Source organism: Citrus sinensis, chromosome 9, assembly GCF_022201045.2.
Source record: "Citrus sinensis cultivar Valencia sweet orange chromosome 9, DVS_A1.0, whole genome shotgun sequence".
Taxonomy (NCBI): Eukaryota; Viridiplantae; Streptophyta; class Magnoliopsida; order Sapindales; family Rutaceae; genus Citrus; species Citrus sinensis.
The window spans coordinates 14,700,443-14,753,681 of NC_068564.1; the positions used below are offsets into that span (position 1 = coordinate 14,700,443).

Below are 53,239 nucleotides of genomic sequence, written 5' to 3' on the forward strand. Positions count from 1 at the left end.
GTGGAATTTTGGTTAAGTTTTTACTAATTTTTTGTTGTAGAAACTAACTGTTGCTAACTTTTTGTGTTGAAGATGGCTGAATATGGAGTGTAGTGACTCTAGAAACGCATCTTCATCGTTTATAAAAAAAAAAAAGTCAGACATTTTCTTTTTTCTTTATTATGTGTTTATGTTTATTTTTCTTCTTTTTAATTTCTCCTCTATAAATATACATTTTCCAACTTTTGAGTCGAAGATGGCTGAATATGGAGTGTAGTTCCTCTAGAAACGCATCTTCTTTAAAAAAAAAAAAATCATTTTCGTTTTCTATCATTTTACGTGTAACTTTTCTAATTAGTTTTTATGCATCATTTTCACATTTCTGCATGCATATTTTCCTTTCATGTTTAGAATAGGTTGGGGGGTAAAATGATGTTTAAAAAAAAATGTGTGATTTGTTTTAACATTGGATGACATGATTAATTTTAAATTTTAGTATTTGTATTATCTTTGGTCTTAAGTGATGTTACGCTATGTTTGCTACTTTACATGTTGATGTCGGAGACAAATGTGAGTTGCTTGAAGGAATGAACATGTCATAATAAGTACCAAGTGAGTTTTTGAGCCTATTATTTTTCTTAGAGAATAACCATTTTGCCCACTCTTTATACAGCTTAGCAGTTTATTATTTTACACAAGATCTCTAAATTACTTTTGAGTTAACCCTTAAAAAAAATTGTAAAATAAAAAAAAAGAAAAAAAAAAAGAAAAAAGAGTGTGTTGCTACATTTGGAGGCCCATCTAACTAGTAGATATGGAAGATTATTTAGAGCCCTAAAAGACGATGGAAAGGCCATCTTTGATCCGTTTGAGCCTTTCTAGCCATCCCTTTTATCAAATATCCATAGTTAACCCTTTTGAGCCTTTAAAAAAAATAAATAAATAAAAAATAAATAAATAAAACCTTTTTCTTTGTCAACTTATCATCTTGACCCACTCCGATTTGGAGTATTACCCAATGTCTTATAAGTTCCATCACCTATATATGTTTGAGAAAATGTAAATAATTATGTTGTTCAGTAAAGTTATGCAAAAAAAAAAAAACAAACAAACAAACAAAACAAAAGTTGTTGTTTCAAAAGAAAAAAAATAAAAATAATAGGTGAAATCCACCTTGCAACTTCCAAAAAAAAAAAAATTCTCTGCATTTTTCTCAAACATACACTTTGTTTTCCTTATTTTCCTTCTTTGTTAGCCATGTCCCTAGCCTACGTTACGTCCTAATAAAAGTCCTTCTTGATTTTAGGGAACTATAGTTTGAAGTAGAAGCTAGTTATATGGGCTAAAAAGATGTCGTGATGCATAATAATAATAATAAAAAAAAGAGATAAATAAATTGGGTTGACTAGCATTTTTGTTTGACTTGAGATCGTATTATTTCTAAGCTGAGGGCATATTTATTTCATCTTGGTGAGAGCATGTGATATCACTTCTTTATTATTTTCTCTCTCAATTACCATTCATTGGAGTGACTATTTTTATTGGTTTTAATTTCTTTGTGAGAGTGTCACTACTTCCAGTGAGATTTTGGGGTTTGACATGTCATTCTTGAAAGTAGCTATGACAAAGTCTGCTGGGCTGATTCATGTGGATGGTTGATGTGGGTGTGATGTTGCTTTAGACTGGAGATAATGCTTATACTTTTATTTGATTGCTATCATTAATCTGACGGAATAAATACGAATGTTTCTATTAAAAAAAAAAAAAACAATATTTTGAATTTGAATTTTGTTTTCGCTTTATTTGCTAGGGACTAGCAATAAGCTGGTTGGGGGGTGTGTTGAGTGTTAGAAAATGCATATTTATAAAGGAGAAAACCGTCATTTTATATTTCAAGTCTTACTAACAACCCTTACTTTTATGTATTTAACCTTCTTGTGATTTAATTACATGTGTTTCATTTTAATTAAGTATTTTATGTATTTTAGGGGCATTATAGTCATTTTACAATAAAGGAGAGATCAGACGGCAAAACGGACATCACTTTTGAACTCAGGACAGTCGAAAACCTTAGGAGGAGCATAAAAGGAAAAATGGCACTATTCATATGTACGGTACTATTCACGTGTACGGTACTAACTACGTTACTGTTCACAACACTGTTCACATAGACGGATCGATGACGTGGCATTGACCGATGATGTGGCATTGACTGATGAGGTGTCACGATCCTGTTGGGCTAAAATTCTTATGTACTGTTGATGGTGACGTGGCAGCATATCAGTGGATGAAAAATCTCGCGTACGGTACATGCATCACACAGGATTATTTTCAACCAAACCGCGTTACTGTTCATCCGAGTCAAACCGCGTTACTGTTCATCCGAGTCAAACCGTGTTACTGTTCATCCGCGTTGTCAAACCGTGGACTATTGACTGATGACGTGGCGCAATCCTGAGCGTCCAAACTGTTTTTAATCCGATGGCCGTGATTTACTCCATGTATCTATAAAAAGAGGGCCTCCCCCCCCTAATTTGATATCTCTGAATCCATTTTTGGGATCCATTTTCTGTAATTCCTTCTCCATCTTGTATTTTCTTCGTATTTTAATAAATTTCTATTTTGCCCCTAGTTCAATTATGAGTGGCTAATTTTCTTTCAAGCTTGGGTTGAAGGTGAAGTCTCAACATGTGTCATGGGCTTAATTTGGTAAATTTATTTTCTCTTCCCCTCTAGTTTTTGTGGATGTTTTGACTTCTCGTCGACAAATAATAATAGTCTTGTCTAGATACCGCCTTGGTTACACCGACTCTCTAGTATAAGGTTATTATTATTTGGCACGATAAGCCCTTAGCACCATATTGATTAGAGCGTGGTTCATGAGGTGTGGATTCCCCCCTCATGATTTAATTGGCATTAATACGGATTATTTAGCCCATGATGCATGTTGATACGGATCCAGATACCCAAGTACGTTATTTCAATAGAATTCTCTTCAATTTCTTCTCGCCATTTCAATACCAATTTTAGAATTTATTCTCGCCATTTTAATTTAAGTTGTAGCATATTCCAAATCATTTCCACCACAAATCCAATCACCCATTCACAAAATTAATTCTACACAATTAAAATCCACCTCCTCGTGGGATCGACACTCGTCACCATTGATCTATACTATAATAGATTCGTGCGCTTGCGAGTACATTAAGATTTGCACAACAAAGCCAATAAAGGACGTAAGCAAGTGGTTTTTCAACCTAGAGATTGGGTTTGGGTGCATATGAGAACGGAGAGGTTCCCAACACAAAGGCATTCTAAGTTGTTTCCAAGGGGAGATGGTCCATTTCAAGTGGTTGCATGGATCAATGACGATACCTACAAATTGGATCTTCCTGGTGAGTGTAATGTGAGTGCTACTTTTAATGTTTTTTATCTTTCTCCTTTCGAGGACGAATCCTTTTGAGGAGAGGGGGAATGATAAGAACCATCAAGGGAATACCATTAAAGCTTCAAGTGATCCTTTGCACATTCATGGAGGCCTAATTACAAGAGCTAGAGCCAAAAAGATGCAAGTTGCTTTAAATGGATTGGACTAGGAGAGAAGACAAGGCATTGTGGGCATTATTCAAACTATTTGGCAGCCAAATACACAATTTGGGTCAAATGCATAAAGGGAAAATTCAGAATAAAACTGGTATTGATTGAGCTAGAACTAATGTGCAAGCTATATACCATTGGAAAGATAATTAAGTTAACTTCGCAATGCAATTTACAGAGCTGGATTTGGAGTTCTCTAGACGGTATTATGACCAATTTATTAGAGCTTGTTCAGGCTTGGGATTTCCAACCACTCCTTTGTTTATTCAACTTCATTTATTTGTTTTGTTTTAAGTTTGTAAGTCTAACATCAATGATGGTGGGCTAGCATTAATTTTGTCAATGACTCGCATTAATAATTGTGGGTTGGTGAAGAATTTTGAAGCATTCTTTGAGAAACCTATGCTTGGAGGTTGTTCCAATGTTTCCATTTGTATTTTTAGGATCTTGGGTTTCTATTAGCCTATTTAAACTCAGCAACCTTGCTACGTAAGATAATTATAGATGAATGTTATTTTTTAATTTGAAAGATCATTCTTTCTTTGGTTCTTTTGAGAAATAGTCAACTTATCAAGAATTTGCATTCTTGTGACGTTCCAAAATAGACTTATCACTCACCTTCTCATCTAAATCTTGAGTGTGACATCAATATCCTTCTCTATACCTCAGGTTAATGTTTTCTTAAACACTGGTTTAAGGTTTTTGTTTTGCTTAAATCTGTTTAGAACTTTCTTGGGAAGTTGAAACTAAGTGTGGGTTTCAAAGTTTCATTGTGGGGTTAGACTCATCATTATTAATGAGTATCTAAAGTAATTTCTATGGACATTTGACGATTCTTCTTGTTATAACTTTTCATCTGCATCATCATTAATAACAACTTTCTTTATAGAGGAGAGGTTAAACTCATCAAACGTAACATGCATGGATTCTTCAACAACCAAGGTTCTTTTGTTATACAATCTATAAGCTGTGCTTGTGTTTGAATATCCAAGAAAGATACTAACATAAGATTTTGGATCAAATTTACCAATATTATCCTTAGTATTCAATATAAAGCATTTGCATCCAAAAACTTTAAAATAGCCAATGTTGGGTTTAATAAGGAGTTTTATTGAGATAAGGTCTAATCAAAACACCATTCAAAACATAGCATGTAGTATTAACGGCTTCGGCCCAAAGATAGTTTGGTATTGCATTTTCATTCAACATGGTCCAAGCCATTTCCTGAATAGACCTATTCTTTCTTCCCAAGTTATTACAAAAGCTTTCAAATGCATGATTTTCAAATTCTCCACCACAATCACTTCTAATGCAAGAAATGGTATATCATTTTTCATTTTGAACCTTTTTACAAAAAATTTTAAAAGCATCAAAGGCATCATCCTTATCAGTTAAGAACAATACCCATGTGTATCTAGAGTAATCATCAACAATTACAAATGTCGTGTGAAGAGGCTGAAGTGGTTTTGCAGTAGAAACATGATTTTTCTTTTTGAAAGAAGTTTTTATTTGTTTTCCAACTTGACAAGCTTCACGAATTCTATCTTTTTCAAAACCAATTTTCGGAAAACCTTTAACTAAATCATTTTTTGAAAATTTTGAAATCAAATCCATTCTTACATGATCTAATCTTCTATGCCATAACCAACTATCATCATGTAATGCAGAAAGACATTTATCATGGGTTGATGCACAATCGATATCTATGGTTGGTATGTACATTGACACATCTTTTTCCAACAAAAAAAATTTTGCCATCACATGCATTCTCGATAACATATTTTATTTTGTCCAAAATAATTTTATAGCGTTGATCACATAATCGACTATTACTAAGCAAGTTGTGTTTCAAATTTTCAACTAAACACACATTTTCGATAAAGGTAGAAAAATCTTTACCGACATTACCGCTATCGATAATCTTTCCTTTTGAATTATCTCCAAAGGATATTTCTCCATCATTTTCGATTTTGGTAAAACTTGAAAATTAATAATAATTGCCTGTTGTATGTCTCGAGCATCCGCTGTCCAAGTACTACACATTTTCCTTCTTCTTTAATCCCTGCAGAAGAAATCTCAAGTTTTAGGTGCTCAAAGCTTTTTAGGTCTTTGAGTGATAGCAATGGTTCTTTTTGAAACCCAAACAGTTTTGATTCCAAAATATGCATTTTTTCTTAATCGAACATGCATAACTTAAGTGGCCATTTCTATTACAATAATAACAAACAACATTATAATCACTAATAGAGATAGCCTTAACAAAGTAATTCTTTTAATATTTTTGTTTCAAGTTAGGCTTATACCCAAATCCTCCTTTATTAAAGACACATTTTTTAAAGCTGAGCAATTTTTCCAAATTCTTTTGACCATTTGTGAATTTCAACACAATATCATTAAGTTCATTGTTTTTCTTCTTTAAACCTTCATTTCCCTTAATCTAATCATTAACATGCAACTTTTCATGTTCATATGAAGTATTATGTTTTTCTTTCAATGATGCAATTCTATTATTTAATGTTTTATTCTCTAATTTAAGTCTTTTAATCTCTTCATTCAAAGTATTATATTGTTTTTGTAAAATGTCATTCTCATTTGAAATTTCTAGCATTTTATGCAATTCAAATAGCTCATCATAAGACGGAAGATCATTTACCTCATCAAGTTCTCCTATTGCTATAAGTGCCAGGTTTGACACTTCTTGTGATTCCTCCTCATTTGAGGTCTCCTCATCACTATCATCCCAAGTTACCACCATAGCTCATCTGTCCAAATTTGGTTATCTAACCAATTTGATATGAAAGATCTGGGAAAAGTTAATTACACCCTTAAGACCAAGCTTCTGCAAGATCGTAAGAATATGATGTTAGGTTTATCCTAAGCTACTTATATCATGTCAATCTATGGATTAGTCTAAGTCTTGTGAAGAGATAGATTGCATGAGACAGTTGATGAAATCCAGAGTGCTCAGACCATTAAAGATCCGTTGCTTGTTCCAGCCAATTATGAGAGCATGAGCTAAGAAGATCAATGAAGCAATGCAAGGATTTTTTCAAGCTACTTTGGACGAATTCAATTCAAATTCACTTTACAAGAGACCAATATTCAAGATGGGCTTGAAAGAGGAGGAACTAGCCTTAGTATACTTGATTTGAGCTAATGAGGTGGTGAGAATCAAAGAGGATGATTTTTGAAGTAGAAGAAGGGCTAGGAAATCAATTCTAAGTTGTAGCTACATTCCTTACGTCAAGACCTTCGAAATGGTCTATTGAGGGCCCAAATCTGACATCTTATGCCCGAGTTATGGTCCGTTTAAGATCAATGGCTCTGTAGGCCAAGGTCCATGTGGCTTTAGATTTTAATTTTAGGGTTTTTTTTGTGTTTTTAAGTTAAATTGGGATTAGCCACCTTATATTGACACTCTTTTATATTTTGAACACACCTTTGATAATCTTGAGTTTGATATCATTGGAGAGGATTTTCTCAACTTGTTCTTGAAAGAACTCTTGACTTATCAAAGGAGTTGCTAACCTTTGTGGTGTCTTATTTAGCAATCTGGGTTCTTGAGACTTAGCTTCTCAAGGGTTTGGATCTTTTATCCGAATTATGAACATATTGGCTTTCTTAGGTTCTTATAGATCTAGAGGGGTTCTCATCAACAATATCCTTATGCATCTACAACAGGAGTCTTATGTATGTTATCCTGTGTACTAGATCAGATATTTATTTTGTTGTATACATGGTCAGTAGATATTAGTTACACCAGGATCAGAGCATATACATAAATATCTTCTGAGAACAAGAGATTATATGCTTTTGTCTTCTAGTAAAGATCTTGTACCCATAGGGTATACAAGATCTGAATTTCATAGAGACAAAGATGTTCAAAGATGAGCTATAAGTTGGAGAAATGTGAAACAATCTTGTGTCATAGACTCCACCATAGGAACCTAATATATAGTTACTTTAGTGACTGTAAAATAGCTTATATGGCTCCACAAGTTTCTTAGGGAACTTTAGGTAGTTCCAAGTGCTTAGATGCTCATTGTCCTTTATTGTTTAATGAGGCAATAGCATAGTTATAAGAATCAAGTACCTAAAAGAGAGAAACACATAGAGTGAAAATATCACCTAATACAAAGAGGTTGTACAAATTGGTGAGGTCACAATTTTTATAGCACTTTTCATAGATAATCAAATAGTTCCTTCCAATAAACACTTGATAGTCCAAAGTTTTGGTTGTCATTGATGTAAGACATGCTTTGAGACAAAGTGGGAGATTGTTAGACTTTTTGTTATTTTGTGCCCTAAAAGGCTAAAAGCATGTGACAAACAACAATTCTAAATTTTATAAAATTTATTTATTCATTATTTGAGCATGCATTATTAGTCCTTATTTATAAACTATGTGATTGATGTATTGGGCATATGATGTCAATAGTAGAAGATATGAATCACAAGTTCTTTATAAATAAAAGATTGTTCACAACTATTAATGTAAGGTTGTAACTTTTCTACTTGTATCATGAGTGATTCTATCTTGATCATTGGAGTTGAGACTTCGAGTAGAGTAGTTAATATGTATATGTGATATGCATATTGAACTGGACTGTAGTGAATTAGTTTGAAAAATGTTGCTGATCATAATTCACTTAAACTTTAATAAGCTTAATTGACCTTAATCCAGAGTGGGGTAATGAACTTGCATTCGTGTATTATGTCTTTTGAGTTACTATGGAGTGAGACTATATGAACAGTCCAAACCTCTATAGCTTGGAGATAGAATTTCATGGATTGTAGGAACATTTACTTAGATAGAATCTACACTATTGATACTTACCTAAGCTGTTTGTGGTACTTGATCATTTAGATCTATGGCCGCAGTTTATTCAATAAATTGTTTATTGAATAATAAATAATTTATTGATATATTGAAAGTGATCATTATAACAAATAGTAACTTAGGCCTAGCTTTAATTATGATCATCATATAGAGGTTTAATTAAGTGGTTCTTATTGGTCTAAGACCAAGACTAAAATTAATTAAAAGGAGTTTTAATTAATTGGGCTTTTATTTACTTAGAAGTTTTGGCATGCAATGAGATGATTGGGCTTTGCCAGAAAGCCTATAGGTCTACAATCCCTCTACTAGCTCAATTCCTATAAAGGAGATGAAATTGAAATTCTAGCCAAGCAACCCAAGAAGGGGGTGAATTGGGTATTAAGAAAATATACAAATAAAATCACAATAAAATTTAAATTACTGCTTCAAGAAGTTCAATTACAATAAATTTGAAATTGTATAAATTTAAAGAGATAAGAGAAAAGAAAACAAACGCAAGGTTTTTTACGTGGTTTGGCAAAACTTGTCTACCTCCACGCCTCTAAGCAAATCGAGCTTGAGGATTTCACTATCCAAGCCTTCAAAGGCTTCAAGATTTTTATTTTTACAATTGACTTCTAAGGTGTCAATAAACCTTTAAAAATAGAGATAAACACACACATCTCTTTTCCAAACTAGTTGTTAATATTCAAATGGATCATAATTTTGACTTTGTGACAATTTACCGTTATGAAACAATTTGAAAATTTTGTGTAATCGAATCACCACTTAAATTCTTGATTAGCCGTTTGTGTCTAGATTCTCAATCGAGCGTTATCAATTTGTTGCTTGAAAGAAATAGTTAGCCATTTGCATTCTAGAAACTCTCCAAGATTTATCAGTTAGCTGCTTGAAAGAAACAATTAGCCATTTTCGTTCTAGAAACTCTCCAATAGTTATCGATTTGTTGCTTGAAAGAAATAGTTAGCCGTTTGCCTTGCAGAAACTCTCCAAGAGTTATCAGTTAGCTGCTTGAAAGAAACAATTAGTCATTTAAGTTCCAGAAACTCTCCAATAGTTATCGATTAGCTGCTTGAAAGAAACAGTTAGCCATTTGCATTCTAGAAACACGATTCATAGTTAAGTTTTCAAAATAACAAATTTGCCCCCAAAAAATTATAAAGTTTAGAAACATATCTTTTTTTGAAGATTTCAAAGATCTTAAAAAAATGTTCATAATCTTTTAACTCATTTCATAAATTCATTCTTATTCTTAAAAATAAAACTTTATCCCAAAATATTTTTAAGAGAAATAATTTGAGCTTTTAAGTGCTTAGATATGCATTCATTTTATCATACTAGCTTTACAAGAATTGTGACAAAGGCAAACACCTATGCTAGTATCTTCGATGCTTCTCCTTGATTTGATGAGCTTTGAATGTTTTGATCTTGTTCTCATATGAATAATATTTGTCCTTCAAGAGCTAATGAGATTGTAAAATGAAAGCATTATCTATTTGACTCGAGACACATGGTTTGTTATGATCAAAATTGAAAGACTGTATAACTATATAGGTCAACAATCTCCCCCTTTTTGATGATGACAAGCATTTCATGTATTTTGAAAATTAAAACAATATATGAAGCGAATCAAAACTCCCCTTTCAAGGTAAATATTTATTTGAAAACATACCCACTTCAAAATACATATTTCTCCCCCTACATTATCAAAATCATTTGCCTTGCATGCCAACATAAGAAACAAACCGGAGATGTTAAAATGACTCCCCCTATCACCAATCAAAAAAGTCTCAAGAAGTGTACCAACATAAACAATCACCAATGACGAGATTGAGAACAAAACTGTCATAAGCACGTGAGATGAGGCATATTCAGATCCCCTATTTAAGTTCCCCTCAAACTCGTCCCAAGAGCTTGTGCAAAGAAATTCAATGAAATGCTTAATGGGTTCAATCTAATTCAATGAAGAAATTAGATTCAAGCAACATGGGCTCAATCTAATTCATGGAGGCCCGTTGAAGGAATCACACATGATATTCAAACCACTAAATGTGTGATCCAGGCTCTTGAAGTTTCTTGATAATCACTTCCATGAAATCAGCAAGCTGGCTTGCACATTATAGGGTTGGAAGATATACTACTTTCCTTTTTGGATACTTTCCCATTTCTTGAGAAGGCAAGTGGCGAAACAAATCAGTTATTTCTTTTTTAATTGTTTAGTTTCCATTTTAATTGATCTAAGGCATTTAAGCCATTTAAGCCATTTATGATTCTTTCTTTATTTGCTTTAGATTATGATTTTCATTTGATTTTAGTCCTTATTTGCTTTTAGATCCGGATTCTGATTTGATTTTTTTGGGATTTATTTTCGAAAATACTAAGGGAACATATTGCTTTGATGCTACTAGTGAGAGAGCTAATTCTCTTTGGTTCTTAAACTAACTCATTGAACTTATCAGATTTCCATGGTGTTCAAGCTCTTGACTTATCAATCAAATCATCCATAGCTGATTGTGGCGTCCTCACATACCAAGGGTCGTGCTTTCATTGAGCATCAGGTTCTAGTTTCCTTCAAATTCCAAGTCAGGAGATCTGAAGGAGACATACCCGGGTGTGATGCTTTTGTTTTGAAATTGAGCAGTTGCTGGTTAGGGAGTAGGAAAACGGTCGGGTTTTTTGGTTTGAACATTAAAAAAGAACCTATAAAGACTAAATTGATTAGGGTCACATCAATTCTTGGCGGAGTTCGTATCAATCAAGTCAAAAGATGCATAACAAATATGTATAACTATTCAAAACATATCATCATTGTGTAAACCAAATGACTATGATAACATAAATTAAAGTGCCATGATGAAAGAAAGTAAGGACAAAAATTGGAAAGGCTAACGAGAGGTCTATGGTGGTGGATGAGGTGGAGGAAAACCAAGAGCAGTGAATTCTCTGTTGACCATCTAGAATCTGCTACTGCTGATCAAGAACTATTTGCTGAAATGCTACAAATTGGGTTTGAAGTTGGTTCTACTGCTTAGATAAAGAATGAACTGCTAAACTAAATCCTTAGTGACTGTAGGAGCATTTGCTTTTGGATCATGTGTTGTTGAAGCATATGCTGTTGAAGTGTGTGACTCTAAAGCAGAGTGCTTAGCATAAAACTATAGTGTAGTGATAAAGTCTGGCAATTTATCAACAAGGATAACATCATTAAGCATATGGTTGTCCTCAAGTGCTATCAAGGTAAACCGATTTTTGATGGAAGGAACCTTAATCCATTTTCCATCCCTCCAATCAAACCCTAAACTAAGTATGGCATCATCCCCTTATTTTTTTTTTTAATTATATGAGACTATTGCTCAGATTACAACTCATATTTCATGAGATTAGTACACTGATATTTATAATCAGACAATTACTGAGACTAATTTACAAATCTTAAATAGCTTTTTACACCCTCTCTAATATTCGAGGGGTGTCCAAGGGAAAAGACCGCCTTCACTCAAATTGAGGAAGAAAATTAAATCCCCACAATGAATTGTGGGGGCTCGAACCCATGACATCACAATTGTGAGGCATGAGTTATAACCACTAGGCTAAAGCCTAGTGGCTCATCCCTTAGTTTCTTAGAATGCTTAAAAATAGGTACATTAAAGGGAACTCGAAAGTGTCGTAAAATACTAGTAACTATGCTACCATTTGGAAGTATTCACTGTAGGTATGCTAAGCATATGTCTAAGAATAATTTACCTAATATTAACAAGTCATTTTCATAAAATGCATCCAACAAAACAACATCTAAGCGGGTTACTTCATCAGCATGTCCCTTTCGAGGACTAACCACATGCTGAAAGTATACTCTGAAGAACTCCGATTTGTAAGCACAAGTATTGGGGACGCAAAGGTAGAGAACAAATATCATTAGAGAAATCTTTATGCTTACATATGTTTCTAACATCCTCAACATGCATAAACTTGGAGAATTTAAGTTCTTTTCTAGAGGCATAGATATCTAAATCCTCATCTTCTGTTCCTATAATCATATTAAGATCTCCCATATCGAATTCAGTAGGAACATTAAACACATTTGTAATTACTCGATCATTTTTGCTAGCCGAAATATCCATGTTCGAGTAAAATACTTTAACAAGGTTTGGGTTCACATTTTCCTCAATAATTAATGCATTTGTCCATCTGACATGTTCTAGCAACTCCCTAAGATTACTACCACAAATGAAGAATTGAGTCAAACTATCCAAATCAACAATGTTGAGCTATGGGAGGAGCTGGAAAGTGAGCAAAATCAAGCTCTGAGATATCCTCTTTAGCTAGGAGTTTTTTCTTCCCCATTTGCTTTGGTCTCATGCTTATCCTTGAGGTGTCACTGCTAGCCATTGAAATACAATAATGGTTATACAAAAAAAATGACTAAATGAAGGAAAGTGAGTCGATTAAAACGAAGATAAAGTGAGTGTAAGGCAGAGATCAGAAAGCTCAAAGCTGAATTAGCAAGAATTGATGCTGAAAAGACTTGACCTTCCCTTTTTACTCAAACACAAACCCCACCAGTACCTCCTCCAATGTTTGAATCTTATGCACCTTTCTATACACCATCCAAGCCTCAACAAGCTGCTCAGTTGAAACCTAGGGTTTCAATTTAGGATAATTAATTTTAGTGGATGAAAATGCATTTGGATGATGAGAAAATGATACTTGAGTGATTAATATTGATTTGGTAGCTTGGATTTGATAGGAAAAGCTTAAGAAATGGATGAATTTTTAGAGAGAGAATAGCCACGGTTTAGAGAGAGAGGTGATGAGCAAAGATGAATGTAACAAGAACCCTAAAAACAGTATCTGATCCTAAGAAATCAGCTAGCCACTTAAAAACAATCGACTAACTGTTAACAGTCTAGAGAGCTTTAATGCAAAAACCATTTTATTATAGCAGTTAACTGTTAGAATTAACAAGCGTTCTATTTTCAAACGGTTATTAGTTTCATAAATTCGGTTAACCATTTCATTTTACTATGGTTTCTATCTTTAAATGGTTAGTCGTTTCTAAGCAATCGATTAACTGTTTCATTTAAAAATTTTCGCGCATGTAATTTGATTCTTGGCTAGAAATTGATTAATTCCAAGGCTATTTTGCGAATCAAAAATCTCTCAAAGCCATTTTATGCATGATTGATGGTGAACATACTGATTTCAAAAGTAAACACATCAAAGATTAAAAAATCATACAAACTAAAGATCATCCATGCAATTACATAAGCATAAATAATTGATAGATAGTCTAGTAGTCTCAACATCATATAAAGATATGCTAATGTGAAAATTTCATCATCCCAAACTTTTGTCAGATTTTGTTAAATTGATTTTCATAGAGGTGTTTTCTAAAAGTATTTGCAAGTTGTTTTTCCGTGAAGATAAACTCTAATGCAATAAACCCATTTTGAACATGATCTCTTAGATGATGATGTCTAATTTCTATATGCTTAGTCCTAGAATATTGAATGAGATTCTTTGACAGATTTATAGCACTAGTGTTATCACATTTTGATAAGTATAAGATCGAGATTAATCTCATAGTTTGTTTTATACAAATATCTTGTGCACAACAACTACCTGCAGTATACTCAGCCTCGATAGTTGAAAGTGAAATAGAATTTTGCTTTTTACTAAACCATGAATGTCTTAGAAAATGGCAAGTGCTACTAGTGCGGCACCTGAGTAACATGTCAAATCTATATATGTTTCCCTAAGATACCAAAGGCCAAGATCAATGGTTACACTTAAATAACGAAACAGAATGCCAGACCAAGAAGCCAACATGTTCACTACAGTTTCAAACTATCTTTTCAAACACCTGAGGCCAAGCATGTTTCAGACACTTCACAGCTTTCCTACACTGCTATGATTACAGCAGTTCAAACTAGTCAAGAAGAGAAACTTCCCATTCATGGTTTCTCATCTAAAGGGTATCTTATCTACCCTGACAAAATCAATGGTCATTTTCTATGGGATGTTCCTGAAGCCCATATGTGCAATCCTGACTGTCCTTGCTTGGATGACACGGATGTTGATGACAAACTGGAAGTTATGAGGAGAAAGAAAACGAAAAAGAAAAAAGCTTCTCATCCAAAAACATCTTGCAAATCTTTTCCTCCACAACCTCCACCAGATCCCAAACCTCTTGTCAACCCAATAAGGTCATGTCTAATTTTTTCAAGCCAATCTTATGAGGAATCATTACCTCCACTTGAAAAACAGACAGACACACAAACTAGAGTTGTCTCAAAACCTTTTGTCCAATCCCCAGTTACGGCCTCTGGGCAACCTGAAGAGCTAAAATAGTATGAAGCTATTTTAAATTGGCAAACCAAAAATACCAATGCTCAGAATCAAACTCTTCAACAACTCGGAAAGAAAATTGATCGAGTTAAAAGTCAAGTCTCCCAGACAGAAACTAAAGTTGATTCTATCAGCAATCGTCTTGATCAGATGTACATACATCTACAAGATCGTATTTCTGAGCTAGACGCTGATCTCAGATGAATGATAAACAACCACATATGGGGTCCAGAGTTTAATAAAAAAGAAGCAGAAATCAGAAAGCTCAAACCCATCAGAGTCAAACCCTCTCTTCTTCTTCCTCATCCACAAACTCAGTCGATACCTCTACTGACTCTTAATCCGAATAAGCTGACATTACAAGCATATTAATGGCCACCAAAACTGAAGATCCAAGTACTTCAACTGCCACACCTATTGTTGAAGACAGTTCTTCTGATACTGAAAATAAAGCATCCTCAACCGAACCAGAGCCTTCAATGCCTCCACCAGTTCCTGATCACTCAACAAAACCATCTTCAGCATCTTGGTTTACATTTGATGACATTTCTCGTCACAAATGGTCTGCCAAACTTCAAGAATTTGCTGCATGGATTAACCTCCAAGGAACCAAACCTAATGCTCAACCTCAACCTGTTCTTCGTGAATTCATGGCCCGATCCACGGGTTCTTTACGAGACTGGTTAGAAAGCTTGGGAGAATACAAACAGCTCCAATTCATGCAATCCCCAATTGGTACAGCGCTCAATATCGTCCATGAACAATTCATCGGTGAAAAAACAACATATACCGATGTAGACAGAAAAGAGTATCATCAGATGAAATGCCATCTCTCAAACATGTCTTCATAGCCTCTCTTCCTTCTGAGTTACAACCTGATCTTCAAAGGAAACTCACAGCCACTAATCTCAACATAGCTGATATCTCCCTGGGAAAGATTTTCCAAATGGCAATGCTATGTCTCGACAAAATCTGTGAGCAAAAAGAATTCTTCAAGGACCTCATGGAAGACAAAAAAATCCTTTTCTCAAGCTTGCAAAAAACCCTATCTCAAGATAGAATGCAACGATGAAAAGAAGTGTGTTTATCCAACCAAAAAGAAAAGACATTTCCAGAAACACTTCCACAGAAAATCATCCTCCAAACAACCTCTCCGATATTTCAGAAAAAAGGATGCTTCCCAGTACAGAAAGAAAAAACACAACCGTTGTTTCATCTGCAAGAAACACGGTCACTTTGCTCGAAACTGTCCTCACAAATCAGCCAAAGCTGTTCGTCTCATACAACATCTTCAACATTCTTCCCTGTTATCTGAGAATGGAGATGTTAAATCAAACTTTTCTGAACAATCAGAACAAGATGACCAGACTACTTTCATTATCGCAGAATCTTCTGATTCTGATGATATTTCAGTCATCCCTACAGTTCAAACTGTCAACCATGTTTCAGCCATACCTAGACATTCTCTCAAAATGTCAATCCTTCCTTCAAAGTTTCATAAACCTGTTCCTGTCATCGGGTTTATTGACACTGGTGCAGATACCAGTATGATAGATCCTTCTGTTCTTCCTCTGATTAATCGGGAAAATCACTCGAAACTCTTCCGAGCAGTTAATGGAGAAACTTTTGAAACCACTTTGATTACCAAAAAACCCATTGTTATTCAATTCTTTCTAAATTGCATAATTTGGAAAAAGATTGTAGCTTCCAAACTCCCAGATAAAGATTTACTTATAGGTTTTGACATCCTTCATTTAGTTAATAACCTATTCCTCACCAGTTCTAGAGTTCGCTACAAGCAAATGTTCTTGCCTTACACAGATACACTCCGTCTGTATGCACTTTCAGAAACACCATCTCCATACAGTCATATTTCCTAAAAGTTTCTAGAGTTTTGTCTAGAAAACCATTCACAGTTCCACCATACTTCACCTCTTTGGAAAAATGAACAATTCTTCATTCATCTTCCTTTCAAACTCAATTAAGACATAAACCCCACAAAAGCATCACACCCGGGTATGTCTCCTTCAGACCTCCTACTTGCTAAGCAAGAATGTTCTCAGTTGCTTCAGCAAGGTCTTATTGAACCTACTGATTCAGATTGGGCTTGTCAAGCCTTCTATGTTGAAAAACGATCTGAATTAGTTCGTGGTAAAAAGAGGTTAGTTATTGATTACCAGCCACTTAATTCTTTCCTTAAGGATGATAAGTTCCCCCTTCCAAAAATCCAGACCTTGTTTGTCCATTTTAAAAGCTGATTTTTGGCAACTTGGTATTTCACCAGTTGACTGTCACAAAACTGCCTTCTACATCCCTGATGCCCATTATCAATGGACTGTTATGCCTTTTGGTCTTAAGGTTGCTCTTTCATTATTTCAAAAAGCCATGTCCAAAATCTTCAGTCATATCTTTCATAATGCTTTGATATACATTGATGATATCTTATTATTTTCCTCTGACCATGAGAGCCACCAGAAGCTCCTATTGGATTTCTTTCATATTGTGCAGGAACATGGAATCATACTTTCTGAAAAGAAAAGCAGCATAGCGAAAGAATCAATTGACTTTCTTGGCATGATGATTAAAGATGGCCATTATCAGCCTGGTCCACATATTGCAACTGAATTATTAAAGTTTCCAGACACACATCTCAAGAAAAAGCAGATCCAACAATTCCTCGGGATTGTTAATTATGTCTGTGATTTCATCCTTAAAGTTTCAATCCACACAAGCTAGCTGTCGCGTATGCTCTAAAAACTGTGCTCTCTATGGGGACCAGCACAGACAAAAGCTGTCAAGCAGCTAAAAGTGATAGCCCAATCACCTCCTCCTCTCCGAATTCCCACAACTGGACAACGCATTCTACAGACCAATGCCAGTGATGATTACTGGAGTGCCATCCTTGCATCAGGGATGCAGAAGGCAGTTTTCTGATGGTCAACTGGTGAAATACCAAGTTGCCAAAAACCAGCTTTTAGATCAAACTTAGAGAAGATACAAGCCCCTTGAAGATGGACAAATAGGGTCTGGATTTTTGGAAGGGGGAACTTATCATCTTTAAGGAAAGAATTAAGTGGCTGGTGATCAATAACTAACCTCTTTTTACCAAGAACTAATTCAGATCGTTTTTCAACATAGAAGGCTTGACAACCCCAATCTGAATCAATAGGTTCAATGAGACATTGCTGAAGCAACTAAGAACATTCTTGCTTAGCAAGTAAGAGGTCTGAAGGAGACATACCCGGGTGTGATGCTTTTGTGGGGTTTATGTCTTCGTTAAGCTTGAAAGGAATGTGAATGAAGAATTGATCATTCTTCCAGAGAGGTGAAGGATGGTGGAACTGTGAATGGTTTTCTGGACAAAACTCTAGGAACTTCTGTGAAATATGACTGTATGGAGATGGTGTTTCTGAAAGTGCATACAGACGTAGTGCATCTGTGTAAGGCAAGAACATTTGTTTGTAGCGAACTCCAGAACTGGTGAGGAATAGGTTTTTAACCAAATGAAGAATGTCAAAACCTATGAGTAAATCTTTATCTAGAAGTTTAGATGCTACAATCTTTTTCCAAATTATGCAATTCGGAAAGAATTGGATACCAATGGGTTTTTTGGTAATCAAAGTGGTTTCAAAAGTTTCTCCATTAACTGCTCGGAAGAGTTTCGAGTGTTTTTCCCAACAATCAAAGGGAAGGACAGAAGGATCAATCATACTGGTATCTGCACCAGTGTCAATAAACCCGATGAAAGGAACAGGTTTATGAAATTTTGAAGGAAGGATTGACATTTTGAGAGAAGGTCTAGGAATGGCTGAAACATGGTTGACAGTTTGAACTGTAGAGATGACTGAAATATCATCAGAATCAGAAGATTCTACGATAATGAAAGCAGTCTGATCATCTTGTTCTGACTGTTCTAAGAAATTTGATTCAACATCTTCATTCTCATATAACAGTGAAGAATGTTGAAGATGCTGTATGAGACGAACAGCTTTGGCAGACTTGTGAGGACAATTTCGAGCAAAGTGACCACGTTTCTTGCAGATAAAACATCGGTTATGCTTTTTCTTTCGGTACTGAGAAACATCCTTTTCTGAAGCTTGCAAAAAACCCTATCTTAAGATAGAATGTAGAGATGAAAAGAAGTGTGTTTGTCCAACCAAAAAGAAAAGACATTTTCAGAAACACTTCCACAAAAAATCATCCTCTAAAATATTTAAGATTACAAATTAATGCCCAATGTGTGAATAAATGAAGCAAGAATGTGTTTAAAGCTCTATGAAGATTGTATTCTCAAATATAAGCTCAATAGTCTTGTTGTGATCAACTCTTGTTTGAATTTGAATGAGCTTATTTATAGTTGGAGATGAAAAACTAGCCGTTATAGACTATCTGCTCGAAAACGGTTCATTGTTAACCATTAACGGTTAACCGTTTAGACTGGTCAAAGTTACCGTTGGGCCAATTTTCAATAAACGGTTTGCCGTTTAGGATTACCCGTTAGCCGTTTAGGATTACCCATTAGCCGTTAAATTCCAGAGACCTACAAGATAAACTTTAGATATTAGTTCATACGAAACGATTAAAGATTTATACAAAATGACCTTTCTGGAATTTATTAGTTAGCCGTTTGTAATTAACGGTTCGCCGTTTGTTTCCAGTAACCTGCAAAATAAGTTAGCCTTATCCGTTTCAGTTAAACTTTTACCGTTTGTTTCCAGGTACAATCTTCCATTCTGGATATTATCGGTTAACCGTTTCAATAAACGGTTCATGGTTTAATTTCAGTGGCCTTCCCAACTTTTTGTATTTTCCATTTTTCTTAACCGGCTAAAGCTTAAGCAATTTTGATACTCTCTGGTTTTAATCGGTTAACCGTTTAAAAGGAAAACGGTTCACCGTTTATTTCCAGAATCACAGTTTAAGCCAGATTTTGCAGAGAATCATTTTCCAATTTGAAATTTAACAGTGATCCAACTTTTATGAATATAATTGGAATGATTATAAGGCTTTCGTTTATTATGGAATAGCTCCAACATTTTAATCAAAAATCATTTAAAGTTTGTTATCATCAAAATCAATATTATTAACATATTCATGTTAACATATAGTATATCAATGGGCCTTTGGTCTAGTGGGAGAGCCCTTACACTTATAATGGTAAGAGTAAAGGTCCGAGCCTCTATAAAAACTTTATGGAGGTTAGTTTCAGTTCTTCTCCAATTATCATATAATTGAGTAAAAACAACATTTCTCTTACAAAATATGAGTGGAGTAGGCATCCCTCGAATATTAGAGAGGGTTTAAAGAATCTGCGCAATACTTCAAAAGATCAATGTGGGCTATAATTAATGATAGGGTAGAGATATTTAAACCTATCAATTTTCTTTTTACACATTCTTTTTAATTAAGAAATTTATTATCTAAATTTTTTTTTTGAAAAAGTCACTTAAACTAATCTTTGTTTTCTTTTTCTTTTCAATTCCATTCTCATCAAATTCATTTACATATATTCTTTTATGAGTTTATCTGTAAATAATTGATGCCATTAACTAAGAAGAATAAAATCTACCATTTAAAAATGAACATTAGCAAGTTTTTATTAGCCATGAAAGTTATTGAGTATCAAGAAACTAATTTTTTACCAAACAGAAAAGCTAATGATTATCAAGATAAAAAAGATCTTATATATAGAAAGTATGAAATATAAGTTATAATATATAAGAAAGGCCAAACAATTGAATTTGAAAGAGAGTGAAGTTACAAGGAAGAGAAAGTGATTATTGAAGTATAATTTTGAGATTTTTAAATTTTAAATTTTTAATAATAAATTTATTTTCTAAAAATAGGTGTAGAGAAAAATCTGGAGAATTTAAATAGCCCCACCCTTAGCAATAAAATAAAATATAAATATAAAATTTTCAACTTGGGTGTAAGGTGAAATTTATAATAATATTTAGTTGAGATTTTGAAATTTTATTAAAATATTTAGGCAAAGATGAAAATAAACTAATATAAAAAGCTGGAAAAGGCATATATTTGTCTTTTTTTCTTTTTTCATTAGTTGATTATCATGAAAATATCTAAACAAAATTTTATTCTTTTGCCTGCTAGTATAGATTTACGGTATCATCATATTCGTTTGGCGGGGGGGGGGGGGGGGGGGGGGGTCCGCTCAGTCTTTGAACTGGAAATTAATCAGAGAAAGAAAGGCCTAGCCGATGCTTTCAATCTTCGTGTTCTCTTGTCCCCGCAAGAAGGAGATGAAAATCACTGGAATGAGGACCCAGCTCTATACTTACACGGGGGGGGGGGGGGGGGGGGGGGGGGGGGGCGCGGTGTTGTAATAGGGTGTTTGCGGGGTTGCGGAAGAAGAAGAAGAAGAAAAGAAATTATTCCTTTGGACGTATATACTGCTAGTCGAGGAGAAGTGCTATCAATCTATAATATCTTATCCATATCGATCGATGAAATGAGCACCGTGTGAATTACTCTATTTGTTATGCACCTAATTTGCAAATCATTTTGGACCTATTTGCAAAACAGCGGAAGATGGTGTGAAAATAGCGCCCAGATAAGGACTTAATATGCAAAGAGTGCTCACGTGACAAGACAGTTTAAGAGCTGAATTGTTAGCTCCGTGCCGTTTGCAGAACTTGTACTCTTTTGCTTTCTAGTAAGTTCTTTTAGACTCTCGATTTTTTAGTTAGCATTACATTTTCCCTGTTTCGATTGATTTGTACTGTGTGTTTTGATCAATAAAATTGCACGGATTTTTCCTTCAAACTTTCTATCCTATACGGTACCCTGGGTCTTTCCAGCTCCGACCCCATACTTTAATTAACCAAAACCGGAAAATTCATAATAATATTGTTGTGGATTCAAGATTATCACAACCAAGAAACCAGAATCTTGATTAAAGATCAAGCTTGATGACAAGACCAGAAATCAAAGAACAAAAACAGAATACATAATATCAAAACCCTCACTAGCTGCGTCATTGCGCCAAGGGCAAAGACAATAATATATGAAAGCTATAATTGTCAAATGTTGAATATGCAAATACTAGAAAATTAATAAACAAAATACAAGCTAAATAGCAGCATAATTTGTATCAATCTAAATGAAAATAAAGATAAGAAAACAATATCAAGAAATAATGATCAGGGCAGCACCATTGGTGTTTTAGAATACCTCCATTCTCTGTGGAAGTGGGGTTTTGATGACTTGCAATATTTGGACAACCTCTGCCATTGAAGGCCTGCTTGATGGTATATGACAAGTGCAGACAAGGGCCAATTTGAGCACCGGTAAGACCTCATCTTCTGGGTAATCTCCCATGCTTGGATCAACACAATCTAACACGTTGCCCTCTTCCAGAAGAACTCTCACATGCTCGCTTAATATCACTACATTGTCTTCACCATATTCAACAGGCCTTCTACCAGTTACAAGCTCAAGTATTAAAACCCCAAAACCATATATGTCACATTTCTCATTCACTCTTAAGCTCTGGCATGTTAATTCTGGTGCCACATACCCTAGTGCGCTCTGAAATCTGTTGCTCATTACGTGTTTGTCGAGCCTGGTCAAAAGCCTCGCCAATCCAAAGTCTGAAATCCTTGGGTTGTAATTGTCATCAAGCAAGATGTTGCTTGGTTTTAGGTTGTAATGAATAATGGGTGGGCGGAAAGAATGGTGCAAATGAGCAAGGCCTTTTGCTGTTCCGAGGATTACTTTGAATCTGTTAGTCCAAGAAAGCGGTGGAGTAGAAGGAAGCCTTTCATGGAGTTTGGCTTGCAAGCTACCGTTTGGTGCATAATCAGACACCAAAAGCTTCAACTGAGGAGTCCAGTAGTATCCTTCCAGTGATATCAAATTTGGGTGCCTTGCTTTTCCCAAGACTCGAACTTCCCTTTCAAAGTCTTCTGGATATTGGATTATATCGGATGTAACAAGTTTTTTGACTGCTAACATTCTTCCTTGCGTCCCAAATGAGACCTTGTATACAGTTCCAAAGACGCCTTCTCCGACCTCGGCGGCTTTTTCTAGGAGGGTTTCAGGATCAATGCTACAATCAAGGGATGATGACCTTGAATCAAAAAGAATCACCTTACCTGCAGCTAGATTTACAGACCTTGAAGAACTTGAACACATGCTTTCCAGGGTGGTTTCCACAAATGTAAGCCTCCTACGAGTTGATACATTTAATAGGCTGATTACTAGTACTCCACCTGCGATTAGAATAGCTGCTATGATAGCAACAATAGCAGAAACACTAAAGAACATGTGGTGATGATTACTGGAAAAGCTGTGGCTGTGGATGTGACCATCCATTTGGTTACTATTATAAGCATCTGGATCAAGTACAAGAGGCTTCGGTACGTTCATCTTACAAGGTCCCTTCAATAAGGGTGAGCAAATGCCCAAATTTCCCTGTAAAGAACTTTGATCCAACGTTGGAAATACACCACCAACTGGAAGCCTTCCTATTAGCCTGTTATATGATACATTCACAGCGAGAAGACTTGCCAACTTTCCCAGCTCCTGTGGTATCTCTCCACTTAACTCATTGAACTCCAACTTCAGAATCTTGAGCTTGTTCAAATTTGAAATGGATTTAGGAATGGAACCACTTAAATGATTGTGGGACAGGCTTCTGCAAACAAAACATGACCATAAAATAATGCATTAATAAGAGAAGGCGAATTCAGAGAAAATTAAAGGAAACAACAAGCGTGAAACTTACAGTAAATAGAGCGATGTGCAATTCCGAATCACTTGAGGAATTGGACCAGTCAATGAATTTCCATCCAACTGAAGAATACCTAAGCTTCTAGACTCACATACTTCTTGAGGAATAGAACCATATAAGGCATTGTTTCTGAGATCTAAATGTATTAGACTGTGGAAGTAACCAAGCTCTGGAGGTATCCTTGAACGAAGATGATTTGATGACAAATTCAAGTATCTCAAGTTGGCAAAAAGACCCATTTCTGCAGGAATATCTCCGACAAGATTGTTACTTGACAAATCCAGTATACGGAGTGTCTGAAACAGTGTGCTTGAACTGGAACTTGAAGAACCTGGGGGAATGGAACCCATAAATCCATTTTCTGATAAATCAATTTCTTCCAACCCCAAATCAAACAAACCCTCTGGTATGTTACCATTCAAACTATTACCCCTCAACCGAATCACCGACAACTTTTTACAGTTAAACAGTGATGAAGGTAGGCTTCCTGTTAAATGATTATTGGAGAAATCCAAAAATTCCAGGGTGCTTATATTTCCAATCCAATGAGGGATATCACCTGTCAGCGTATTATTTGATACGCTGATAAAGATCATAGAATTCAACAATCGAAGAGAGACTGGCAACTGTCCGGTGAAAAGATTATTGCTGAGATCCAACGTTGTCAAGTGCGGGCAGAATCCAATATCCGCCGGCAGTGGTCCCGAAAATTTATTCCCCTGTAGTAGGAGCTCTTTCAAGTAATGAAGAGCTGCCACTCCTTGTGGTATGGATCCAGAAAATAAATTATGAGAAAGATCCAAAGTCCTCAGCCTTTTCAGTGACCAAATTCCGTAACCAGAAGCAAAATCCAGGTCTCCAGAGAAATGATTGTTGGAGAGATTTAGAGTGTTCAAAGAGGAACAATAATTAAATATTTTGCCGATTGGCCCTTGAAGAATATTGCCAGCCAAAGAAAGGTATCTTAACGATGCACAGTTTTCAAAGAGTTGATAAGGGACTGGTCCTGATAGTAAATTGTTTGAAAGATCAAGAAATTTCATATTCATCATGTTCAAATTCAAAAGAGAAGGTGGTATTTGGCCTGAAAGACTGTTGTGACTAAAGTTAAGCCTTTCCAGACTAGCAATGAGACCCAGCTCAGGATTTATGTTACCAGTAAAATCGTTATGAGAAAGTGATAGTACCTTCAAATGCTGCAACTTTCGAAGGCCTCTAGTACCGATCTTACCCGATAATCCCAAACCATCCAGTGATACATGCGAAACACGACCATTGATGGGATTGCATTGTATGAATTTCCATGAACAAGGGGAGTTGTCATCTTCTTTCCAAGATTGAAGATTCGAAGATGGATCTTTAAGCTCTGATTTGAAGACTATGAGGCCTAGTATATCATCGTTTAGTTCAATAGAAGCATCATCGGAAATGCAGCCTTGCAGAAAAGAAGACAATAATAAATACAACAACAATTTTCGAAACTTCATTTTTAATCTGTTAGCTCTAGTCTGGTGGTAGTAACGCATTTGCATGAATTTAATCAGTTAAGTGCGGGGAAGAGAACTATTAGATAACGCACCGGCCCGGGCATTTTGATATGAGAATGACCGTGCTCACGAGACTTTCTATGAAAAGGGGATTGCGAGTTAATGGGAGTCTGTGACTTTGAAGCAAACAAAAAGACAATTGGTCCAGCAAGTCCAACCGCACATCGAGGGTTTTATTTGTCTGGGACTGGGAGTTGGGCTAAAGGAAGCTCAGGCGTGACCACACTTGTCGTCACCTTGAGCCTCTTTCTCACTCATGTGCCTTCTCTTTCCTTAATATCAATGATGCATCTACTTTCTACTACTAAATAACCAAGCAGTGCATTGCATGCAGCAACAAACATACAACCCGTTTCCAAGACGGCTGCATGTTTCATAGCAGTAAACCTATTATAATGGGAAAATTTACACCAATAACCATAAAAATTTTAACTTTTTCCATCTTAACCCCCAAAACAAACTTCTATCAACATTAGTCATAAAAAAACCTTTGAGACCAAAATACCCCTCTCTCTCATCTCTCCCCCAACAATCTCTCTTTCTCTCATCTCTCCTAAACCGAAGAACCTCCCATCATCGGCGGCGTTGGCGGCAACTTCAATTTCTTAAACAAACGTAACAATGGTTTAATTTTATTAATGTTATCCCCTTCTTCATTTTCCTTCGACAAACAGGGCAAGTACCAGCAACCTCTGCGATCCTGCAGAGAACACAGTGTAGTGTACAATGAGTATGATATGACATTGCATTCTTCTCTTAGATTAAGATAGGTACCATGGCTGTCCCTTATGTCTCCAGGACAAAAGTCGCTGAAGTGACAAAAATAAGTTGCTTATTATGCTCAATAACAATTGATAGATATGAAAGAATATTAAATAAATTTGCTGATATGTTAAAGTCCCGGTATTTATATTTTCCAAAATCAGAAAGAAAACTATTAAAGTTTTAATGGGTGGAAGTTCAACATCAACCTTTGAACTTTCGGAGGGACCATAAAGTTGTGAATCTACAAGAGATGTCAGGTTAAGATTACTCAATACCAAATTTAGTTCAGGCCAATTGGAGAGTATGCAATCAGCAACAACTTTATAAAAATATTATAACCATGCAATATCTTAACATCAACAAAAGTATCAGTGTGATATTCTGATATTGCATTTCATTTGAAAATAATTGAAAGCCTGTCTTGGCAGCCCATACATGTCAGAAATCCGAGAGTATAATGTAAACATGTGTATTTACACTACATCATTTATTCAGATGTGCTGAAAGTAACGTGCCAACTAGTGATTAGAGTGGATGCATGTCCATGGATTACAAAAAATAAGTTTGATGCAGATATGAGGTCCGAGAGCATATACCTTGTTCCACATTTAAAACAAGCCACACAATGCCCACATGGAAGGAAGAAGCAGTCCCTTGGAGCATCAAAGCAAATTGCACAAAGATGCCGGGAATTGCACAAATTGCACAGGTGCCTGTCGCACCAAGGCTTGCTGCGACAGGCAACTTTGTGCGACAGGCAGCATGTCGCCAGATTCACCCCCGACTCGCAATTCACTGAAACTCTCGAGCAAGTTCAGAAAATAACTCATACCACTATGTGATCCCGATTAGTGTTGGATCCGGATAGATTATGATCAGATTTCACTTTTATCATTGCCTTTTGCCGTCGTCGTTGGTTGATGATTTAAGAGTGGAAAGCTGCCTTTGGTTTGACGAAAGGGGAGAAAAAAAGTTGCTTTTGGTTTGTAAAGAAGGGAAATTAGGGAGAAAAGTGTGTGTTTGGCTAATGTTGATAGAAAAAAGTTGAGAGGGTTAATTGTGAAAATAGCAAAAGTTTTATGGTTATTTTAGTAAATTTTCCATTATAATGACTTTTGCATAACATATTTTTGATTAAATAATTGGTTATTTAATCAAATAGTAATAAATACATAAAACTGAACGATATATTTATATTTTCAATTCATAACATTTGAATACAACTATTGAATAATTTTTAACTAGATTTTGGGATGAAAGAAAAAAAAAACAAAAACCTAGCTAAATAAAATAAATTTGTATTAACATGATAGGGTGCCTCGTGTAATCAGAGTGTGTTACTCATTTTGGCCTTATATGAAGATTGGAAAAGAATGGAGGATTTGGGAATGTTGTGAAAGGCTTAGATCTAGAGAGAATTGGCTTGATGGGCAATAAATTTAACCTGTAAAATAGAGAAAGGAGGTTAGAAGTGGAGTCAGAGGTGGCCAACAACTACACTTCGACGCTCAAGTTAGTGTTGGGTTCGTTTTTTAGGTAAGAGTTAAAAATCTCTTGATAATGGAGGTGGCTAGAGGTTGAAGAACACCTCTAGCTTATTGTATGTGTACTTGTGATGAGTGAGGAAAATAAAACTTGAGTGTCTTTATATGGAGTACCTTGGGGTTCCTAGTTGTCATGCCACCTAGCACGTTGTTATTGGTGTTCTTTGCCGCTGTGGTAAGGATACTTTGGTCCTTTTGTTCACTTGATCATTTGAACCTTTTGGAGTATGCTTAGAGAATAAGTTGGAGGTCATTTTTATGTTTTGTCCACACATACATGTGTTGGATTTAGCTTGGAGGTTATGTATGCCTCTGCAAAGGCTGCTCAGCAATTGCATGCATGGCAGTTAGGGACAGATGACACCAACTATCTTTGTGAGCTAATTCTTGGCATTTTTTGCAAGCATTGTAGCCTGTTATCCCCTCTGTTTTTAGCGTCATATTTTATTGATTTCTTACCCTATGCAAAAGATTCAATCATTCTTTTTGGGCGATAGTGACTCCTTAAGCACAGACATTTTTGGATATTTTCTTTAACCTTTCTACCTTCACGTAGTGTAACACACATACCATTTTGATTACTTGGTGTACCGGCATAGGCCAATATCGCCTTGGTGACTTTTTGCTATTATAAAACTTTACATTGACATGTGCACTCTATTACTAGTCTTCCATATTTTCACCAAACAAATAGGTTAGGAATATTTTTGGTATTATGATTAAATAAACTTATTAATGCATATTTAATTAAAGGTGATGCTACCTAAAAATTGACAACAGGACTGAAATGTCCATCCAATCCATATTGTATGCTTTTGGTAATAGACTCAATGCACTATACTAGGGCAACCATTGTAGGTCATGATTTGGAAGGAATGAATATGCATAAGTAAAGTTCAATTCACATTTAACCCTTAGCCAAGCCCACTTGGGGGATCTTGAATTATAAGGAAATGCTTTGTGGAATGGACTAGTGGAGAATCAATAACATTATAAGTGCCAAAATAGTGATGACCCTAAAGCTTATATTTCTAGTCCATACATGATCCAATACCGTAATAGTCATATGCCTTACTAGGAAACCTTCTTTAAGCTTTCCCCAAACAGCCTTGATTCCACTCGCACTTTCTTACCCCTACAAGGTATATATTTTAATGCTAAGTAATCATAAATTAGCCTTAATTAGGACAGAAATTCTACCTAAAAGAGAAAAGTGATCTTGACATACCTTGCATTATAGGATAAGAGATTTGTGCTATTTTATAGAAATAAGATTACTTCAACTAATCAATTAGAGTTTGTCCTAAAACCCTAAAAATAGAGACCTTTATTCACTATTCAAAGAATATTGAGGACTTACGCCTTTACCAGTCATTTTAGCGCCTAAATAGCCTTAAAACAACGACCCCGTAAGGTTTTAACCGTTAATCATCTTGCTCAAGAAGAATCCTTCTTCCGTGATCCAAAATCTTAATTTATGTTTTTTTAATCTTAATTTATGTTTTTTCACACACAAGAAATGCAAATTTGGCAATCATAACCATCTTGTCACCACTAGAGCCCTTTCCTTAGTATAGAAGAAGCCTCTATTCTTAACTAAAAGCCAAAAGTGATCTAAAACACATACTTTAAATCCCAAGGTACTGTTATTGCAGTGTTCTTTATTATGTACTATTTACTCTTTATTTCATAAACCAGTCCAAAAATCTCAGAAGGAATTAAAAAAATATGTCAAAAAATTTCATTTAATTATATGTAGAAGTACCTATCATTTTTTTAGTGTCGGATAAATTTGGAATATAATCTAACAGGGATAGCAAAATCCTCCATGGGTTTGGGGCCTCATGGGGCTCCACCCAAAATGAGGTGAATTTTAAATAATTTTTGGGGAATAGGGTGGGGTTTGGTTTTTTACTCCCACCCTACCCCCACCCTCACCCTCACTAAGGGTGTCAAAAAAACCTGCCTGGACCGGATCTGGCTCGGACCTGGCCAATCCGGTTCGGGCAAAACCCGGACCGCATATACAGAAAAAGCGGATCCGGGTTTCAGAAATTAAAACCCGAACATATCCGGGCACGGTTCGGGTTCAGCACCAAAAACCTGGAACCCGGACCCGGACCCGTTTTCCCAATTAAAAAAAAAACTAAAAGCAAATACCCAAACCCAAATCGCAAAACACCCAAATCCGAAAATCCCTAATTCCCCAAATCGCAAAACACCCAAACCCAAAGGCATAAGCAGCGACGCTACCACCGTCACCGTCGACTAGCACCCACCGTCAGTCCGTCACCGTCACCCCTCGGCAGTCGGCAGTCGGCATCATCTCTTCTCGTTTGCATTTGCTGACTCGGTTTTGCTCAGTTGCGGTTGTGACGGGAGTCGTTCGTATAGCAGCAGCAGCGCAGTGCAGCCCCCTCCGGCGTCGTCTTGCCTGCAGCGCAGTCGTTTGTAATTTTGTGAGTTGTTTACAGCTTAATTATTGAATGTATATGAGTTGTGTATGTGTTTTTCTTTCATTTGAATAGTTGGTACGCGGCATCACTTGCAAGTTTGTCGATGCCATTGTTTTCATATATACTTTACCTTTATCTACTATAGTCGATAGTCTATCTCATAGAATATGTATGCATCTTGTGGGTTCCAATTCTTGCATTAAAGGAACAAATTGCTGCCATTACTGGTGTAATATTGCAGCAACAGCGGCTGATATATCAAGGGAAATTTTTGAAAATTGACTACATCCGATCCTGTCAGCTTACTGTATTCTTTCTATAGGTTATTAGTGTTAGTTAGTCATCTCCATAGGATGTTTCCTTTTTAAATGTTAGTCTCGTTCTTTACTTTAGGGTAAGCACATTTGTATCGGTATTCTTGCTTTTTAGGTCTCTTGAGGATTGTTCACATTACTGTTATCAAATATTGACCATGTAGCAGAATTTGTAGCAATTTACCCTACTTCAAGTTCTGGGCTCATTGAAACAGGGCTCATTGAAAGACAAGTTATAATGTTATATTACAACTGGTTATTTGTATGATTTTGCTTCTGTTGGCTGTGTGAACCTCTCTGCCCAGCTTGATTTGATTTGGCAACAAAGCAAAACCAGACAATATGTTATAAGTTTAGGTTAGAAGTTAGATGAATTTTTATTTATTATTTGTGCAAAATTTGTATTGTTAATATGTTATAAGTTTGTATTTAACTATTTCTCTAATTTCTCTTTGACTTAAGTTTGAGATTTATCTTGTATTATGATTCACAAGAAATGTGCATGCATGTTGTATTGTTGTTTCACTTGTTTGGTGATATTTAGGTGTCATACAAAGAGAAATTAGAGATAATGTGCATGTGTGTCCTTCCACCATTGGGTGTGTACGTAACAGATAATGTACCATAGCAAGTAGCAAGCTCCCAAATTTTTGATGTTGAAAAGTAAAATTTGACCGGTGTTATATGTGAAGAACATGCAGCCTCGCAGCACGTGGACACGAAGGTTGAATGCACGCGCACAAATTCAATTGGGTGGCCTTTGAGTGGGCGTCCAAACCAATTAACAATTTTTTTAATTTAATTAATTTGAATTTCAATGCCAACAAGACAACAACTATCTCCATCAACAACCTCTCAGGAATCAATACTTGCAATTTATGTTGCATGCATTGTTTCCCACTTCCAAATGCCAACTAGAACAATTATTTTTTTTGAAATAATTGTTTGCGGGCTTAGAAGCCTGGAAGACAAAACCCGGACCCGGGACACGCCGGGCTCAAGCCGGGACCGGACATGCAAAAGCCGGGTTTTGTCCTGGTTCGGGTTTCAATTTTTGGCATCCGGTCCGGTCTCGGGTTGCACCAAACCCGGACCGAACCAGGGGTTTTGCCAAGCCTAACCCTCACCCTAACCCTAATCCCCATTATATATAACTGTTTCTTTAATTTTTGTTTTACCAATTATAATGTTGGTTAAAAAATTTTCTTTTTATTTTTACCTAACATAAATGAGTTATAACTAAAAGAAAACCCTACAATATAATTCCTATTCAATCCTAAAACATTATTAAGTTTTCTTTTCTCTCTTAAGGTGCTCCTCTTTTCAAACATTTTCAATTTTCATATCATTTTAAGATATTGTTTCAAAATTTTGGAAATTTTTTCAAATAAATTAAATACTTAATTAATTTTTAATTTACTAAAATTATGTATTTATACCTACTATTAAATAAGTAAATGGGAAATGAGGTGGGGATGAAGAAATTATTCCCCACATGGGGATTCCCCATCCTTACCCCCATTAAATTTACTGAGGAATAGGGGTGGAGAATGGAGGTGAAATTTTTAATGGGGTGAGAAATAGGGAAGGCCTCCCCACCCGCACCCCACCCCACCCCATTGCCATCCCTATAATCTAAACTTAGAAAACAAAGGAAAATTGACTTTTATTAATCTACTCTAATAAAAAAAATGAAAAAAAGGCCCACCGACACACAAAGCTCTACCAAAATAGTTAGCCAACATCTTCCTTGGAACCCAAACTATTAGTGTTAATTAACAAAAACAATTATTAAGTCCAAAAATTGTCACTCAATGTCCCAAAGACTTTATTTGTTGATGCATTTTGTTGTCATTTTCATAGGTAAATTTGTTTTTTTTTTCATGTTAAATTAAACTATTAGTGTTAAAGTGAAAAATTGATACACTTTACAAATAATGGATGTGTGCACGTGAATAATTTAAAAAATTTAATTCCTATTCAATCCTAAAACATTATTAAGTTTTCTTTTCTCTCTTAAGGTGCTCCTCTTTTCAAACATTTTCAATTTTCATATCATTTTAAGATATTGTTTCAAAATTTTGGAAATTTTTTCAAATAAATTAAATACTTAATTAATTTTTAATTTACTAAAATTATGTATTTATACCTACTATTAAATAAGTAAATGGGAAATGAGGTGGGGATGAAGAAATTATTCCCCACATGGGGATTCCCCATCCTTACCCCCATTAAATTTACTAAGGATTAGGGGTGGAGAATGGAGGTGAAATTTTTAATGGGGTGAGAAATAGGGAAGGCCTCCCCACCCGCACCCCACCCCACCCCACCCCATTGCCATCCCTATAATCTAAACTTAGAAAACAAAGGAAAATTGACTTTTATTAATCTACTCTAATAAAAAAAATGAAAAAAAGGCCCACCGACACACAAAGCTCTACCAAAATAGTTAGCCAACATCTTCCTTGGAACCCAAACTATTAGTGTTAATTAACAAAAACAATTATTAAGTCCAAAAATTGTCACTCAATGTCCCAAAGACTTTATTTGTTGATGCATTTTGTTGTCATTTTCATAGGTAAATTTGTTTTTTTTTTCATGTTAAATTAAACTATTAGTGTTAAAGTGAAAAATTGATACACTTTACAAATATTGGATGTGTGCACGTGAATAATTTAAAAAATTTAATTCCTATTCAATCCTAAAACATTATTAAGTTTTCTTTTCTCTCTTAAGGTGCTCCTCTTTTCAAACATTTTCAATTTTCATATCATTTTAAGATATTGTTTCAAAATTTTGGAAATTTTTTCAAATAAATTAAATACTTAATTAATTTTTAATTTACTAAAATTATGTATTTATACCTACTATTAAATAAGTAAATGGGAAATGAGGTGGGGATGAAGAAATTATTCCCCACATGGGGATTCCCCATCCTTACCCCCATTAAATTTACTGAGGAATAGGGGTGGAGAATGAAGGTGAAATTTTTAATGGGGTTGAGAAATAGGGAAGGCCTCCCCACCGGCACCCCACCCCACCCCACCCCATTGCCATCCCTATAATCTAAACTTAGAAAACAAAGGAAAATTGACTTTTATTAATCTACTCTAATAAAAAAAATGAAAAAAAGGCCCACCAACACACAAAGCTCTACCAAAATAGTTAGCCAACATCTTCCTTGGAACCCAAACTATTAGTGTTAATTAACAAAAACAATTATTAAGTCCAAAAATTGTCACTCAATGTCCCAAAGACTTTATTTGTTGATGCATTTTGTTGTCATTTTCATAGGTAAATTTGTTTTTTTTTTCATGTTAAATTAAACTATTAGTGTTAAAGTGAAAAATTGATACACTTTACAAATATTGGATGTGTGCACGTGAATAATTTAAAAAATTTAATTCCTATTCAATCCTAAAACATTATTAAGTTTTCTTTTCTCTCTTAAGGTGCTCCTCTTTTCAAACATTTTCAATTTTCATATCATTTTAAGATATTGTTTCAAAATTTTGGAAATTTTTTCAAATAAATTAAATACTTAATTAATTTTTAATTTACTAAAATTATGTATTTATACCTACTATTAAATAAGTAAATGGGAAATGAGGTGGGGATGAAGAAATTATTCCCCACATGGGGATTCCCCATCCTTACCCCCATTAAATTTACTGAGGAATAGGGGTGGAGAATGGAGGTGAAATTTTTAATGGGGTGAGAAATAGGGAAGGCCTCCGCACCCGCACCCCACCCCACCCCACCCCATTGCCATCCCTATAATCTAAACTTAGAAAACAAAGGAAAATTGACTTTTATTAATCTACTCTAATAAAAAAAAATGAAAAAAAGGCCCACCGACACACAAAGCTCTACCAAAATAGTTAGCCAACATCTTCCTTGGAACCCAAACTATTAGTGTTAATTAACAAAAACAATTATTAAGTCCAAAAATTGTCACTCAATGTCCCAAAGACTTTATTTGTTGATGCATTTTGTTGTCATTTTCATAGGTAAATTTGTTTTTTTTTTCATGTTAAATTAAACTATTAGTGTTAAGGTGAAAAATTGATACACTTTACAAATATTGGATGTGTGCACGTGAATAATTTAAAAAATTTAATTCCTATTCAATCCTAAAACATTATTAAGTTTTCTTTTCTCTCTTAAGGTGCTCCTCTTTTCAAACATTTTCAATTTTCATATCATTTTAAGATATTGTTTCAAAATTTTGGAAATTTTTTCAAATAAATTAAATACTTAATTAATTTTTAATTTACTAAAATTATGTATTTATACCTACTATTAAATAAGTAAATGGGAAATGAGGTGGGAATGAAGAAATTATTCCCCACATGGGGATTCCCCATCCTTACCCCCATTAAATTTACTAAGGAATGGGGGTGGAGAATGGAGGTGAAATTTTTAATGGGGTGAGAAATAGGGAAGGCCTCCCCACCCGAACCCCACCCCACCCCACCCCATTGCCATCCCTATAATCTAAACTTAGAAAACAAAGGAAAATTGACTTTTATTAATCTACTCTAATAAAAAAAAATGAAAAAAAGGCCCACCGACACACAAAGCTCTACCAAAATAGTTAGCCAACATCTTCCTTGGAACCCAAACTATTAGTGTTAATTAACAAAAACAATTATTAAGTCCAAAAATTGTCACTCAATGTCCCAAAGACTTTATTTGTTGATGCATTTTGTTGTCATTTTCATAGGTAAATTTGTTTTTTTTTTCATGTTAAATTAAACTATTAGTGTTAAAGTGAAAAATTGATACACTTTACAAATATTGGATGTGTGCACGTGAATAATTTAAAAAATTTATTATCCTTTCACTACTCTTGTAATTAGAATGTAATAGATCACTGTATAAATTATCGAAAGATAATGATTTACTATATTAGTTATGAAAAAATAACACTTTACTATATTTTGATTAGTTCTGTGAGTCAAATGTTGATGTCATAGAGGAAAATCTGTCATTGCGTAAAATCTAACCCAAAATTATAAGTCAGTCCAAAAATTTGAAAGGATAACAAATAATCCCTTAATGCCTTAATTAATATTAATACCTTAATTTCCAATAATTAACAACATTTACAATGTTAAATTAAAAAATTAAATTAAGAAAAAAATTGAGGCTAGTTTTATTACTTTCTCTTTTTCTTCTTTGCCCACTTTCTTTCTTCTTTCTCCTTTCTTCTTTTGCTACCAATTCTTGAATGGAAGCAAAATACAATAACAGTGCAGCAACAAGTTGTAGCGGCGATGGAGGCATATCTCACCACTCAACGCATGATGTTTCAGCCTTTGTTGCACACTAGAATCTGCCAACATAGCTAATCGAAACTGTTGCCACCTCCTCCACTTGTTTATTTCTTTCTTTAAATTAATTCACACTGCAATTGAAGAAGTTAACTTATGGTGCGTTTACTTCATGGAATGGGAATTGGGTGAGAATGAGAATGGGTTGGAATGAGAATGAAGAACGGGAATGAGATTCTAATATTTACTTGGTAAACATAAATGAGAATGGGAATATACTGGAATGCCATTGATGTATTTACTTAGCAAAATAAATGGGAATGATGAATGAGAATGGGAATCAATTTACCAAAATACCCATAGTGTTAAATAATGTAATTTTCATTAACTAGATACACGTATAAATATTATTATAAAAATTATATTAATTAAAAAAAATAAAATTAATAATAATAATAATAAATGTTATGATAATATTAATAATAATAATAACAATAATTAATAATAAATAAAATATTAAAGTTAATAAAATTTAATAATAATAATAGTGACATTTAAAATAATAAAATTAATTGTGATTTGAACGAGGGTAATTCGGAAAATATGAAAAAAATAGAAGGATGCAAAAATCAACCTCCTATGGGAATGAGATTCTCATTCATGATTCTCAAATTGTGTGGGACCCACACATTTTATTTTCATTCCCAAATTACATTTTGCCTAGTAAATATGGGTTTCATTCCCACTCCCTAAACTCTCAAGTAAACACATAATTAATGCCATGTTTACTAATCGGTAATTTGATAGGCTGGAATCAGAATGAGCTAGAATCAGAATAAGGAATGGAAATCAAAATAAAAAGTTTACTTGAACTATAAGATCTAGAATGGACTATAGTTATTAAAATGTGCTTAATTAATTAATTAATATCATTATTTGTTATAATAATTGTGATAATTATTATTTTAAAATATGTTATTAAAAGAAATTATTGTTAATAATAATAAAAACATTAATAACAATGTCAATAACAGCAATAATAATAATAATAATAATAATAATAATAATAATAATCATCATCATCATCATCATCATCATCATCACCACCACCACCACCACCATCGACAATCAACATTGGCAGCAAAAGTATCAATAACAAGCAGCAACAGAAACAATGACAGAAAGAGCAGTAGTAGCAAATGGTAGCAAGGACAACAAGTAGTAACAGTAGCAGCGACAACAAGTAGCAACAACAGTAATAGTTGTAATGGCAGCAGTGGCGGCAACTACCAACATCAGCAACAACAGTAGCCAGAACTTTTTTCAAATATATAAAGGACAAAATAAGAATTTTAAAAATTGAGTGGGGGTAGTTTAGTCGCTTCAAGAAATGAGGTTCTCATTCCCACCTTACCCATAAGAATGAAAATTCTAACAATCATTCTTAATTTTAGGTGGAGTCCGCCACTTTGATTCCAATTCCACCTCTTGTTAAAACACATTATTCATTCATATTCTTTGATTTCCATTTGGATTACTGATTAGTAAATACACTATAGATAGTGTGGTTTGCTTATGCTTATGTTTGGAGAAAAAAAAAATTTTCTTCTTTAGACTTATTAAAAATTGAATTTGATTTTTTTTTTCAACATGAATACTAAAAATAAAAATTAAAGTGAAAATTATTTAAAATCAACCCATCTTAAATAATTGCCAAAAATTTCTATTTATCCTTATTATATTTAGAGTTATTAATAAAGGTAATTTTAATATTTTAAAATCAACTACTAGATCAACTAATGATAGTAACAAAAAAGTAGTTAAGTGTTTTTTCTAATTAAATTAATAAACTATTATTCTTTAATAATTTATGTAGGGATTTATTATTTTGTTATAATTAAAATAATGAAAGGATATAACCCCATTAAAAAACTTTCCAATATTTTCGAACTCTAATAATTTCTGTTTCGAAAATCAAATCAATGCTGATGCTACCATTTAGACTGTGAATTTGATGCAAGCAAGAACCACTTGTTATATTGAATTATTGGATTCATTTTATGAATTTGTTGCATGAATCCAAACGGAATGCGACATGGGCGTGGACCTCACAGGATCCAAAACATCTTCACGTTCACGTTCACGAGATGAGATGGAGGACACAAAATTCCAATAACAAAAAAGTATAGTTGTCTCTGTCATTCTACTCGGGTGCTGGCTGTACGTGGGAGTGGGACCATCAGAATCTCTCACTGTCGAAGAAAATAATTTGTTATCCTCACCTTGCCTTGGGAGCATAATGTTTTCATTTCACCCATGACCGTTCATAGGAAATTGAATTTGAATTGGAGCTCGACTCTTTAGATTTTCACTCCGCTCTATAGATATTAGATAATGTCAAATCAAGACCACAATTGGATGCCACGTGTTCACATCATGCACTAATGGAATAGTTCTTCCAATAAATCTCATGGTACATCTACTTTTTGGATTGAGCAATTAAAATCTAAAATGTGATTCATTTAGAATGTCTACTCACATTTTATGGGTGGGAATGTAAATCAATATTATGGAACCCACAGTAATTTGAAATTAGGAAATAACTCTGATTCCTAGAAAAGGTTGGAATCAGACTCCCATACTCGACCAAACTACCCCATCTAATTTTTAATATACCCAAACTTCCAAATCTGAACTTGCGAGTGTTCGAATCTAGGATCAATCCACCACAACACAGAAGACAAAACTCTCATACATGCTACATATCTGTGCCTAAGCGACGAAAGATTGCAAAACTTGGCAAAACAAGAAAAAAGCAAAGAAACCACCAGTGAGAAAACAAGAAAAACAAGCGTACTTGTTGGTAGCGATGCGAAGAGCGGTAGGGGTAAGAGGGTGGCGAGTTTTTGCCGTATGTAAGCCCTACATTAACTATTGACCATACCTTGTTAACCAAATGGCCAAACAAACAAAAATTATGCAAAGAAACATAATTTAAAGTAAACAAACTAATATATATATATATATGTGTGTGTGTGTATATATATATATATATATATATATTTTGTGATTTGACATACAGCACTAAACCGACAAATCAAAAACTCACACATAACATCAATTGTTTTATTATTATTGTTTTTCTGCTAGAATTAGCTTTTGCGGTGTAGTATTAATAGTACTGGTCAATCTTGTTTAGCGTTCATTTTTACATAATTTAAAGATACATCATGATAATAGAAGCACAACATTAAGAATCGAATAAAATTACGAGTATTTAATAATAATTTTCATGATATTTCTGAATTTCCCTTCTAGATATCAGTCTGCTCTAAATTTCTACAACAAAATAAAAAAACAAGCTGCAGTCCAAAATCTTCGCTTTCAATCACATTACACAACCAACCTTTACCTCATTTGCAATCACAATCTCTTGTCTTCAAACAGCTACTGCAAAATAGGTATAAGAGAGTTGCCATCGAGCTTCACATCAATTCTCATGCAAACCTTTCGTCAAATATAATCGACTAAAGCTCTGTCCCGTAACCCTGAAAGGTGTTTGACAATATCAATTACAATCAATGTACACTAATAGCAATATTAACAATAGAGCAAACACTTGGCATAATAAAAGAAGAAACTGGGCAGTTTCCTCCCCTTGTAGTTTCTAAATTTCTTGTGTCAAGTTATGGCAACTCCTTAAGACTATCAGCCACTTGCATTCATAAAAGTTATGTCTATTCTTTGTGTTCTGTAAATAATGAGAAATAGAAGAATCCTTGAATTCTATCAATGGGAGGGATTGTTCAAATTCTGGAATCGAAGTGTTTTGTCGCATCCCTTTGGATTTCTGTTTCCTACGAGAATCGATTTTTTTTCCTTTTTTTCCCTTTTTCATTTTTGTTTATCCACCACAACCAGGAATCAGCAATTGCTTGAATAAGGTGTTTCACTGAAGGTTTGGTCTGATGGATTCTGATTGTAGGATCTGAGTTACACCTTTTCCAAGAGCCTTTCTGGAAGCAATCAAGGGCTTTATCAAAGAATTTCCTTGATTTTCTTTTTTAATTAAATTATTATTATTATTATTATTGTTGTTGTTGTTGTTAAACACATGGCCAGATGCATTCTATGTGTCTTCTAAGATTTGCAACATACCCATTAATTTGGTTGCAATAGTTGGCAATCCGATTTGCAATTAGAAAACTTTCCAATCGAGGAGGCTCAGGAATTGGCTTAAATATGGGATTTGAAGGATCCTCCTCAGGCAAAGGCTCCTCTCCAGCAGCTTTACGTGCCTTATTCTCATCCCTAAAAATCACGACAAAGCCCAACTTACAAAATGGGTCATGAATCTCACTTTCAAAAAAAATAAATTCAAACTAACAAAATAAAAGATGAAAAAAAAAGGAGCAAGAAGCATGACACTTAATAGACAACTAGTACTTGAACTCACAAACTCAACAACTCCCACCCAATGACCCCCATCCCCCATCCTCAAAGCAGCAAGAACAGGTCAAATATTAGCGAAATATTAGTGGCTATATGGAAAATGGAAAAACGGTAGACTGCAGATAATGCGGTAGGTTATAAGTTTCACCAATCATTTAGGAATAGAAAACATAAAACGCAAGTGAATTGCAACATGTGTTTATCTATGGGCCATCCTACATCTTTTTTCTAATTAATTGCCTTGTTAGAATATTCTGGAAACCAGGTCACAATATTTGATGCCATCACCTAGGAAGCATACTCCATTAAAAAATACTGCAAAATTTACCAAGAAAGCTCTCAAATATACTGACAAATCAAGACATTAACCACTATACCTTAAACCATGAATGATGATAATAAAATGAATGTCCCATATTATTGGACAAAAAAAAAGGGAAGGCAAAAAAAAAAGAAAGCCTTCCAAAAGTTTGGCTATTAAAGTACTATTTTTGAACAACTTAAAGTTATCAACACAATCTCAAGAGTTTGGCTATTAAAGCACTAGCCATTAAAGCACTAGCCAAGCTCAAACTTAGAAAATGTCAACAAAGAGATTCTGGCTATTGAAGTACAGTTTTCATCAATATTTTATTTCTCAAGTTGTCTAACATGTAAAGCTAAATTTTCTTCCCAAAGTTATCTCTACAGAAGATGCAAAAGACCACAGATTCTCGGACACAAATTCAATACCACAACTGGGACAGTATTAATGTTGAAAAGTAAGCCATGGCCAAAAGAAAATGGATGCAGCATGGAGATAAAAAAATCATCCATAATATCAATACACATCAAAAGAAAATTGAGTATTAAGAGTTTGAAAACCTCATAATTCTACAACTTATCAGTCGACCGTCTGCACTAATATTAATGTTAGAAAGAAATAATAATTCACCGTCGTATAAATATTAGCAAATTTTCCATCTAAGAACATCAAAACAAAACGCATACATCATATATAGGCAACAGAGAAAATAAACAGTAAAAAATTAAGCCACCATCTACCTTCTCTTCTGAAGCCATGATTGCTGCTGAGCTTGCTGACGTGTTAGGCTTCGATAGTAAAATTGGAACTGGAAAGGAGGCAGGGATCAAATTATAGTAAAAGTGTAAAATAACATAAAATATTGAGTTGAAAAAGAGGCACGAACCTTTTGTTGTTCCACTGACAAATCATCCATGCATTCAATCAAAAATTCCATATTCCTCTCCAAGAATGGACTGCTTGACAATTGCAGGCGGTCGTAATCACACTGAAACCAGAGTGAAACCACAGTAATATTAGATTACAGACTTTAAACTCAATCTTATTACAAGGTCTCCAGGACAACCTGCTAGTTTACCTGTGTGACTGGAGTATCAGGTTCCAGCTCAGTCATAAAGGCACTAATAAGTGCAGAATTTGAGACTTTAACCTGCAATGTAATAAACCAACAAACACAATAACCAAGTGTAAGTTTGTCAATTAACCCCATACCATACACCTGCACAAAGTAATAAAATCCCAAATTTTGGAACTTGGAAAATGTACATTTAAGAGCTCAAATACAAAGTCAAGCCCATTTTTGATGAGGCCATGTAAATGCAAATCAATGACAGCTCAGATCTCTCATCAAATAAGTATTATAAATGGATAAAACTTTTGAGCCACCCGAATATATTTATGGGTTAGGATCATGAGTCTTCATTTTGTAGACAAATTCTTACACCATGTTCAGACCAACTGCCTTAATGTACTTTCGATAGTTGAGATTAAAAATCTCAACTGTGATTAATTGTAGGCATAATTATACATTACAAACACAAATATTAGGAGTAATTTCAACCATTGAAATGCTATTGATCCAATGGTCTAAAACTTGGGCTATAAATTGTGTAAACAATATGTTACTAATCCTACCCTAGATACACATGTATTTACATACATACATACGTACATGCATAATATACATACATACATACATACATACATGCATACATACATACACACACACACACACATGCATGTATGCATGTATGCATGTATGCATGTATGCATGTATGCATGTATGCATGTATGCATGTATGCATGTATGCATGTATGCATGTATGCATGTATGCATGTATGCATGTATGCATGTATGCATGTATGCATGTATGCATGTATGCATGTATGCATGTATGCATGTATGCATGTATGCATGTATGCATGTATGCATGTATGCATGTATGCATGTATGCATGTATGCATGTATGCATGTATGCATGTATGCATGTATGCATGTATGCATGTATGCATGTATGCATGTATGCATGTATGCATGTATGCATGTATGCATGTATGCATGTATGCATGCATGCATGTATGCATGTATGTATGCATGTATGTATGCATGTATGCATGTATGTCTGTATGTATGTAATTAATCTGGTGAGAAGCAATGCACATGGTGCTACTCCACTGTGCCTATGAATGGAGTTGCAGCTGTGGGATTAACTAGTCAATGCCACATGGCAACATCTGTCACCATAACAAGAGCAATGTTGTCTACCAGATAATGACTACAGTCACACATATCTACGATAATCCTCAAATGCTTACTTTTCTTGACATCCTTATTTTTTATATCCTATACCATGAATCTCAATACAAAGTTACTAAAGGACAAAATGTGTGTGAGTGAATGCTATACCTCCCCCTTCCTTTCTCTCTTCTTTTTTTTTTTCCTCCCCTCTTTTTCTGTCTCTGGTTTTACAGTTATAATGACTCCTCAAGTCTGACAAAAAGAAAAAACATGAACCTATGGGCTTATAAAATCATATCTTTTTCAGCTATCAGGTCAATGGCACCTCAAGTCAACCAACAAGAAAAATCCATGAATAAAATCTTTGGGCCTTGTTATTATGTAACTGGTTTTACCTCCCCAAGAAACAAATAAATAGTTACAGCAACTCCGCAGAGTCATTTTGCTTTTACACAGATACAGAAGGAAACTGTAATAACAAACAATGTAGGCACAACGATAAATTTATAAATTTTGTCCAAAGAAGAAATGGTTCATATAAGCTTACAGGAATTTCCTCAAAAATATCCACCCATGATAAATTTTTCTCCCTCAACCTATTGGAAGCAAAAAAGAAAATGCATTAAAATCACATCAACTAGTTTATATGCAAACAATTTTTTTTTTTTTGGCTGCAACATGAACACAAAAATCACGTACTTTTCTCCAGTAAAATTGTTGCTGCGGTAAAGATCCATAAATGAATCAGAAAGCTTTAAAGCCTTAAAAGCTAAGGCACCTTGATTGGACCTTGAAGGGTCATAAATTATGCAGACACACCTTCTAATATTCTCCTGCAATCACCCAAAACAAAGTAAAAAAAATTAAAAAAAAATCAAGGAGAAGAAATAAGATGGCAAGGAGTGAAAATTATTAATACTAATTGCATTTTCATTCATTAGCTAGTATTTCTCTTAGTTCAATTCAACAAAAACTTCCTCTACCCTACAAAATATTTGTGTGACCTCTGCACTAGCTTTTCCTATAGATATGAGAATAAAACACAGCTCCTAGATAAAAAGCATTTAAAGATATAATTTATTGTTTCAATATAGTTATTAATTAAATAAGATTAAAAATGGAATTTTTATGTAAAGCAATCCCTATTTAAAAAAAAAAAACAGAAACCATCAGGCTCATCTCAACAAAAGCAATAGATATAGTCTAGTCTCATCAGAATAATTACTAGCCAAAAGTTTTTTTAATGCCAAAAATAGTAATCACTTTTGGAATGACAATTGGAATGTTTTTAACTCCTATTTATTCATTATCTATGTTTCCGCAAATGTTCTATGGTGAAAAGCTATTTAATGGCCCAAACTCTTATTTTTGTGATTCTGGACCACGGGCGTTAGTTAAAAATTGTATACACCAGAACTCATTACATATTAAGCATAAAAGCAAGCTCCATAACAATAGGACCGACAGATCCATGGCAACAAGGAGTTTCACAAAAAGAATACTTGGCTACAAAAGCAAGGAGACAGCATTTTCTGCTTTATCTGATATCATTAGATGTGTTGATCTGTACTGAAATTTTATTTCGCTGAGTAGCACTTAAAATTTTTCAAAAATAACACAATCTTTATAGCTATTCCTCACACACTAAAAGAAATTTTGCAAGTTTCACAATTAAAATTAATACAAACAAAAACTATATTATCCATATAATAAAAGGACACAGCAGAGAAGGCTGTATTTAGACAATTAAAACGGTGGAAACATTAAATACCAAGGAATAACTTTAAAGAAAGGAAGGTGCAAATTAAAATACCCAAAATAGATAAAATTGACAGGACAAGAAAGTAAAGAAACCCCTAAATAATAGAATTCCAATTACCAAAAGGAATGGTGTAAAATGTCCAAAATAAAAATCACTGAAACACATAAATCATCTTCACCGTCATCAAAATGAAATAAAATCGAAAGACTAGTGACAAGGAGAAGCAAAACCTAAAAGAAAGGGACAATGAACGCCAAAATAATAAAAAATTAAGGGTTATTTCCACCCAACCCCCAAATCTTTCGACATTTTCCACCGCGCACCCAATTCCGTTAATTTGACCGTTATTTTTAACGGAACTATTTGAAAGTTAATGAAATGTCTGAAATACCCCTTATCTTGAATTAGAAAAGAATTAAAAGAGATAAAATGTTAATCCAATAATTAATATTTACATTAAAAATTCTTAATTAAAAGTAATTAATAATAATCCCATCAATTAACTTATCAAAAAAATGTAATTTATCATTATCAAATAATATTTAGGGTATGAATTTCCAAATTTGCCCTTTGACCGTTAGAACAAACGGTCAAATTAACGGATGTGGGTGTGGATTGAGCATTATTGAAACATTTGGGTGCGCAGTGGAATATGTTGAAACATTTGGGGGCAGGGCGGAATTAACCCAAAAACTAACCCAATAATTACAAAGAGAATATCAAAGAAAAGATTACAAAGATTAAGAATACAAACTAATAATAAAAGGTCGATAGATTCAACAAAGTCCCATATATCATCCCACATTATGAAGTCAACAAAATGCGCAAATGATCATGAAATGCAAGGATTCCTTGGAGCCTCACATAAAGGGAATTATGTGTAAATTCAGTCCTATGCAACTCAGCAGTTAGCGGGTTCTAACATTTAAGTTTCACAGAATTTAAGGAATCAATGGTACGCCTGTAATTTCCACTAAAGCTAAATCTAGCATTAGCACTTCCAATACATCTTATTTTAGGTTTAGTAGTCTAATAGTCCTATATAATATGTCACACCATGTTCCCCAGTCAAAGTCCAGTCTCTTTCTTTCTTAAAAAAATTCAGGAATTCTTTTCCTATTAAGGATTAGAACAAGACTTTACCAAACTCTGATAAGAAAAAGACTTTACCAAACACTTTTAGGTATGTCAATTTAAGTAGCAAACAATAGAGAATCGGAAGCAGCTTTAAAGCTTTGTTTGAAGGCTTGACGACTGTTTTTCCAGCTGTCAATGCCTCGGTTCGCCTTTATTTTTCTTATTTTTTCTGGTCGTATTTGAAATGTTCCTCTTTTCCTCCTCGTCTACTTTTTAAAATTTGCAATGTGAAACCAAAATAAATCTGACCACCAGTAATTTATGGGGACAGACTATTTCAAAAAAATAATCACATAACATGTCCAATCACAGTTATTTAAGAGTCTAGCCATAATGAATGAGACAAAAAAAACACAAAAAGTGTTGCTTTGATACAATTGATACCCAGTCAGAATAATAGAACTCAAATTTATTCTAACCTTAGCAACCACACTAGAGCAGAGAAGAAATTGGAGAAAAAGGACACAATAATATGGTATTAATTTAGCATGCATATATTTCATAAAGATATACATCGCAAGTTTCAGAACATACCTGGTAGTTCAGAAAAGTTTCAATCAACTCTGCTGTTTGAAAACATCCTAGCATTGTTGATTGGTACCTTAAAATATTTATTAAAAAACGAAGTAAGGTTCCACACGTCGGCCAACTAATATTTATATAAGAAACAAAACTCTGTTATCTATTTAAGAAAACTAACACATATGTGATCAAGCAGAAAAAAAGCTAGAAGTTATCACCCGATTTCTGTTTAGATGCTGCAGGTGGCGTCTTTAATGAATCAATTTTCTAGCTACACAAATTACCAGAATTTTCACAATTTTTGAATTCATTAAGTTTTAAAGTATGATTAGATATTCTATTTAGTAATTAAATATTATTAAATTATAATTTAATATTTTTGTAAATTAAATCTGATTAACAATAAAAAAAATTTAAGGGTAACAGTGGAAGTTAAAGATTGTACAGGTTAGAAATCCCAATTTCTCACCATTTGATAAGGAATTAGGATTCCAGAATTCCAATAAAATCCTATTTCTATCTCAATTTACCAAACCAAACAAATGAACCTCTACATCCAAGCAAACCTTAGAAATTTTCTGTTTTCCGTCATGATTACAGGGTTTAAGGTGATGTACGGGAATTATGTGAAGAATTGAAAATTAGACGAGAGTTCTGGGACTATACACTCACATGGAACCTAACCATAGTTAATTTAGATCCTAGCTTGCATAAGATTGAAGACTAGTAAAGTACACGTATATAAAGCGTCTAGTAAAATAAATGAAAAACACCACCACGAAACACACAGCTCCTCTTCAGCCAAGCTTACCATCCAACAGTGTTATTGTCCACATTAACCTCTCTTAGACACCTCATCATTTCAAGCTGGTAATTAGCACCATCAGCTTCAATTTCTTCGTCCTCTTCCTGGATCTACATTTACATTTATAATGGCAGAAAAATAAACAATATTCAGTAAATCATTTGTTTTGAAAAGAGAAAAAACTGAACATGAAGATTTTAACTGGCGAACAACGGCGCCTATCATACCGGGAAGGGGAAACAGTTCGTAACTTCAAGCACGCTACCAACATCTAACCCAAGAAGTTGTCCCGTCACCAAAGCTGGTGAAAACTCCTTGCAGTGTTTGATTATTTTTAGCATAACCTGTTTCAGAAAAGAAAATTAAGAATCTAAAGCATGCTCCCATCTTCTGTATAAAAAGTCTAAATACAGTAACTATTAGCATATACAAGAATGCTTGCGCATTCTCATTCAATTTTTTACTTGTTTGGCTGCAATTCAATAACATAATTTTCCTTAAATATTACTTTAATATTGTGCAAAAAAGACTGTAAAAAAATGTTAAAACTAGAAATATAAAAAATACTTATTGGAAAGAAAGAAAAGAAGCAGAGAGAGATAATACCAGACCCTCAATCTGAACAACTCTGAGAGGCGGCGCAACCTCCTCCGCAGCTGCAACTTGTAGAAAAGACCTAGCCATTGCTGCAGATCAAATAAGAACAAAGTTCATTAATCATTTTCAAATTATCAATAAAAATATGAATCCGACAAGAAAGCAAGAGGAACACTGACTGTTTGCCATTTGGAAGAACAATCTCCTTTCTCTACGCGTGCGAAAAAAACCCTAGTTATCGCAGCATAAAAGTTACAACTCAAGGAACGAGACAATTAGCATATTATTTTTCATCATTTTGCAAAACTAACCAAGTTAGTAAAAGACTACAATATCCTTGACGAAGAAAATTATAGTATTTGATTCAGGGACAGTTTGAGAATATTGTACCTCTTAAAATAATTATTGTTAATTGTGCTGTACAAATAATTAACTGCGAAGAGAATTAGTTAAGTATTTAGTAAATTTTATTTTCAGAAGTACTGTGGTTTTGAAAGCAGTTATGAACATTTGGTAAATTTTACTATTAAACTGCTGGAAGAAAACAAATAACTAAAATATATATAATGTAGGATAAAATTTACTTATACATATAAAAATGTGTACATATAATATTTTTAATTGTGTATTATAATAATTTTTACTAAAATAAAATTTATAATACATTGATTTTATTTTTTTATTTTTTAATCTTAAATTAATTGATAATTAAATCTATAAGATAGTGAAACAAATTTAATAATAATTCGACTAATAAATTGATATTAATAAATATATATTGATGAATTATAAAAAAATAATTAAAATATTAATTTTGTTTCTAATTTGAATAAGGATAATTTTGGATTTAGGTAATAATTTTAAGGATATTTATGGAATTATATTAAAGGATAAAATTGATTCTCAAAATCAAATCCATCCCTAAAGAAGAACAATTAAAGGGTGTTTGTTTTTTAATTTAATGAATTAAAGTGATTTAATGAATTAAAGTGATTTAATTATTTATTTTTATAATCTAATGGAACTTTTTAGGTAATTTAAACTTAATCAAAAAAGCCAATTTTTTTTTTACTTTTTACTGAATAGAGAAATCTAAATAAACCAGTTAATTTCTAATGTAAAAAATATCTCTACTTTATAAATTATTTCTCATCTTATATTATGTATTATTATTGAAAATTTGTGATAAAATTTGAAGCTGATACCAACTGTCACGGCCTGCTTGTTCCCACGTTGTGCCGTGAGACCTTAGGTGTCAATTCATACACACTTAGCCCTAAGTCAACCTTGCCCACTCAAATCCGGTGTTGGATTCGAAAGTCGAAAAGTGTATTCACTCAAACTCGCTCAAGATGGGAGGAAAAAGCTCTTATTGCTCGATGAAATGCTTACAAAACTATGTGTGCTGGATTTGTTGTGTTGCTTGTGTGTCTTGGCCAAAATGAGGCCCCTCCTATATATAAAGTACAAGAGAGTGGTTTAATGTTCAATCACCGCCTACCTATAAATAAATACATGAAAAATATTTACACACTACATCCGTCTAAAATCATCCATGGGATAGGCCATGCTAGGAGGCTTGGACCATGACATTAGTATTATATAAATTATAATTTAAAAATTATTATGTATTCAGCATATATATATATATATATTTGTTGTTTATGATTACCTATTTAATTGTTTATCATTTGTTTGTGTTAATCGATTTTAATTAGTATTAATTGAGAAAAGGCATAGTTCTCTTTATTTATCTATTTTTTATTAATTTATTTTTTCTAAAATAAAATATAAAGGATTACCATCTTCATCGTATAATGTATTTTTTTTAAAAAAAAGGCAAGTATTTTAATAAAACTTAAACGCTTCCTTTCTCCAAACGATTAAAATTCTTTAACCTAATAACCATATAAAAGCATAGAATTCTAGGGTTTTCTTTTTTGTACGTTTGAAACAAGTTTTGAGGTAATTATCTTTCTCCAATACATGTTCTTTAATGTTATGTGTTTGATAGTGAATGCATTGTTTTCTTTATCATTAGTGACTAATTAGGCATTATGAGGAAAGAGTGTTGTGACTTTATTACTACTTTCCCTTTATTTTTTATTCAATTTCTTCATGAGAGTTTTCACAAAATTAAACTAGACATCCTAAGGTTTTCAATGTTATATTTTTTTGCAAAGAGATTTCAAGTAATCAATTTGTTATGAATTTTCGAAGTTGGAATAGTGGTGCTGGAAAATTCTGATTTTCAGCAGCATGTCTGATTTCACGATTTTTCTGTCTATCCAAATGATGTCTGAAAATTATGTTGAATTTTCTGTTTAATAGTCATTATGTCTACTTACTGCATGTTTTATGAACTTCTATAATATTATTCTTGAGGATGAATGTTCCATTGACTTTGATGTGTGTATGTTTGATACCAATAGGAAAATGCCTTCTAAAAGTAGAAATAATGCCAACCGAGGCCAACTCCAGTTTGAGGGTGGAGCAGCCTCTAGTATAGCTAATGTCCCACGAGAGGATGGTGTGGGAACGAGCAATCCTTATATAATATTTTGACTAGCAAATGAAGTACAAAATACAAATATAAGAGAGTGTTATAACCATAATTTGAAACCCGAGAGTGGATCCTGTAACCTTAGCAAGTTTTAGATTGGTTCTTATTAATTTCTTTTTCTGTAATTAATTTTTGTCTAATAATTGATTACTAGACTTTTAAATTCTTTGTGCCTCGACCTTGAACTCACCGCGTTATATTATAACTATACACTCTTATACTTGAGAGTAATAACACTTTTAGTCGTGTTAACAGTTGTTTTGTTTGTCAGTGAAAAGTATTACCAGTAAAAGTACACTAATACTTTTCACTCTACACTGTAAGTACTGACAATACTTCTTACTATGCAAGCCATCTCTTATTTTTTTGGTGCCAAATACAGGAGAAATGAAAAGACCATTATACCCTTATAATAAATCAATTTCACATTAGACAATTATATAATGAGAAAATATTACCTAAGTGGTGAAAATACTAAAATATCTTTTAAATGAAATATTTAAGATAAACATTTTAAAATAAGAAATTAAAACACACCAATATTACCATTTATAAAATAACAATAATAATATCAGCTCTTCTCAGCTCCATTTAAAGGGCAATATCACTTCATTTTTTGCACTTCACTTCACCACTACCTCATACTTATTATAGATTCAGCAAGTTCACAACAAACAATATGATCAAGTAGCCAAGGTTGCAAAGGATGAAGGAATGAGATTAATGGCAACCTCATTCGATTTGCAAATAAGATATGCAGGTGCGTTTTGGAATTAGATGACAACCTAAATAAGTTATACTATTACTGTATGGATAACAAACATGGGTGTGGCTATTTCAGGTTCTGGATGCTATTCCCAAATGATTTCAACAAAGGTGAAATATTTGATGTCATGGGAACATGTCGTGAAAATTATAAGCTGCTACTGACTATGGAAAAAGATTTGAAGGATTTGAATCAATAATGCAAAAAACACATCAAAATGAGTGAAATGCAGTGGTATGAAGGCAAAGTTGTTCTTAAACGTCTTCTTTTTCATCTATGTACCAAAAGTATCTAAGGAACATGTATTGACATGAATGTGAACCTAATGGCCTTTTTGTAACTTTTTGTGTATGATTGCAAAGAACTTCAGCTTATAGACTTTTGTTTATGACTCTTTAAAGCACATAAGCATTTGTAAATTACAATCACATACTTTTTAAACCTAAGACACTTCAAAATAAGTTGTATCACTAGCTCACTATCCAAACTAAGCCTCCATTCTATGTATCATCTTAACTTCATATCAATATCACTAGGGTATTGACATAACAAGTAATAACAATAGAATCACAAGCAAGCACGATTAGAGACATTATAAAATGAGCTTTAATTGGTTGTCACTATTGAGTCTAGTTCATTCAACTCTAAACTAACTCAATCCACTCAACATAATCAGAACATGGAACAACAAGCAACCACAATAAATTTAAATCAAAGCATAGTATATAAGATGAATCATATAGCATAGCCATATGGATAATTGGCATTCCAATAGAATTTAAGTTTGAACATTCATTTCTTGGCTATAACACATCTAACACTTATAGTTGACAGAAGCACAACATATAACCATATAAAATAAGGTAACTACCTATCATAATAGTTTGCTCTAATTAAGCCAAAAAAGGCATAAATGACCTATTTTTTTGCATCAGTATGCAAAGTCTCTACCTTTCAACAAAATATAGTTTAAAAGAGCTCAAACTTATATGTTAGGCGAGCAAGAGATGATATATAATCTATTGATGCTCTGGATACTTGAAAGCTCTGGATACTTCAAAGGTTTTGCATCATCTAATCCCTATAAAAAAAATAGAGTATAAGATCATATTATATGCTCTGTCTTCTCATATATTTTCACTCCATGTTCTTGAATATGCTAGATGCTTTAAGTTTAGTTGTCATATTTCCTTCCTAAGTTAAATGCTTACAAGCATATTGCATACTCAAAATAAAACTACAAAACTAGGGAAATACACGGTCGGCCAGGACCCGAACTAGATCCAGGTAATGACATGGCTCGGGAATAAGGCCAGGTCCCCGGCATCAATTGGTAAGCCTGGGTCTGGCTCGAAACCCAAATTTTGTTAAAAAATATTATAAAATATGTATTAGTTACAAATATGTAAGATTTTAAAATAATTAAAGCTCATATTTTCATGTCCAATTTCATTAAAATAAATTTTAAAATATAACATTATAAAAAAGTTAAAAGATATGCATATATAAATTATAAAATATAAAATCTGAGCATAAAAACCTAGATTAAAAACCATGGCTTGATGCAGGACTATTTAAACTAGGCTCAGTGTCTAAAAAATAAATCTGAGCCGGATCTGAGCATTACCTTACCTGGGCCTAGACCTAAGTTTTGCCATCACTATACAAAATTAAGAATATTGAGTCACTGCAAATATTTCCAGAATTAATATTGCCATTATCATGGACATATGGCTATGTTTGGCTCATTGGATTACTTACATCTTGTGAACTAATCTCACTAATTGGTGCTAGCAAAATAAAAATTACTAATTACTTTAGTGACTAGGTGTAAGTTTAAGCACCATTAATAACAATTTTAGTAATTTTTTTTACCTCTCCCTTAGCCTTTTTCTTCTCTTGATCACGAGTTGCCCTTACGCAAGTCCTCTTATTATGCCCCCACCAGTCAAAGCGAGAGCATATTACACTTGAGCTTTGCTTGAAGGTTGAAGATTCACCTTTTTCTTTCCTTTTCTTAGTTTGAGATCTTTCAACTGACCATATAGTTGTTGTTGGCTGTAAATTGTTATGAAGTTCAAGTGGTCACTTTTTCTTATCAGAAACTAGTATAAACTGATATTTATAAGTCCTAATGAAAGCTGTCTTTTGCAAATATAGATATACATAGTCTTCAACATGATACCTCTTTTCATATATACAACAAAGGGCATGTTTGCAAGAAAGTCTGCAAATACCCCATTCACCACCACATACTTATTCCTCAATATAACAACAACAACGATCTTTGTCATAACTTTAAGTATCTCAAACGTCTCATTATGCCAAAAAATGACAGAGAGTGACTTTGCTTCTACTCTTCCCTCAACAGTCTTTCTTCTCACAACTTGTAGAAGCTCTCTATTCCATTCAAGGGCTCTTTTATGTCTTCTATAGGCTAGACACATGGTTTTCCTTTGTGTCTCTTCAAACATCCACACAATTGGCAAACCTTTATAGCTATTGATTAATTGTTGAAAGATTCAGTAATGTTATTAGTAATATGGCTGCATTTTATGTATGGGGGAACAAATGCTTTGCCCAACACATAATAGGAATTTTCATCAACATTCATGGCCATCAGTTGTTATAGTGCATATAAAAATTAAAGTCAGCAGTATTGGAACTCCTTCAC

General features: G+C 33.8%; 2 protein-coding genes across 2 annotated transcripts; both read right to left on the reverse strand.

The window, feature by feature from the left end:
* Window positions 1–21,648: 21,648 nt before the first annotated feature.
* On the reverse strand, window positions 21,649–25,377 carry LOC102615998 (probably inactive leucine-rich repeat receptor-like protein kinase At3g28040). The gene is made up of 2 exons (XM_006494458.4): window positions 23,511–25,377; window positions 21,649–23,420 (listed from the first exon to the last, which is right to left on the reverse strand). Exons 1-2 carry the CDS (start codon window positions 25,046–25,048, stop codon window positions 21,947–21,949), a joined length of 3,012 nt encoding a protein of 1,003 aa, XP_006494521.2. The 5' UTR covers window positions 25,049–25,377; the 3' UTR covers window positions 21,649–21,946.
* Window positions 25,378–38,668: 13,291 nt separating this feature from the next.
* On the reverse strand, window positions 38,669–47,570 carry LOC102615701 (eukaryotic translation initiation factor 3 subunit H). The gene is made up of 12 exons (XM_006494457.4): window positions 47,416–47,570; window positions 47,246–47,325; window positions 46,867–46,983; window positions 46,646–46,749; window positions 45,847–45,913; window positions 43,113–43,246; window positions 42,961–43,009; window positions 41,253–41,324; window positions 41,061–41,162; window positions 40,915–40,982; window positions 39,577–39,729; window positions 38,669–38,966 (listed from the first exon to the last, which is right to left on the reverse strand). The coding sequence occupies exons 1-12, from the start codon at window positions 47,423–47,425 to the stop codon at window positions 38,909–38,911; spliced, it is 1,014 nt and encodes a 337-aa protein (XP_006494520.2). The 5' UTR covers window positions 47,426–47,570; the 3' UTR covers window positions 38,669–38,908.
* Window positions 47,571–53,239: the final 5,669 nt, after the last annotated feature.

Excerpts from the sequence above, each read along its gene's own strand:
- LOC102615701 (XM_006494457.4), bottom strand. Across the intron at positions 46,984-47,245 it reads TTGTTCAGATTGAGGGTCTG|GTTATGCTAAAAATAATCAA; the intron begins GTATTATCTCTC and ends TTTCTGAAACAG. Across the intron at positions 39,730-40,914 it reads TCATGGCTTCAGAAGAGAAG|GGATGAGAATAAGGCACGTA; the intron begins GTAGATGGTGGC and ends CGTGATTTTTAG.
- LOC102615998 (XM_006494458.4), bottom strand. The coding sequence starts at position 25,048 with ATGCAAATGCGTTACTACCACCAGACTAGAGCTAACAGATTAAAAATG. Across the intron at positions 23,421-23,510 it reads TGCACATCGCTCTATTTACT|AAGCCTGTCCCACAATCATT; the intron begins GTAAGTTTCACG and ends TTTTGTTTGCAG.